The sequence below is a fragment of the Typopeltis vanoorti genome, chromosome 23 (genome assembly GCF_054136105.1).
Source record: "Typopeltis vanoorti isolate ZY-2024b chromosome 23, IOZ_Tvanoo_1.0, whole genome shotgun sequence".
NCBI classification, from domain to species: domain Eukaryota; kingdom Metazoa; phylum Arthropoda; class Arachnida; order Uropygi; family Thelyphonidae; genus Typopeltis; species Typopeltis vanoorti.
Genome location: NC_143571.1, coordinates 33295067 through 33367155, shown reverse-complemented (window position 1 = coordinate 33367155; position 72089 = coordinate 33295067). Strand labels below are relative to the sequence as shown.

At 34.7% G+C, this 72089-nt stretch overlaps 1 long non-coding RNA gene across 1 annotated transcript; it reads left to right on the top strand.

Annotated features, from left to right (window-relative positions):
- Positions 1-28310: 28310 nt before the first annotated feature.
- On the top strand, positions 28311-58427 carry LOC150093763 (uncharacterized). The gene is made up of 2 exons (XR_016550318.1): positions 28311-28643; positions 57737-58427. It is a non-coding gene; the product is annotated as an uncharacterized LOC150093763 (long non-coding RNA).
- The last annotated feature ends 13662 nt before the right edge of the window (positions 58428-72089 follow it).

Here is a 72089-nt window from a genome sequence, read left to right as displayed (position 1 = left end):
CTGGAAGCGGGGAACTCCTCTCTCAAGCAACGTGGATCCGGGCAACCTCTCTGACGGCGACTCTGGACCGGGCAGCCTCCTCGGTAGCAATTCTGGAACCGGGACCACTTCTGCTTGCTTCAGTCCCTTTTTATTAGGCCTCCTCTGAGACCTCGGCATGAAGTTTGGAAACCCCCCAAAGAATTGGTATGAGTCTTTCATCTTAAGTTTCAAGTTCGGCACGCCTTTGGTTCTCCTCCGCTTTCTTTTGATTGTAAGTTGCCATCCATCGTAAAGTTGTTTGAACTCTTTCTGACTGACTTCGGAGATGTTTACACTTAGAGCCTGCAAGCCTTTCTCATACATATTTCAATAATAATCTTTCTAATGCCGCCATGTAGCTTCGGCGACAAAAACATTGCCTTTGTTTTTAACATTCTGGCATATTCTTATTAAAGCAGTATATACAGTTAGCTTCAAAAGAGTTATTTACAAAAACATCTAATACAAACTACACCGAGACAAAGTTTATTTTTTTACGGTATTCGCGTGGTACTTAACCTAAGTAAAAATTCGATGTAATGTGCTTTGGAATATTTAATATTTAAGCTACACTCGAGTTTTTACACTTTACTTATAATCGTATTCATTCGGCTCGCTGTTTGACTTCCACTGATCCAAATTAATTCATTTACCCGGACTTATAAGAAAATTACTGATTTGACAATTTTAACGAAAAATAAATAAACAACAGCAATACAATTAAAGCGAATTAAAAATAATACAAAATAATGATAACTAAAATATTATGTTTTCAGTTTTAATTAAATTTGTAAGTAAGGAGGAATACACAAGAGAGCGACCAAAAATCGCTCCGCGATCGACGGGTTGAACACCCCTGCTATAAACCATCGGGCTTCACAATGGCTAATCACTAGGATTGCAGTTTATGTTTTCATACTTCTATCGAGTGATTAGATATAGGGCTGTTCTTCGCAAATGCATTTTTATCAAGTTATGCCAACTTTGGATCGTCAGTTGTGTAGAAGTTCAAAGAAATCTTTTAGTTCGGTTACGAGATCTAATGGAGTTATTGGAATTGGGTGTATTCAAAGAATAATATCAACAAATACGTTTGAGATTATTCTTTTACAAATATATATATATATTTTTAAGTTGAAATATTATTCCACCTTCCTACAAAAAATTGGTTAGAGGTCTGTAATTATTGGACTACGCATCATTAAAAAAAAAAAAATTAAAAAAAAAATCCCGAACAAGAATTAAATGAAACAAACTACTCTGAAATAAAATGCCAAAAAATTCTATCTTTTAATCGTTAAAATTATATAAAGCCCGAAAACTATATTTTGTTATAATTAATTTAATACACATCGATGTTCAAATGGATAGTTTTAATATGCTAGTAAATCAAACGCATCTAAAATTTATCGCGATAGTGCTATAAAAACAATAAAATAACTTCATCTTATTTGTTGATTTAAAAACTCTACCAAGTGTCATAAATAATCATAGCCAACTGAAACACAGGTGCACGTTTTGGAACAAGTAATTTGCTCTTCATTACAAATGAAATTAGTATTTTTTAACCTTTTTTTTTCTATTCCCGAGATTAATATTTAATGTTCATTTTCAAGCAGCAAACATTCTTAGATAAAATAATACAGAGAAAGCCGGCAAAGAATTATGGCAGCTGCTTCTTTGTCTTCTGGAAACTGAAATCCATTGATGATATTTCTTGGATAAACACCTACGGGGAAAAAAAGTCGCTATTGGCACTCTCCCCGAGGTGCCAACCGCCCACCTCGGTGTGAAGTACTGTTGGCAGGCTATCATCCACATAATTTATCGAAGAAAAGCTGCTAAGTTGTGTGTCCTTGAGCAAGCTTAATCGCACACAAATAAAGTAGTATTAGCAATATCTTCTCTGGTCCCACGTATAGTACGGGACGCGTGCAGATAAATATCATCTAGTCACGTCTTGTAGCACTTCGCTACAGCAATTTTTACTTTCTTCACTCGATTCTTCCTCCCTTTCGGTTTTTACTACCCTCTCGCCCGCCCTCTGAAAATTAGAACGAACTAAAAGGCCCCACTTACTTAAGACATCGATGGCGATATACGATGACCTTTGAGCTCAAACACCTACACGTTTCACACCTTGGAGAGAATCTTTGGCTAATCTACAAGACAGCTTGCGATAATACAAAACTAAGTTAGCAGTAAGTGAGAAAAACGAGATAAGATGAACCCCTGTTTGATCCTAGTTTGACACGGAAAATAAGCATTATCTCTTTCTCACTGTTTTCTCTCCTCTCCCTTACATCCCTATCAGCACGTTCTCCTTAATATTTTCAGCTAATCACCAGGGGTCATCTTGTCTCGGGATGACGAGGGAACTAAACGCGATTGTTTTCCTAAAATTTGATAAACGTCTTAAGATATTAGTGTACGGTTTTTTTCGAATAAGTACCTCTAGACGATGAGAAAAATCTCGACTACTCTACCATAAAAAGTGTGACATTGGGAAGATAAAATCTTAAATGAAGTTATTTGGAGGCTGAAAACACTTGAGAAATTGTCATCATGGCATTAGTAGAATTTTTCCTAAAGTACGTGAATATGATTCTTTTAAAGGGGATCCACTGTAACTTTCATTAAATTCTCTCAGTATGCAAAAATACTGGTAACGGAAAATACAATTTTACTAATAACAATTCAGTACAATAACGAAATTTACGAATGATGGCAGTGGTAAATCAAAATTTCTTTGTGTATTGATTCTTCAGTGAGGTAGTGTGCATCCTTATATTATATTATACTTAATAATTTTCTCGATATCCTACAGCTCAATATTACTTAGACTTTGCCATTTATATTATATTATAATATAACCAACCATTCAGACGCAAACAGGATGTTACGCCATCAAGGAAAAATACAACAGCTGCGAAAATGTTATGGCTAATAACCTATTTCGTTCTTGATAATGTAATTTACTTTGTTTACTTCATTTGTTTATTTATTTATTTTTATTCTCACTTACATATATTTGACTTAAAATGCAAGTAAAAGAAATAATAAATGTGGAAGAATAACTTGTGCTATTTTTGTGTTAGAAGCTGATGAGATTGTTCAACTAATGGGTGGACAGTTTACTAAGATATATTAACCAGGTGTATGCAACATGGTGCACAGGGCTACCACCACATTGGATGAACAGACAGAGGTGCATGAGACTGAGGTTGAAGAGTCGTTGCATAACCTGGATAAGCATTCGGCAATAAGAGCACATGTAATACCAGCACGATTCTAAATGAATGTTCAGCAGAATTGGCTAAACCTTTGATCTGTTTGCACCTAATTTGAGCCTCAGTTCAGGAAAAATCTCGCAGGAATAGAAAGAATGTATGAAAATACAGTATCATTGCACAAGGAATACAAAGACTGAATCGACCTATCAGAATCTGCTGAGTAGTTGTAAAGATTTTAGGAAAATTGGTAAGAACTCGCATACAGAAATGGGTCGACAAACAAGTTATATTCTGCAAAGAATAGCATGGGATTGCTGAGGAAGTTCATGTCTGAGTAATTTGCTCATATTTTATAATATTGTTATGGCTGAGCTGAAAAAGGGATTGGACACACTACAATACTGCTGGAATTGATAAGGCATTTGGTAGGATACCACGTGAAATGTTGTTGCATAAAATGGAGAATATGGGATTGGAATATAAATTAGTGACTTGGCTAAGCGGGTGATTGAGGGACAGTTATCAAAAAGTTGTATACGGTGAAGTTGTCAGATTTACGGTAACCAATGGATAGCCCAGAAATCAGTCCTTACACTATTGTTGTTCAATGGATATATTAGAACCTGTCAGGAGACATCAACTGTTTGCTGATGATGAAAAACTAGGCAGGTTAATCAGGGATGTTACCGATTTACAACACTTACAGAATTAATTGAATAGACTAGAAGTGTGGACAGATGATAATGTAGTCAATTCAATGTTATTGAGTGTAACTAATGCACTGTAGCATGATGAAATATCCCACGGAATACTACATCAGTTTGATTATGCTTACAGAAACTGATGAGAATAGGGGGTCTTGCAGTTATGGTAGAGAAGAATTTGAAGTTCAGAGGTGACATAGCAAAAAAATAACATGTATAATTCACATGATAATTGCGATGTTGAAACGAACCTTGACAAGTGAGAATATGGAAGTCATTTTGTACTTTAAAAAGCTTGATACGATCGCACCTGGATTGCTATGCACAGATTTTTGGGTTTCCAGGGAATAAAAAGCTGTGGAAAGGATGTAAAGAACAGTTAGGATGTAAAGAAAAATTACAAAGATAATATGTGGATCATGGAAGGCAGATCAAGAGGATTGAGAGTATGTGGATTGCAGACACTGGTAAACAGGATGATATTTTTAGTTACGTGGAAGGTGGGACAAGAGACGTCCGTGAAAGTTGAGTTTGTGTGCGGTTGAGTAGCTAGACCCTAAATACCAAGGTTTTAGCAATACTTAACTGTTTGCTTACTTGGGATTAGGAGTAAAAATAACCAAGTTTATAAAATTACTTGGTAACCCTAATAATATATATATATATATATATATATATATATATATATATATATATATATATATATAGAGAGAGAGAGAGAGAGAGAGAGAGAGAGAGAGAGAGAGAGAGAGATTTTTTTATTTCATTTTATTGTAAACATAATCTTATATACAGGATTAACCGGTTTTTGGTTCTCTGCAGTCAGACAGAGAGGTTACATGCTCATACTCTTGTTGAGGTATGTTACATCGAAGTCACTTATAAGGCTAATTACATTTTTTTTTTCTTAAATTAAATTAAAGCCATTAAGAGTTATTTTAACATGATACTGTATAAGAACATAAATGTGGAAGAACATAGAAGTTACTATTGCACAATATTATCTATTTACATGAGAGTGCCAGCTGATTAATTTTCGCACTGTTAAGCACAACAATCCTTCTTTCTTCCCCCTTTCTTTGGCGGGGGGTGTAAAGGTGTCACTTCTATGCTGGAAAGTGGATTATAATGCAGTCGCCCTGCTCAATCAGGAGTTGATTCCGTGGATTCCATTCTTGGTGGAAAAGATCTAAGGTGTTGTTTTGCCTATGGTGGTGATGCTCGTGTAGGATACGACTTCTCACCTTTTGTTGGAAGGCTGCAGTGAGTTGGTCAGTTGCCTCTCTCTGTGAAGTTGCTGTGCTGTCTGGTTTTGTATGTCTGAGGTAGAAGTTGTATATTACCGCTTTCGCGGTGATGAAAAGGTAATTGCAGAATGAATGGTTATTTGACTCCACATGGATGAGATTGAAATATTCCTCTTCTGTATGAAGACTACCACAGGTAAGAGCTGCCGTTTCCCGAGTCAAACTGATTAATTTAGTGTTGACTGGGCATGGAGCACACAACATGTTTGTTGTGTGCTCCATCAGAACCACTTCTTCAGGTGTGGTAACACTTAAAGCAAATTAAAAAACCATAAAAACACTGTGCCATTATAACAACAGACTTGTAAACTGTAGTTAAGTTTGAATTGTCGTTATAGTTCGTTCTGTAGTTGTATTGTTGTGCAAATGCGTGTGCATGAGTTCACGCGTACGCCAGTATCCAATGGCAGAACTATGCGAGTCAGGTAGACTAGAACTGAGGTTGCTGTTGATGTGAGAAGGATCTAGGACAATTTCTTTGGATTCCACTATGCGCCGTTCCACTTCATCGTGACAAATATAAACGTTTGATGTTGCGTTCCAATCTACTCTGTGTTGGCGGCCTTCATCGTTCACTGAGAATAAGACGTGACTTGAGAGTGCGCTTGCTCTGATTCTATTGTCAGAAATGTCTCTCCGATGTTCCTCTAGCCGTAGGAGGATTGACTTCTCAGTCTGGCCATAGTAGGGCCTTCCACAATCACATATTATTTTATATATACCCGGGAACTGAAGATGGTTATGAGCTTGTTTTGGGTGGCTTAGAACTGACCTTAGTTTTGGAAGAGTTGAAAAACACGTTTTTATATAAATTTTTTCAAAATTATTCCTAGTTTCGGGAGAGCGAGCTGCTGTAAGGTAAAGAAATATAACCCTTGGGGTTGTTTACAGGCACTTATCATAACATGGCACCAAGAGTTGTAAAACTTCGTCTTAGAAGGTTGCCGCCTGTGACGCAAACCATGTATTGACTGCTTCTTTGACCTCGTCGTAGTCTTGAAGGAAAGATTTCAGATGTTGAACAGGTGAAAGTCGCTGCTTGGCGTGAGGTCAGGACTATATGGGCGATGATGGAATTGTTCCCAGACTAGGTGGCGAGAAGTTGTTGTGTTACGCAGGCCGTGTGTGGGCGGGCGTTATCATGAATCAAAACAACGCCCTGGTAAGCATGCCACATCATTTATTCTGGATCGCACGACGCAGTTTCTTAGGGTTTTCGATTCGATTTTACATGCGGCAGGCGATTCGATTTTCTTAGGCATTATAAACACAAACCGAGAAGCGTACGCACTGCCAGAATGTCTGAAAATGGCACCAACGACTTGCTAAGGAATCAACAAACTCAGCACACAAGCGCACTATTACGATCGCAGCGCTGATCGTAATGGTGCGTCCAGAAAGTAAGTTCCGTTTTTAAAATATTTAAAAACGGAACTTACTTTCTGGACGTCCCTCGTATATATAAAGATCGATATAGTCTAAAACATATCACCTCAAGTTCCTTTAAGATATCGCTATTTCCTTTGAAGTCTATTATATAAAGCTGTTTTGCGCATGAAGCTCATTTCAGAGCCACCATCTTAACCACTGACCTCTGGATCCTCTCCTTTTCCATTCCCCAAGGAAACTCATGCAAACTATTTTAAAAACTTTTGCAATATGCTCTCTGAACATTAACTAACAGTCTACCAGTACCCCCAAATCCCTAATTTCATTGAGGTGAGATGTGAGCCTCTGATCTCTTTTATTGTTGAGATACACCTCACCTGGTAAGGTTAGGTCTACTTCTTCCATAGTGATCCACTCCATCTTGGTAGAGTGTACATTTTGTTTGTATGAATGAATGAAGAACATCACAAACATCTATGCACAAGGTGGGATTCGAATCAGCAGTCTTTCTGGAGAGCGGATACGCTGACCTACTCGACCCGATCAAGCTGGCCTAGTTTCATTAATATCATGCAGTCCATTTCCATCAGTGTAGTTCACAGATGGTAATCTTTTCAACCCAAAATGCATAAACTTTTACTTTTGTCATATTAAACTGTAAGCCATTCTCTTTTGCCCATACTGTAAATCTATTTAAATCATTTTGTAAGATCTCTACGTTGACCTTATTAACTATTTTACATCATCAGCCAAAACTGCACATTTCCCCTCAGATGATTCTTGTTATCATTAATCCACAAATTAGATAGCAATAGTACAAGTACAGAGTCTTTTGGCAGACTGCTAGTTACCTGTCCTCTCCTGGACTTATCTACATTACCAGCCTAATACCTAAACCCGTCTGCTCCAATTTATGTAACAGAATTCTATGCGGGATTTTTTTAAATGCCTCTTTAAATCTAGGAGAAGCATCAAGCCATCCCCCCCCTCCATCCAACTTAGCAGTTACCTTGTTATAAAAAGTGAGTAAATTATTGAAGCATGGCCTACCTTCACTAAACCATCTGCCCACATACAACATGGAATGGAAATTTCATGTTGTATGTGTCCCACTTAGAGTATTCGCTTCCACCCATAGCTGAGTTCACCCTTAACCAATTTCTTCAATATCTTGATAATGTATTACCTCTGTCTTGGAGCCTCTTTAATGCAGTAGAACCATTTTACCTTTTTTCCACTAGCTTGTGATCTCCAGAGCGATCAGAGCTGAAACTCAAATAAAATCATTTCGTGAAAGACATTTACCAATTCCCCTACAATATTCTTATAATACACAAGTTGATATCCCGTAGCTGAATTTACATCACTGTTCTGAAATATTCTTTACACCTGTACTTCATCTATGAGTTTGCTGATCACCTATGACCCCCCAGAAACCTTTGTTTTTTGAAGCTCCTGCATAACACCGATTTAATTCCCACTGGATTTATCCTCTTAATTCTAGCTCTGCAATATGCTACTACTTTCCTTCCAATATCCCTTGATCATTTCCCATGCACTATCTTCCTTCCACTGCAATTTCTTATGCCAGAGCACAGTTTTCCAAGCGATCTCCTGTTTTTGTTTTAATTACAAGGTGTGTAATTCCACATATATCTCTTCTCAACTGAAAATTCCACGCGTTTAGCAGCCTTCCAGGTCAAAGCTGCATGATCTCGATCACCAATTGGTATCAATGAGGCCACTTTGTCTACAGACAAATCCCTCTGGTGCAGTCACAAGATCTAGCGCTCTTAAAACTTCCGATGTCTTTCGTCACATGTTTCCTCAGGTAATTGTTCCACACCATCCTTTGAATTCCCTGACGTATAGCAGCAATCGACTATATTTTATCTTGTTAATCTCTATCTTACACCAGATTACCTCAAATGCATTGCCTTCAACCTCTCTGAAATTCTAACGAACAACTTTGACAATTTCGTGGCTATTCTTTCTGGCCGCAGTTCATCTGGTATCATGAATAATACCCCTCCTCCTCCATCCTTTTCGCTCTATCCTCCCTGAAAATACTACGTCATATTTTATCCGAATGGCTATATCATGTTTTGTTAGTCGCGTCTCTCTAATATCATTAAACGTTTTGTCAAGAAGAAATAAGTAATGTCAAAAACTTCAAAGGTTACACTGCTTCATGTACATTATATTTGGCATATAGTGTACATGATGCAGTGTAACCTTCTGGATCCACAACTACCGATTTAATCTGTATTGACTATCGCTGTCAATCTGTTACTTGAGGATTGAAATTCGGCATTTTCTGTTTCATTCTGAAACTTACTTGCCTCATTAGTGTGTGTCCATACTCATCTGCATTCTCCCTAAAAGTTCTAATTTCCGTGATTTTACACTTCCAGTTTCACTCCATTCAGCAGCACTTTTTCCAGCCTCCTAATCCAAAATCTATTCACGTGCCAGCCATCTTATTTATACAAGCCTTTTGTCTATCAAAATGACTCCACACATTCACAAATTTCACATTGCTTCTCTTGCTCAACCTACGCGCTTGACTCGTTTGCAACCATGGCCTGGCCTTCCTTCTCAATTCGCCCTCTATCATACTGCGGACAGACTCACTATCTTTACTCTCTCTCACTCTTCTCTTTTACTACTTCCTGTAACTGATTCATGACTTCCCTCATACCACACACCTTTCGGATCATTTGTACCGCAAAAAGTGACGAACTCTTTCACTACCTTTCTGTATACTAATAACTAATAGTCTCACCGACATCATTAATCTTCGCATCCCGGAAGCACGATTTCGTCATGTTCTTATCAAGCACTCCTTATCTTGTAATCTACGTACAAACTCTCTCCTTGCTTCCTCTCCTTTTCCAGCTTAGTCGAGCATTCCTTTCTCTTCCCTTGAACCATTTCTTTCTTTCTCTTCTCAGTAGTAGCACTCGCCAGACATTTTTTGTAATTTCTTATGCATCGTCCTGTGAATGAATATGAATAAGCGCTCTCTCTCTCATTTCCAGGCAGTCGTGTTCTTCTTGTATCAGCAAAAAGGGTCCTAATCTCTTCAATCTGTCTTTATCTCCAAATAAGTCCTCATGCTTTGCACTTCCTTTCTGACTGCTTCTATTTCTTTCGCAACAGAATAAAATACAGATAGTTTAGGGCAGGAAAGCACTGAATAGGCCATTCTCATAGGACTTCAGTTTAAGAACGGACGTTTCTGCATTGATAGCACTATCAATACTGAGTGGACGGATAACCAGTGTAGATTCCTTCCAAAAGACTTTTAGAGGTCAGGTCTGGTTATTGTCTCCCACATTCCTTGATTGTATAGAATCAGGAAGTAAAGGAAGTGTAGTTTCAATCCTGGAGGCGTTGTCTTGAAGAAATATTGTCAGAAGAAATACCTAATCAGAAAACACAGGAAGACTCATATTCTCATTCTCATGTAGCTTCATGAGATGATTTAGGTGAATAAGCTTGTTTGTAGATGATGATGTCCTTAACCTTGTCAATGACACCACTTTTTATTTTTGAATTCCACAATGAGTACTATGAGCAGAAAGGTTTAGCTAAATACTGCGAAACAACTTTATTTTTGTTTATTTAATAAAATTAATTTGTAGTACAACTTTCCATGATAGCTGCAAGAAACAGCTGTCTTGATATTTGATTCCAAAACAATAAATAACTCTTAATTTGTACATTGGGAAAATATGCCTAACCGCTAAATTTTTGGGGGGGGGGGGGTTAGACGCGAATTATATGCATATATGCATTTTATTTGCATATTTTTTTAGATTACATTCCAGTTCACCATACAGATTTCTAACAGTGTGCTATTAATATATTCGTTAACAAAAACAGGTTAGAACGACTTTTATATATAAGCCCCTGTGAATCCCATCAGTCTACATCCCAGTCTACCAGAATTTGTTTTTAATGGTTTTTATAGAACAGTCCAGCATTATCAGTGATTTGCATTGGTATAAATGAATCTTGATTATATTCGGAAGCACGGCATAATAGGTTAGGAAGGGGATGCTGGATAATTATTAAACAATGTACCACTAGATAAGCAAATATTAAAATATTAAGATTAAAGAGAAACCAGTCTTATCGTTAGCCCCAGAAAATAGTTAAATCAAAACGTAAAAAAAAATAAAAATAAATAAAATAAAATGTCCTAAAAAAGTAAATATAATAAATTACATCCGAAAACTACAGAAATAACAAAGACAATTAATAAATAAATAAAGCCGGCTTAAAATAACTGATATTTATGCAACCAGCAATTAATTTTTCACTCTTCTGCAACTTTCTACACTCCACAACCCCCCCCCCCCCCATTCTTGTTGTTTCTTTTTTTTTTTTTTTTTTTCTGTAACATTACGACACCGCAACGACACAAATGAAGCGAGCAAACACAAACAATACACTACTTCAAGCGTGATACCGAAAATTGCAGTAGCACGTGGCAACAGCGGACGTGTTCGTGATATACTGCGCTCCAACAACTAACAAGGGGATGTAATTAGACTGCGAATAGTTTCCGTCGGAAGGGTAAATACGACACGTTTCATTGAATGCTCGCATTCGATACACAGAGACGACTACCGTATCGCGCGTCGTGTTCCGACACTTCCGCTGAAACAACCGTGTGTGTGTACGTGCGTGTGTGATGTGTGGAAAGAACGCGCTTTGTATGTTTCCGTTCTTGCTAAACGGGATATCACGTGACGAGAGCCACAGATGAGAGATAGACATCGTTTGTCAGTTTATAATAATCATTACTTCCGCTGGATAAGGGGGGAGGGGATAATAAAAGTATGTTATCTAAGATATTTCTGAGACGGTCACATAATGAACGTTTTCCATTCCTCCCAGCTGAAAGTCACAAAGGTACTCACACCTAAGAATTCAAAGAGAATTTCTCAGTAACATAAAGTAAAATCGTAATTAACTGCGGCTTAGAAAAGCATCGAAATACACATATAAATATCACATTTGTAATGAAACTAACAGAAATCGTCATTTTTTTTATTTCTTATTATTTTTTTACAAATTGGTTTCTCCATGATATTAATTGGGACTGATTTTGAGAAGTTATAAATCAACTTTAAAGACCATAAAATAAATAAATAAATAAATAAAATAAAATACAGTGAATGAAGTTGATTCAGGATGCTATACGCAAAGGATGAAGAGACGAGAGAATACAAACTAGTAAAAAGATGTTTTATGACATTAAAAAATAATAAATGCTCTCCGGGATTTGAATGCGTTATGTTAATTAGTGGATTTTGAATCCACTAATTTAACGAATATACTACTGCATAGTGAGTAAATTTGCTCTGTTTTTTATGAACTCCCCCCCCCCCCCCACACACACACATTTGACGTCCGTAGACACCGTATGGTCCTCACCGAGTTTTGGGAGTGAAGTCTTCTGCTGGAAGAAGTGGTAGGGTCACACAGAGTTAGTAGGACAATCACAAGCATCCATCCGGAGGGATTGGAAATCTGCAGCCTCTTAGCTGGAGAGAGGATACGCTAACCAGACCGGTTTTGAACGTATGCTTTCCACAAAGTAAAGTTCGAATTAGTAAAGTTGCACTGTATAAGCCCAGTATATTTTCTTATTTTTTAATAAATAAAAGCCAAAGATATGTGGCAGAACTTAGCGAGTTATTTATGAATAACACTATCGGTCATCTTTTTGTGTCTTTTGTTGCTTATTTCTAACGATCGAAAATCCAAACTTTAAATCAAAGAAATTGATTTTGTATTTTCAAACGATTTTTAAATAAAGAAGGAATATAATGCAATTTTTTGTCATTGGAAATTTATATAACCTCGAAACCAGAAATTTATTTGAAATATGTGTCCATTTTGTGAACAGCACTACAGCTATCCAGTATCTGCGAAGCTGTCAAGCACAACCGACAACTATCTGTATAGTTTGTAGTGCTGTTCACAAAATCAGTGGCGCATCCAGAGAGAGGGCCTAGGGGCCCTGCCCCCCCCCCAAAAAAAAAAAGAAAGAAAGAAAAAGGAAATAAACACTAGAAAATTTTCCAAAAATCTTTTCCTAATTAAAATTGATTTTTTTTTAATTTATGTTGTGTCTTCTATTTCTATACTATTTGTCATGTAATGGCGATCACTGCAGATGCTGAGTCATAGGTCATATGCAATGCGCCACTGCACAAAATATGTCACGAAATATGTTTTTGTGACCCCCTCCTCCCATTCTTCTTCTCATGGATTTAGAGCAGGTAGGTCGTTCAAGGTTCGTACTCGCGACAATCGACTGTTAGGTGTTTTATCGTTTTATCCATTTTTATATTTAATTAGGTAATCATGTAATCTTTATATATATATATTTTTTCTCTTGTTTTGATACTTTATTATCTACGATTATTTCACTTTTTTCTCCTTAATATTATTATTTTATCTTTTTTTATTATTTGGACACTTACATATTCAATGATTTCAAGTAATGATTTTATATGCAGTTTCTCTTCTAATGTGCAATTTTCATGTCAAATAACTATCTACCTTTGTTAGTTTACTTGTATAAAAAATCATTTTGTTGCCGAAGTATCTTGATATATTTTTTCATTCGATTTTTTTTTTAATTCTGTTTTATTTTCTTTATACATTTCTTAAATTGATTGCGATTGGATTTCTATACGAGTCTCGTATTTAAATATTTGCAAGTATTTTAAAAACGCTGTTGTCTGTTAACTTAATCAAAAGAGTTTTCATAATCCACAAATGCAATATTTATTTCTTTTCGAAATTATGTTCGCTTTTCAATAATTTTATTCCTTCACGCTTAACCACTGCCCACACAATGCGCTAATTTGCTGTAGGCTCCAAAACCTCTCGTAGGTGGGACTGATATTAAGAAATATTTTAAAGTGCAAACAGAATCTATACTACCTTTTCAAAATCTATTTTTTTTTCAAGTATTTTATTTTATCCTGCATAATTTATTTTTTGTGTACCTTTAATATTCCTGCATGCATCTGACAACTTTAATACTTATTCCTTGAGTTGTTGCAATAGCCTTTACTTACCTTCTTTAAATTATGAAATTACTTTTTTTGCCTTTTCTCCAAGACTTAGAGGTTATTTCCGGTATATTCCAAAATTTTAAAACTTTTTTCAAACTATAGATTATCCTCCTCCTCATCCCAAATGGAAACACATTCATCAACATTCTGGAAGGAAAGCGAGTCTCTGCTACAGAAAGAGAGGTCAAATCTTTCTTTTATCATAAAATTTTGATTTATAAAAATCAAATCAAAACCAATTAAATTAAAAATTTAACCATCCGCTTATGGCATGGGAGGAAGATTTAAAAATAAAAATTCTCAATATTTCCGAGGTCTTCTGAGTCTTCTAGGCATCTGGCCTCAAAGTAAATTGCTACGCGGTCAGCTCTTTACAAGTTATACCGCTGTAATAAAATATTTTCGCGTGATAAAATCACGCGAAAATATTTTGCTTCATTGAACTATGAAAGAAAACCAAAGGTTGCTTGATCGACGTGGTCACTTCGTATAATTGGTCACCGTGTAAAATCGTGGACCAAATCTCCAATCTGAAAACTAAATTTCATCCATAAATGTTAGTAAAAGTCACCTCTGCCACAAAAAAAAAAAAAAAAAAAAAACTGTTGCGTCCCTAGAGAAGCATGTTTTCTGGCGATCTCAAATTAAATTAAGATCTCATTAACGTGAAATCAATAGCTCATGCTTAACTCACTGTGCATTTGTATTGAATTTTTTTACGATGCCAATGTATTATTTATGCTCATTAACTGATCATGTTCTTCTAACTGGTTTATAATGTTTTTGACGAGATAAAATACCAACTTTCAGGGAGGAAAACCAATGCCACTATAATATGAGACAGTAGCACACAGTCCTACATTTTGATTTTTGTTATATCACAGTAGTAACCTAGTAGTACCGTTGTTTTGTCAACCAAACAAACGATATTTAATGCGATGACTGAGTGACTGACAAATGGCATTGAACGTAGTGTTGAGACTCGTGACATATCTCCATAATTTCTGTTAATAAACTGTTTAATTTTTATTAACATGTATAGTCAAAACATGAATCTTTATTTAGACTAAATACGCGCATCTCCACAATTATTAAAAAAAGAAACTAAATCATGTAGGCCAGTGGCGGCTCGTGGCTTGAAATCGTGGGGGTGCTGCAACTTTCGAAATACACAATACACTGTAAGTACAGTGTATACGTGTTCGGATAAAATATCAAAATTATGGTAAAAATTTTAAAAAAATTAAACATGAAAAAATATTGTTTATTATCGATAAAATTATACAGTTTGGTATAATTCAAAATTACTTAAAAATAAAATCCATTATCAAAACCCCAATAATGTTCTAAAATAAAAACTATAACAAATGTTACGTCTTTAATTGTAATCTCCAAATATTTTTAAAGAGACGGAGTAAACACGATAAGCACTACGAACACTCTACTACTGGCACAAACTGCATATAAACAACAGTGGAACTGCGCGACGGACAGTGCCGCATTACGCTAATAGCTCGCATCTCACTATGACGTGCATATGCTTGCGCGCGTCCTTCGCCCTCCTAAGTGCTACAAGCTGGATTTTTATTATTTTTTTTACAAAATAAGATAATTGTATAGGATTGTTGATGATAAAATTAAATATTACAAGCAAATATAAATAAATTAATAAATATATTTATGTAGCGAGAAAAATTGGGGGTGCCGCAGTTCCGCAGTGCCTATGCACGAGTAGCTCCTGCATGTAGCTAACTCCGTACTTTAACAGGAGATATCGCCCTTTTAGCATTACTATGGAATAAGTTAGCGCACAGACTTGGAAAAGTTTAACACGTGAATGTATCCCAATGCTAAATCCATTTTGCTCTTATTATTACTTGACACCTTCAGGGAAGGAAGGAAGGCACCCACTATACAACTCTCCGTCTCCACCACTCAATCCACTAACTACACCAACGCCATCTACTGCCCACCACCACTAGTATTTTCACAGACAATCACAAACATCCATGCTCGCGGCGAGATTTGAACCAGCAGCCTTTTGGTTGGAGAGCGGATACGCTAACCATTCGGTCAACCAGGCCGGCTACTATCCAATCTAGAGGATTTGATTCTCCTCAAGGTTTTGAATTCTTAATAACTAACTCATCAGTTCGGAACAGCGGGCATCTTCAACCCTTTTTAAGATTATGGACATTTTTCGCAGTGTGCTCAGTTAAACGATTCCAAGATGGTCGTATTCTGGATCATTAGATTCTGATCAGCAAATCGTCATTAAACAGAACATTCCGGAAAATGACTTCTCTTTTAAAAAAATAAATAAAGAGAAAAAAATCTATAAAAAAATGCGGAATGTTGCATATGACAGTTTCCCTGACTGCTGCCGCCCAGGATCTTCCATTAGCGGAGAATTGATGACGCATAACATTTGAATTAAAAATGATGCTCAATACTTTCTCCAGAGAGCGCTATTTGAACCTTTATTAATTATAGCTTGTCGTAATACCCAGTAATTCAACCACGAAGTAGAAGGAAACTGTCTTCACCGGTGACAATCTTGAAAGTCACACAGAGACCGCGGGCTATAAATTGTAGTCTTCCTATTGGCTGTGAAGGATGGTGTCAACCAACGGACATTATCTTTTTGATTTCTAATTGTGAGAAGCAACTCTCCCTTACACACACATCGCTGATAATTGCAAAATGGAAAGGGAAAGGGAGGTTAATAAGGTGTTTTCTGCAACTTCGCGTCATTCATGTGTCTTCTTGTACCGATGATCTAACAGGTTTAGCCATTCGCATTACACTAAGCACTGACATCTCAAATGTGGGCTTCAGTTTTATCGGCCACAGGGGACGTAAGGCAATTAATCCTATCCTGTAAGCCAAATCGTGCCATTGTCATATCACAAATTTGTAATATATAATTATCTGCCAGCTTAATTTTATTTGAGAAAATTTTCACGCAGCTTTGTAGCTTGACCACGCAGATGAAGGAGGTCTGGACAACTAAATAAGTAAGTCCGCCATTATCAGTTAAGTTCCTTCCACTGACAGCTCAACATCTGTATCAATATGAATGATCATCCTTAACAGGAGCAATAACCAAAAGGAAACTATTAAACAGTGATTTAGGCAGGTTGGCTATGAAGCAAGCAGGTACTCATTATTGAATCACCTGAGTGAGAATGCAGGAAATTTCAGTGCACGTAGTCCTCAGCCTAAGGAACCTTCAAGCATTTGTTGGGTAAGGAGGAACAACACATACAGAAGATTATCATAACTAAGCAGCAACCTAGTAATGTTTTCCAATAGTTACTCGCCCAATGGTAGATCCCAGAAAGGTTTAAACAAATATCTGAATATAAATAATAAAACAAACCTTTTTATGTTTTTATATTCCTCAAATGGAAGAAGATGGCAAGTTTTTATCCTAATTTTTTTCGAAATCATCCATCAAACATTTTGGACGAAAGTCGCTTTATTTATCTAGTGTTTATTGGTATGTACTCGTCTCTGTGTGTGTGTATATATATATATATAAGGTTTACTTTTTGGTAAGATCGATACACCCAAATATCTATGTAACTTTAACTTCTAAATAGGTCTTGAAAAAAATTATTTAGGTGGGTCGAAGAATTTTTTATGAATTAATTTAGATAAGCAGTATCACCAAATGAAAACACATCTGTTATGAATCTCTCTCTCTCTCTCTCTCCCTGCACAGGTTTTTTCTATTAAAGATTCTATTCGGGACTTATGAAAAGGCAAATGAAGATTTAAAAGTCCCATCCACTCCACGTCCGTTCTAAGATGGGTTGAGTCCCCTAAGGGTTTTAGGCAATTTTATGCAGCCAGCTTACGATTTTCCATGCTACATCCCTCTGAGGTGTAAGTATTTTAAGTCTGCAGATATGTGCTCAGAAGGGGGCCGGTTTCCGGGAGAAAAACCCTTCCATCTCCGTATGAAATCGGCTAACTCACCTTCAGTTGAAAAGGCCTGATAAAGGTTCTTCGGGTCCTAGACGGGATTCGAACCCAGGTATTTTCAACCAACGGCTTTGTCTATACCGACTGAGCTACGGAGGCTCTTTTGTGTAAGTAAACTAAGAAAATCAGAAACTACAAACGAAATTAGAAATCTGCAGAATGAGTTCTTAGAAATCAAAATGCAAGTAACGACTTAGAATGGCATTCAGAAAATTAATGTGGAAACTTCTTCAGACGCATCAGAGGAATACACATTAGAACCAGATCCTCATAGCGTCCTGACAATCATTCAAAATAAAACAATCAACGTCCAATCCAGACACAAAGATCAATGTGACGGGTTTTTAGTACCTGTAGTAAAGATATCACTCTTCATGTCTTCTGAAAGTGTTTCAAAAATCTAATGCACATCCTAAACATTCAAATTCGTAGTTCTTATATAAAGTGAAACAAAGAATTTTAAAAATAATTACAGCTATATTTTTATACAAAAGAGTGAAAAATTTTCTTTAAAAAATAAAAAAAAATTAAAAAGTAGGATAATTAGAAGAAAAAGTGAACTTGACTTTCTGTCTCGAAGCAAAAATGGTAGATACTTCTTATGTGAAATGTGATGAAGCAATGAAAATTAATAATTTCCTACTATTTTGAATTGTGAGGTGAATTTCAAAATAAATTCTATTGACTGTTCTGATTGTTACACTCTTACGCACTTAAATATATATTCGGGCTCATTTTGATGAATTACTGATGATATTAAATATCACAAAGTACAAAATTAGCATCGAATATTTAGAAAAGTTTTTTGATACAATTTAAAATTAGAGAAAAAAAAGCATAAAAATATCCCTTCATTTTGGATTACAAAATTTAATATGAATCTTATAGGAAACAACACTAAGCAAATCAAAGAAGCATAATGTCAGTACTATGAAAAGTAATTCAAAGATTGTGAAGATTGTTTGGAACTATGTCAGAAGCGATGAAGTCCATAACGTCAAATCATTAGGTCTGTGAGGTGAGCATATTCTCTGAGGGTTTTCCTGGCGAAAAACGCGAGTTTACATAAAGGAAAAAAATCTTGCCGCCTACGTGTGGACATACTCATCTGCCTGAAAAATTTTAAAGGTTCTTTATATCCTAGATGGGATTCGAATGCAGTCAAAACAAAGGATGTCCTCTATATGGATGTGGAGGGTTTTTTCCTGGAATTTCAGGTTCGGATTTTTCTTCCCTTAAAACAAGCCAACCTGCTCCATTAGTAATAGAAGAAGCAAAAAAGAATCTGATTAAATCAACAAGAAAGAAAAAGAAGATTATAAATGGATGTCAGAAGAGGCCATTCAATTAGCAGAAGAAAGAAGAAAATTAAACTTCAGAGAAACAAAGAAAGGGTTACTCCAATTGAAAATGCAGATTTTCAGAGAAAGGCTAAAAAAGATAAACATCTAATTAAAAGTGTTTCAAGGAAATTACAGAAAATAACACTACAGGAAGAACAAGAGATCTATTTAGAAAGATAAATAAAGTAAGGTAAGTTTATCCCTAAAGCGGAAAAACTAGTTTGAAGGAAGAAGATGAGAAAAAAAAAAAAAGATGGAGAGGATACTTTTATAAGAAAGATACTGACATTAAAGGAGAAATTGGAAGGAGAGAATTAGTTGAAGCACCTACGGAAGCGTAAGGTGACAGACACAATCGAGAAGATGCCAAAAAGGAAAATCTCTTAAAGCTTATGGAGTATCAGAGGAACTGTTGAGAGCAGCTGAGGATGAAACCAATTTCAAAAAATTAACATCCAAGAGTATGTGATAATTACAGAATCATTCTTTAATTTCCTATGTAAATCAAGTAATCCATGTTGAATGTAATTTTAAACAAAAATGATTGAAACCATAGAGAAATGCTAGAAAAACATGTTTTAAGAGAGGTAGAAAAAGTGACTTGATATTGACATGAGATAGATTATGAAAAAAACAAAATTTCGAAATTTTCAAAATTAACTTTAAAGGAAGAATTCATCTGTTTTTATTGATAATAAGAAAGCATTTGACTGTATTGATCTTAATAGGCTATGGAATGTGATAAGAGTAATGGGAATAGCTGAGCATCTAAATCTCTCTTTAGAGAACTGTATGACAACCAATAAACTTCAATAAAAGCAGACTTTTGAAGAAACGAACAGTTCGAGTGGAAAAAAGAGAGATACATGATGTTTTACCCTATAATTTTAATATTTATAGTGAATATATCAACAGATTTGGAAGAAAATACACTGGTCTAGAGACTGGAAAACATTAGTTGCATCCCAATTTCTGAAAATTACTGACATTGAAAGAGAAAGGGTCTTTTACCCTCTCTTACTCTTCCTTACAAACTCAATCCATTATCTACAGCAGGCACGGTGTTTCAGCACTCTGTCTGTTCTACAGGCACTTCCATGGTAACTGCTCCAGTGAATTGGCAACCATTATTCCTCCACTTTCTGTTACACCTGTTAATACAAGAGCTGCAACTGCCAGCACTCTTTTACTGTGCAACTGCAAACACACCGACCCTGCTTCTATTCATTCTCTTTTATTCTGTCTACCTCTGTCCTCTGGAACAGCCTTCCGCATGAAATATTCGCAATCAATTACAACTTACAACTCTTCAAAAAAAAAAAAAATCTATCTCAGTCCTCATCTGCACCCCACACACGCCACGATATGCATAATTATAGGTGTCTCGAGCTCTCGTATATGGAATCAGTATATATTTAAAAAAAGAATGTTGTGAGAATGGCGGATTCAGAAAGACCTAGCAGGAATTTTAAGATTGGAGGTAGAAAAACCAAAAAATTGATATTGCAAATGATACAACCGTCATGACAGAAACTATGCAAGATCCTGAGCGGTTGATCCTGTTTGTTAAGAGGGAATGTTTTTTTTTTTTTTTTTTTAAATAAAGCTAGTCTTAATTTAAATATCAACAAAACAAAAGCTATGGCATCTGACTATTTGGATGAATAGAGGTGGCTGAACGTTATGGCTTTAAGAAGAAGAAGAAATAGTGGGGAAATTAAAAGAAGGAGAGCTATGTGCAGAAAGTTTTGTTAAACTTCCCAACAAGGAAAAACGATACTAAAGGCCATGAACTGGAATTGCTAAATCAATGGTCTTTCCATTGGTGATGTATCGAGGTCAAAGCTGGACCATTTAAGAAGAAAGAAATCAAACTGATTCTTGTGAGTTATGGACGTGGAAGAGACTATTCACAGTCCTGTGGACAGCAAGAATGGATAGCAATAAAGTTTTAAAGAAAACAAAGAAGGAATGCTCCTCGGAGGCATTGAGCAGATGAATCATTGGAAAAGGCAGTTGGAGAAAGTTGAGAGCATGAGGAGAGGAAACCTGCGAGAGAGGGGAATGGACAACATAATATAACTTTCTAAAATGAAACTACAACTGCTAAAAGAAGGTATAAGAAACGGAGCGAGCCGAAGGGCATAGTTTACAAGATCACCAAAGGTCGGAACGACTAGGTGGCATATAAGAACAAGTACATTCACTACAACAAATCTAGCCGGGTCCTGAGTCTTAAAGACCTCTGAATACCTCGGATTATTATAATTATTACAGTTTTTTCTCCACTGTTGCCCACATTTTTATGTCATGTATAATTTTAATCGTTATTAAACCTTTAAATAGCAGTTCTTGTCTTTCTTTATAGGTTATACGAAGTAATCCGTAGTTAAAAGAAGAAAATCGGCGTTAGAATTCTCCGTATAAATGCGTAAGAATCACGCATAATATATGAATATAAATTACTACAATCACAATTCTAGTCCGTCCAAGACGGATTGAGTCCCCTAATGACAGATAAGCAATTAATGCAGCCCGACTGCCAACCCTCTTCTGTACCTTCCGATAAGGGTGAGTGTTTTATGTCTGTAGTTATGTGCGTTAAAGGGAGCCCATTTGCCTGTTTTGAGGAAAGAAAAATCCGACTTTTCGGGAGAAGAAATCTTTGTATCCCAGTATGAGACTGGCTAATCACTTTTAACCGAAAAGAACCGATAAAGATCCTCAGGTCACAGAAGGAATTCGAAACCAGATCTTTGTAACTCAAGACTCCGTCGAAACCAACTGAGCTACGAAGGCTTTCATTGTAAACTATTAGAGATATAATTATTACTCCTACCAATACTGCAACCAATGATCAATGGAGTACTGTTTTATTCTTTACTTTGAAGAAGCTATTTAAAATGTGTTTTAATTGATTAACTTTTTTCTTTTATTGTGTTATTTAAAAATATATTTTTTTTAATTTTATTATTATTTTTATACTTACTTCAGCACTGTCCGTGCTGGAATGTGTGTATATACACACACAAACACACACCGTGATCATCCAACTTGTTTCATACAGAGGTAGAGGGTTTTTTCTCCCAGAAACTCGGGTTTTTCGTCCCTCAGAATAACAGGCAAGCCGACCTCGTGAATACGCACGTATCTACAGTCAAAAATGCATACTTAGAAGTTCCTCATTGGAGGACACAACCTCAACCGATCCTAAGGGAAGGATGAGGAAAATGGGGGGGAGGGACCTCACACGACAACAACAACAACAACATCACCCAACTCAACAGTGAATTTGTGGAGCATTCTTCAAACACGTTTTCCTCACTGGCGTTTGCAATAACTTTCATCTACTTTTATTGTGTAGCTCTCACCTACAAAAGGTTTATTTTTAAACTTAAAGTAGATTCATACCGTCGGTGGTTAAGTTCTATTTAATATATATATATATATATATATATATAAGACCCTACCCAATAAGCGTGGGTAGGGTCTTACACCAAGCGACGAAATTCATCTGCTGCGAATGAGATTCGAACATGCAGCCTATTAGCTGGAGAGCGGAATGTTAACAGAAAGTGGTATGCTAACCACTCGGCAGGTCAAGACGGAAGTGACAGAATTCTAGAACAGAGAGTGGCCTAATTCATTAATAAAAATTTAAATAATTTTTTTAGTTGGAAATGATTCCTGTTACCAGATATTGCTTCATGTGCGCGTTCAGTTTCTAGTTAAATTTTAATATAGCAAATTTTCTAGGAACTTTGTGAGTTCTATTTAATAATAATTTTTGTTGTTGTTGCCTAATAACATAAGGAAATTCTGTAATTCGCTCTGCTTGTTAATCATCGATTCAAGTTGAAATATGCATTATGGAGGAAGTCGCCAAGCCAATTTGTCAAGACTGTTTTTGTGACAGGCGTGGCTAGCAACATTGTAACAATAGTGACGTTCTGACGCAAAAGGGTTAATGAATTTTCAAATTAAAGTTTTCTTTTTTGATTCGCTTGTTTGATCTTTGTTATATAGGATGTGATGTGTTTGAATAGAATTTGTATTCGATACGTGTTGAAAGACTGCCGATATTGACAGTACACAGACACAAGAGAATTTTTTTTTTCTTGTGGTGACAGCTTCTTTCAGAAGTTGCTGATCCATTAAATTCTGAAGGCTGCTTTTTCAAAATGGAGACAACAGTTTATTTCATCGTAATGAGATTATAATGTTCCTATAAAAATGAAGAGTTACGTAATCAAAAATATTATTTAAAAGTAACACGAAATATGACATAAGAATGAAAAAAAAATACTCGGGACAAGAGCAGTTTTATCAGGAAAGAGAAAAAGAGAGAGAGAGAGAGAGAGAGAGAGAGTTAAGAATTCATTAAGAATAGCTACCTTCATCGCAAGTAATAATTTTCTACTTTACCTAAAGATTACATCAACGTAAATTATACCAAGATAAGCTAACGCCCAGTTTCCCTGTTTTCTTTTGTACAGCAGATTACATACCCACATAGCTTACTTATATGTATTAAAGAAATCGTGTCTGTATTTTCCTTTATGTATTTAGAGCGATAGTAGTCAAAGCAACCAAGCTTTGCATCACTTTTATTTAAAAACATAACTATCAACCCGAGCCTTCACGGACAGTCCAGTAATATCATCATACATGTCAAGGATTTAGGCCTAGCGTGGCCTGTTCCGGCCTTAGAAGTCATCGTTGAATCTTTTAAGAGGACGTCCTGGTTTTCTTTTTCTTATTGGTTGGTAATTTAAGGCTTGTTTATTTAGTTAATCTTTCTGTTTTCATTCTTTGAACGTGTTCCATCCATTTATGTTTGTATTTTTTAATTTTTTCCTATTATTGATTCTTGGTTTAATTTTTTCATAATTTCCAGTAATATCTGCTTAATAATAAACTTTGCCACATCCAAAAATCTTCTTTATAGTAGCTGATCGTTTGAAAACGAAAAGTCATAAATATACGAGAACATTCTGAAATTATCTTCTCGATCTTGCTGGAAGGCTAAAGTGACTTGAGGAAAAAAAAACCCTTCCATATTACTAAAGGTCTTTCTTGTGTGGAATTCGCATAAAAAGAGATTAAAAAAAAAAAAAACATTTTCGCATTGATCATATGAAAACCACCAAAAAATATTCAGAAGTATAGATCCTAAAAAATTGACAAAAACAAAAATCTGTGCATTCAAAGGAAAGTATTTCGAAATACTTAAGACTAATATTTGTCCTGATAAAAAAAAAAATAAATAAATAATAAAAAAAAAATAAAAAACCGTATACGTACTTTTTGATAGACCTTTATGTAAGAATACTGAACAGGAATTAATTAGTTTTTCCACTTAAAAAAATCCGTGTTACGAAAATAAACATTTTTTGACTAGTCACACAACAACAAAATGAACACATGATTAGTGCTAACTTCTTAGATATTATAGCAGAATAAATAGTTGTTACAAATTAAATGTTTTTCTACATTTGCTAAAGAATGAAAAACAACTTTAAAAAATGATGCAGTGAAAAAACAAAGAGTAATAACAGCTGTTAAGTTAGTATTGAAAACACAAAAGAAAACCAGTTCCTTAATATCATTATTATGGCATCTCTTCCATAACAATGTTAAACTCTGAAAATATTCTTACGGTACATTTTTTCCTTGAACTTAATCGACGTTCCGCGTAGATCGCAGATGATCCTGAAGTAGTGCTGCCATCTATTAGCCCGATGATATACTACTTGCTTATAAAAACAAAGAAATAAGTAAATCTGCTGCTACTCTCTCTCTCACACACACACACACATTTTTGAGACGCTTGAAAATATTATTGTCTCTCATAATTTATTTATACATATCGGATAAACACAGAGCTCCACGATTATTGAAAAGCGATTAACAACTTGTTGATGAAACTAAAGCAACAATGAACCTTATAAAATGCATCATACAGTATATCAAACTGTATCATATATCAAAATGATACAGTCCTTTATTGCATTTTATAAGGTTCATTGTTGCTTTAGTTTCATCGATATGTTTCTTCAATCCTGTAAGTTATTCTATTAACCGAAAATGTTGGCTAATGTGAAAAACAGAATGTCGTAAAAACACACTTAAAAAAAATTAAATACTTCCTTTTCACTTGGAATTTCTTTATTTTTTAGTTTATTTATTTGCTTCTTTTTATAATTGAGTGTTTATGTTTAATTACGGAGGTTCATGATTTATCTCTGTTTTTTTTTCAGATAACACATTTAAGAATATCTATAAAGAATATGATTTCATCCAATCTGAATAATATTTGTAATTTTTAAAATGACTACTTTTTTCCATTGAGATGTGTGAATGTTCTCATTTTTTATTTTTTATTTTTTATTTTCTTTCTTAGCTCTTATAGTTACTTATACTATTCCTGATGAATTAAATAAAATATCTGAAAAAAAGTTGGTCCTTAATGAAAATAAAGCGCAAGTACAACGTATATTGAAAGTAAAATATGTGCATGTTATACACAAAATAATTACGAATAAAATGTTTTAAAAGTTAAAATGAAAAAAAAAAAGAAAAAGAAAGCCGGTTATGTGAAGAAATAAAAAAAAATGCTTTGTATCTCTTCTTGGGGAGGAGATCGACAGAATTTCTACATTATTAACTACATAAAATTACTATATACAGAGGATGGCAACCTTTTTTTGTATTTGAACCAATATTCGCACATAAAGAGGGACCGAAAAACTAGTTAGTGTTATGAAGGGAAAAGACACTTTTACAATTATACATATTATGAGGTATTTATTAATTTTCTTAAACCTTAAACTCGATAATATTATTTATATTAATTACCAGTGATTTTATTCTGCGCTTAAATTAACAAATGTAACAGGGTTGAAACAAATATCGAAAAAATGGATTGCAACTAGATCTTAGACAAACTGCATTTTAACGTGTAAGGAAAGAATTTAGCAAGTCTAATAAAAATAGACTCAAGGGTTCTATGGAATTGTGATTTAGTGATGTAGTTTATTTTTCAAATCTATTAAAACGGAATGTTGGTTAGCTGAAGGTCGATTAAGTATTGTAAAGCCGGTTTTATATTCCTTAGGCTATTTTTACCCCTATCTCACATGATCAGTTAGCTACGGTGTGTCCTAAGTAAACCATTGTTCCGATGCATCTATGTTTCATAGAAAATGCAGGGATATTAATATACTATAAATTATGACCTAAATTATAATGAAAGAATAAATAAAAGATGGTAAAAATTATCACTTTTATAATTTATTATGCAAAATATTTCAAAATCATCTTCTTTATTTCGAATAATAATCTTTCTTTATAAAGTTGAAGGGGGGGGGGAGAAGAGAAAAAAAATTATCACAATACCATTTTTTTTCTTTTTTTGCAAATTTGACATCAGTGACATTTTTAGACAGTACGCTAAAATAAACTTTTAATGACACCCAGCAGAAATCTAGTTGAGTAGCTCACTTGCTGCTAATGTACCGTAACCAACATACAGTCTAGGCATATATTTTTCAAATTGCGTAATTTCCAGTAACATTTATGCATTTGACGATAGCTCCTGTTTCTGCTGACATAAACACTGAAAAGTGATTTGTTATCAAGCAAATAATGATTGAAAGGCAACACTAGTTTCAAGTTGGGGTGGAAAGAAATTATGCAAAAAATGAAAAAAAAATGTTTATCGGTCACCTGGGTACCTATCCCTTGCTCATAATGCAGTCCGTATTAACGCTTGTCAACAGCGGATGCGATCATGCTGTTCTCCTAAACGAGCCGTGAAGTCTGTCTAAAATCTCGTGAACCCAACAAAGCTAAAGTTGTAAATAGTCAACAGCTGTATTCATAATGAAACATCCAAACAATTTTCCACGATACAAAAGAGGTCATTTGGTTTAAACAGATTCCTTTTCCAAGGCTGCTCACGCAACAGACGACACGTTCGAGCCGGTAAACAAAGAGGTCGACTGCCGCTTCCCTCTGACACCATGTTCGTTATTTTCAACGCTGAGGTGACCTGTCACGCGGAGTTAAGCTGTTAGATCGGCGTCCTAAGCGTGCAACAAAAATATATTAAGTAGCTGTACTTCGGAGGAAGGCAAGAAACCAGACAAAGCTTTCCAAGATTAATTACCAAAAGCGTCAGGGATATATGTTTTCCTGGCTTGTTGTTTTCACTAGCTCTGCGGGATCCCCCCAGGAAGATAATGCCGACTTCGCAGTAGGATTCTGATTTCTCGACTTAAACGCATAAAAATAATTCCCGCAGAGATGGAGATAGATTGTGTCAATATTTCGTGTCAGCCATGACCTCCGCAGAATGGGGGAAGATCAGTGAAGGACAGAAAGCCGTACAGAAGCTGCTTCCTTTAGATTCACCTGCTGAGACAACGCAGGGAACTTAAGAGTTCCCTAATTGTTCCCACAACAGCATGTCCTACTCGAATTGGCAAGCTAGCGCTCCACTGGAAAAGGGCGTGGTACTATAACATCCAGCCAAGTCTTAATTTGCAGTAGAATGGAAACAACTTCATGTTAGCTAAGTTAGAAACAACCCTGGAAGACGTTTCCAGTTCTATTCATCATAAGTATGATTAATATTAATGGATGAATTTCAAAGAATTGCTATTTAATTATGTTTTCTATTTTGTAAGATCGCACAGAATGAATTTCAAGAGTGGAAATGGTGTTTCTTTAGTCTCATTTTTTCCCATGTCTACACCTCTATTACCACCACGAGTGAGTATTAGATAATGGGCTCACGTATGAGTGTTGTTAATAGCAATGCATTTATTTTAATTGCATTAATATACTTGGAATATTGTATTAGTTATGGCGTTCACAAAATTGAATTCAACTACAATAAAAAAGAAGAAAAAAGAGGTTAAAAATGGGAGCTTGTAGGCATTAAAATCTATTCAGTGGAGATTTATTCTGCACAAGAATCTACAATCATCGTCAAATTATGTTAAATGAAAACAAGGTTTACTGTTATTTATGTAGTAGTGCGGAGCAACGATGACGTGGAAGATTGATACCAGTTTTTTACGATTTTCCCACAGCATGTTTTGCTTATTTTCGAGATGTGTTTCATGTTCTACAACAATAAATATCGTTTGCCCAGAACAAAAACAAATCAATACGTGAGCTTATACTTTTAATAAGAGCTAAGCTTATACTTTTCCAAGAAAGTATTTCAGATTTATTGAATATAACCTTGACTCGTTTACGTTATCTTCTACATTATCATTCCAGTGGAGAAATTGAATTGTTCAAGGAAGTTCTCCGTACTCGATGAGGAAACTTCGTAATAAATAACTAGCATATGACTAACGGAACTCTGTAATCCCTCAAGGTCCCATTTAAACGCAATTAAAAAAAAAATGGTCAAATCGTGATTTGACCGAGTATGGTGAACGAAATTATTCGCATATCAGAGGGGAAGTTTGAAAACAGGAGTAATTGCTGCACTGTTACTACAGCTATTATGGAGCGATTTCATATCCACAGGGTGGAGGTAAGTGATCGTTTAATATTTTCAATTAGTTTTGCAGTATATTCCAGTACAGTCACATGAATGGATCAATATAACAATTATTGGTTATTAAAATATTATTGAATATATATGCACATTCATATTAATAACATGAGTCTCTGAACATGTCTGTTGTGTTCTCGATATGCAAATTTTTATCAGATATCTTAATTCAATAAGTGGTTCGAAGTATCTTTAAGCATAGGGAAGTTGAGCGGAATCCATTACTCAAACAATAAAATGATCGGAGCATCAAGGCTTCGTCTTTTCCTGTGATTTTCTGGGCATTTAGTTGAACTTTCTAGTGGTGTTTTACAGTTTTCTAAATGACCAGTATCTTCTATAGTTAAACTGACCATATGCAGTAATAAGAGCACTGATTTTATCAACGACTTCTAAACTTGCTGTTTCCACAATGTTGAAAAACATGTCATCTTAATATTGTTCTCAATATTTGTATTAGTTTCTACTATGTGGGAGCTTATGATCGTATTAGTTTTAATAATATGATTTGTATTTTGTTGTTCTTTATTGGTTGTAGTTTATAATGAAATAAAACACAATAATAATAAACACCGTATTGTTCTTAAGTAACTCACAATATAAATTTCATTTTTATATTAATAATAATCAAATTTTGGAATGAATCCTTGATCGAGGCAGTTTCGCCCGGGGGGAAGGGGGGTCATAGTCCATTAGTAAGTTGTGTACTACTTCAAATCCACTTATTCTATAATACGTACGAAAGTTACTGGTGAAAGAGAAATTTAAAAAATAAAAAAAAAATATATATATATATATATATATATATATATATATATATATATATATATATATATATATATTATTCCCCTAAAATTCGTTTGAAAAAATAAATAAATAAAGTAGTAGTTCTAGGCATCACTCTTGAGAAAGAGACCTAGAAGAACCTTATTGAGCCTTTTGGAGACAGGGCTAAGTTAGCCGGGATAAAAGTAGTAAGGTTTATTCTCAGCATTCGAGTTTTTCCTCTTCCTAAACAGGTAATTATGATGCAGAACACACACACACACACACACACACACACACACACACACACACACACACACACACACACACACACACACAACAACAACAACAACAAATGCACAAAATGTATGTGTATTTCGCTTTATTCTGGGTGTCGAAATTCCTTGTTCCATACCAAATATATGCATACTTAGTATATAACTATACACTAAGATGAGTGCATAAAAATCCACGCAAATCTCCCTGAGGCGACGTATGCATATCCCTCTAAAAAATCTTCCAAGTACTACCAAACGCTGATATTAATTATTTCAGTAAGCTGCCGCCGCACAAATGAAGTGACTTCCAGAACTACAAGCCTTGAGAAATCCATCAATATCTCCGTCACCAAGGTTACAAGCTTTAGGCACCAGTCATCAAGCTAGCAATTAGTCGAGCAGACATTTCCTAGAAAACCCGCCCGATTGAGAAGGGGTGGTGAAAGGTGGGGGACTTCATATCTCTACATCGGTGGACTCTCACTGAGTTTCTTCTTTGTCTGAAGGCTGTATTCACTTTTAAGAACAGCATCTAGAATCGTCTAGAATATTTTTTTTTTCTTTGAAGGATAAAAATTAAGCACCTTAGAGAAAATTAAAGACATTCTCCTTTCCTAAACTAGTCGCCACAAGTAGGGGTGGGCTGAACCTTTTCCGATGGTAACTGTGTGAGATTTGAGATGAATGGTGTGATGATTTAGTAAACAAAGGCCTTTGAGATTCGGTGATAAGAGGGAAGAAAAATGTTTTTCACTTGAAAACGTTTAAGATATGAATCTCATCTGCCCGACATAGCACTTCACAAAAACAGGAATGAAAGAATTTTCTTTTGCCATCTATAATTCGAATTTTATAATTCTAGGTTTATTTTATTTTATGTTTTTACTTTGTAAATACACTGAGTTCCAACTTCAATCTAATACAAGCTTGGCTTCTTTTCTATTGTATACGTTACTTTAAATCCATTATATTCTGATTTCAGAATTTTCAACTCACTGACAAGAGATAAACACATCATGCGCTGTCTAATCCTCCTTACTATCTGTTCGCTTTACTAGGTTAGTGAGGCATTCATATGCGTTGCGACACACACAGAGATATCATCTACTTCTTTGTCAGCCAAAGCGATTACATCGGACTGTGGTTTTACGTGACTGTGGCATCCGAAGCTTCGTTGTGGTACAGGTTAAACCAACAAAAACATCGACACTACGTACTATAGTTACTTGACGAACCGATAGAGGGAGCCACTAATTTGCTAATATTTATCAAGCCATCAAATTTTTCGAGAGAAAATTTAAATTATTTATCAGAGACTTTTTTTAAAAATTAGTTATCACAATTACATCAAAAGTTATTGCATTCATCTTATTTACTAAGATGTTAGAAATTTTCATTTTAATTCTAAACATTTTATTTTTTTAAATTAAAATGAGTGTTAGCGTTTCAAGAAGATACTTTGTTATCAAATTCTAACGGAGTTGAAGACACAAAAAAAAGATGTTAAATAAACTTAGTGCGGTTGCATTCCTCACTTATTGTACATAGTCGTACAATAAAAAGTACAAATTAGTAGGCTAATTATATATTACGAAAGGTTGTCTGTGGTGCATTTAATATGACTACGGTATATCTATTAAAATGAAAAGTTGACATGACACAAGTTCATATCAATACTAATCAAAATTTACAGCAGTTATTTTTAAGCCAAGTACTATAGCGAGTCGAAATTATATTACTCTGATTATAAGAATAATTAGGACTAACATTGTCGGTTCCTCTAGTTTAGTTTATTTAACAGAGGTGTTAACACTCTTCCAAATTTGCATTAGATCCAATCAAAAATTAGAACACTTTAACAACAACAACAAAAAAAAATAAAATGTTCCCTTCTTTTTTTTTTTTTTTTTTTTTTTTTATTCTCTTCCTCCTCGGACATCTCTCTAGATCGTTCTTCGACTGATTCCAACCAAATTTGGAATTAGCTGTTTCTCCTTGTTACTTACAGTCATCTGGGGATATTCGGCCCACTCGAACTAAATTGAAAAGTGTGTGTGTGGGGGGGGGGGTCATTTACTACTCGGACACATGCTGTTTCAGATAACATGCTTCAACTATTTTCGGTAATTGAGGATAGAGTTAATTCATACGTTGTAATACTTTACAATAAAGTAGACAGAGGAAAGGCTCGATCGATTTCGACCAGTTAGATTTTGTGTTTTACCGATTTTATATAGAAAAATGAGTGCATATCATAAAAAAAATCTCATATGTGCAAAAGGGAGGAAGGCGATTATTATGGAAGCGATTAAGAAGTGGATAATTGACTGACGCTATTGTTTTAATCGCAGAGAATGTAAATTCTCCTCTTCGTACAGTAGAAACAGTAATACTGTTTTTCCGGAAATGTGTCATTCATACAGATTTAACTCGTTAATTTTAGTGAAGATTGATAAAAAAAATGAAATTAATTACTGAAATTATTATTATTAGTATTCTTGTTACGACTACTACACTTCTCATGAAAAATTATTAATGAAGTTATCTTGAATGGTCAAAAGAAAATGGTAACGAAATTAACTAAATTACGTTTTTCAAATTTATAATCGTACCAGATTTCAAATTTTAAAACTGTAAAACTACATCTTAGTTTAAATGTCTGAAAAACGAACAGTTATTAATAAAAATTAATAACTGGCATTAATTATAGATATATAGAATACCGAATATAATTAAATGAGCATCTAAAGTCATATAAGATTTACAATGTAGTAAGGAAGTTCAAGAGCGTTGTGGAATGCGCAAAGAACACTAAAGAGAATATCTTTTTCAATCGGCGGTTTTTAGACAAATGTTGTAAACACAGGAATGTCCGAGAAAAGATAAATACTCTTAGCCCTTAGTGGGTGAGAGTCACATAATAATAAATGAAAAATAATTATTTATCACAGATAGAACTGATGAATTTTATTCGGTTAATAACCCCTTTATAAGCTACTGAAAGGAACATTTCGAGTAAACGTGACTTTTAAATAAGTGATTACTCTTGATTACTAAAGTTGGAGATATTTGGATACGAATCATACCTATCTTGATATAATCTCCCTTCGCTGAGCGCAATGAAAGTGAAATACTTATTACTGCCATATAGTGGGAACATGAAAAACCAGAGATGCTGATTTTTTTTAACATATTTTAAGCTTTGTTTCAAAATTTCAAGTTATTTTTTACCCATTTGTTTTGATATATATTCATATGTCAACAACGGAGAAACAAACGTAGCAAAAAGGGGAAGAAAAATGAAAAAACGTGTCAAGCCAGTCTACCTCCAACAAGCACATACTGTCACACACACACACACACCTTTTTGCTGTATTACCAACAACAGTAAGTGCCCTCTGGGCTCTTAGATGTGTCCTCTTGTTTTCAAGTTCACTATTGCGGCGCCACCGAAGTCCTTCCACCTGTACTATCACCTTGTTGATAGATACAGGTGTGTGTAACTACGACGTATACCTGCGAGTTATCTCAACAGCCCTAGCGTCAACCATCTGGACTTTGGGAACAAGTGATGAGAAGGAACTGTTACCATCTTTTTTTTTTTTAACTTCGATTATTTCAACAAAAAAAATGAAGCCAATTTGAAACGGCACACCACTTCTTCCCTCCACTTTGTTTGTCTCTGGTTATGCGAACATGAAGGTAGATTAACACAGCCAAATGCAAAAACATGGAGAGAGAGAGAGAGAGAGAGAGAGAGAGAGAGATGGAATGTTTCTAAGACTGAACCATCTGTCGTGTTTAATTCTTACCTTTAAAAGTAAAAGCAACCATCCGACTAGAAAGGTCAAATTTGCTAATAAGTTCCATTGCACGAAAATAACAGTATACTTCCGTCTATATTTCCTCTCTCTCCTCCCTCTATCTACAGTTTGTCCTTCACTCTTTACAATATTCATTTGTTATCGTGCATACGTCATAACAAACGACATGTGCGTTAGCGGGATCGTCAACAGGATATCGGTTTGCAAACCGCAACCAGTGGCACGCGACCTTACCGCTTCGATGACTTCCTTCTAAGTCTCGTGTGCTGCAACATTAAAAGCTAGAATGAATAACCTTAGGCGAATGGAAGGGAGAGCGGAGTTAATCTGCACTCGGTTACAACAGTCTCATCTGACTTGTCTTACCGTTAGATCTTCGAAGGAGTTAAAATCGGAAGAATTTCTTGTAAAACAGTTATGACAACAACGGTGTATTTTCGTAGGAAATTTCTTTTTTGGAATTGAGTTTCAAATGAAGCTCCACTGGACATTCAGAAACAAAACACAGCCGTAGCACTCATAATGTAATGCGTACCAAGCAATGAACAAATAATCTGTTTGGATTTGAATCGTAATTTGAGTGATAATTTGTGAATATTCCTTTCTAAAATGGAATATAAATTTAAAAGAAAACTGATCTGAATGTCTGGGAAAAACCCGAGTTTCCGAGAGAAAAATACCTATGAATTCTCATCCATATAAGATCTACTAACTCATTTTCAATTAAAAATCCTCCTAGAGTGGATTCGAATCCACGTGCTTTCCAAAAGAAAAGAAACTATAGCTTTGGCTTTACAAGTGACCTACAGCAGCACTGAAGTGGAAGAGAAAAATACAAGATAAAAAAAATGAAATCAGTGGCAAAAGAATTTTTCACTAAAATTAAGTTTTCGGTCCTAGACGGTAGACCAACAGTTTTCCCTCTCGGAAAGTCATGTTTTTAATCCACAAGAACAAGAACCTTGCCAGAAGAACACGCTGACCTAATAGTCTTAGCTGTTTCCGCAGTAATTTCAAAACAAATATTTGTTGCTGTCTTCGTCTATTGTAACATAAAACTGTTTAGTATTTCTTAACATTAATTGCTGCAACTACTGAAACTACAATTTTTCATATAATTTCTTGGTTGCATTTCTGTTTCTGTCCTTTTTTCTTAATTTCCATATATATATACTATGTACTACCAGCCATATAAATACTACGATAAAAGAAAATAGAGTATTCATTCTATAACACACAGCATTTCAAGTAAACCAACAAATCTCTATGAAAGAAAGTTTAAGAATTAGCATTGTGCGATTTAGTTCTAGAGAAAGAAATGAAGAAAACAGAAGAAATAAGATGAAGAACGTAATTTATCGAAGAAGAGAGAGAGAGAGAGAGAGAGAGAGAGAGAGATGGAATTATCCAATATCATAACGCATACGCATGTCGTCCTAAATGTCGTTTAAAGAGTTCACTTAAATTGAAAATTAAAAAGCCTTGATAAAATTCAGTAACGATACCAAACCAAATTCTACAAATCCTTCTAGCCGTAGGAGTTCAACTGCACACAGAACAACCGAAGAGACAAAGCAAAGTAAACTTTATGAAACACTCTGAATTTCCAAAAGCATATATTTAATATATAAACTTAATAAATGTAATTAATTAATCAAATAATTCATCTAGACCAGGGGTGTCCAACCTTTTAGCTTCCCTGGGCCACATTGGAAGAAGACGAGTTGTTTTGGGCCAAACATAAAATACACTAACACTAACGATGAGCAAAAAAACGTAGAATGTATACTTAACATATTTAAGTAATTTAAACTTCATTAATTCATGAATTTTTTATTATAAAAGTAAAAGACAAGACAGCAACGTGAAATTAGTGAGATGTATGACATTGTTTTTGAGACACTAATGCTTCGATATTTGGTTCGATGGAAGTAGTTGCAATTCTCAGTGAGTTCTCAAGGTGCTCATCAGATATTTCGGTTCTAGTTTTATTCTTCGTGTGCTTTATCCTTGAAAATAGCTGCTCACAAATGTAGGTGCTTCCAAATAGCGATGACATGAATAAGGCATGATTGTGAAGCGAGGGATCTTTTTCTCTGGGAAGATATAGCTTATAGAAGTCCAGTAAAGAGACATGATTAAATTTTTCTTTAAGTTGAATGTCAGATTGTAGCTCTATGCATTCCATTTGAAAATTGGCAGGTAATATGTTCATGTCGACTGAAAATGGAGTCGCAAATATATCAAAAGATTGATGATTTTTCCGGAAATCTTGAAACCTCTTCTCAAATTCCTATATAAAATCGAAAAGCAAGGCTGCATATTTTTCGTTGTTCACAGGACCGTGTTTAGCCAACGTGTCGAAATGCATAAAATTGTTTGCCTTAATTTGAGATTGCCATAGTTTCAGTTTCATTTCGAACGCTCTTATAGTTTGAAACATTGTAATGATCAGTTGGTTTTCACCTTGAAGACGCATGTTTAACTCATTTAAATGAGCGGTCAAGCCTACTAAAAATGCCAAATCTGTGAGCCAGTTTTCATCGTCAAGTTCTGGCACAAATTTTGTTTTTGATTCCATAAACGACTTGATTTCATTTCGCAAATCATAAAATCTTTTCAACATTTTACCTCGACTTAACCATCTTACTTCCGAAAAATAAATGATGTCCACATAGTCACCATCTATAAATTTAAGGAATTCCTGGAATTGGCGATGATTCACAATCTGCATGACGTTATCCATCTTTAAAGCTTTTGCGCATAAATTTTCTTGGTGTACTATGCAGTAATATTTCATCATACTTAAATTTTGGGAGGCAATTGCATCGTCTTCTATTAATTTTACAAGTCCATCTCTTTTACCTATCATCGCTGGGGCACCATCAGTAGCTATACCAGATATGTTCACAGTGGAAAAAGAAAATCGCTTTAACGTATTTTTCACTGCTTCGTATAAATCTCTTGATTTAGTTGTGTCTTGTAATGGCACTAAAGAAGCCATTTCTTCGGTGATGTCATATTCGTCATCAATACCTCTAATAAAAATTGCCAATTGAGCTGCATTAGTAGCATCAGTACTTTCGTCTATCGCCAAAGCATAAAATTTAAAATTAGCAACTCTACTCTCCAAACCTTTTTCGACAGATTTTCCTATTTCATCAATTCGCCTGGCTATAGTCTGGTGAGACAAACTGATTTTAGAAAAATCCCCTTTTTTTTATCAGGGCAAATTATATCTGCCACGCTTTCCATACATTGCTTAATAAACTCACCATCGGCATACGGTTTTGATTTTTTTGCTATCAAGTTTGCAACCACATAACTAGCTTGTACAATAGAATCTGCTTCAGTTGTTATTTTTTTTTTAAAAAAAACTTTGTTGAGATGATAGACTTTTTTTCAGTTCCGCTATTTTGTCTTTACGACACATTCCTTGATACGCACTAAATTTCGCAGTATGTTTTTGCGTGTAATGCCATTTCAAATTGTAGTCTTTGAAAACTGGCACAAATTCCCTACAAATTAAGCAGATTGCCTTAGTATTTGCCTCCACAAAAAAGTAGTCGTCTGTCCACTTTTCGTTGAACAATCTTCCTTCTTCTATAATTTTTCTTTCTTTTTTTTTTTTTTTTTGGTTCGGTTTTCTTTTGAGACGCTGTGGAAACCATGCTGGAATTAAAAAAAAAAAAAATAGATTGAAAATTAGAAAACTAGATTTAATAATCATCAAATCGCCAAATTTTTACTACTAAAAAAATTACTCGCCAAATCGCCACAAACACACGTAACGTCTGCACCTTTCTTCGGTGTCAACTCGACTGCTTACAATTGCACATTGAAAGCCATACCAGCGTACCCATGGCGCATATAGAGAGACATCTATTGCGTGGTAAAAGTAGGAAGCAAGAGCGCTAGCGCCATTTATTATGTCGAGAAGTAACTACTCGCATGGGCGGCAATTTTGAATAAATACATAATTTATAATTAATTGATTATAATTAATTAATTATAAAATAATTAATTAATATATAATTAATTAATTTATAAATGCTTATAAATTAATAGCATGTTAAAATTGTATTTGTAGTATTATTAATGGTATTTTTTAGTCACAATCTCATAAAGTTTGTAAGTTTACGATTTTTTGTTGGGCCGCATGCGGCCCGCGGCCCGCGGGTTGGACAAGCCGGATCTAGACTATTTGTTCAAGTTTTCATGATGAAGTTTAGTGAATGTCTTTATTAAGTTTCATCAAAAATCTGTCAAGAAGTTTAAGCAATGATAAGAGCTCACAGATGGTAGTCAAACAGATAAGACCTCCCCAGCTCTTTCCTATCAAACCACCATCTGTCTGGCGGTGCTTGCATTAGAAACAGATCTAATGATCGGAGAACACGAAATCATGATATCAAAATTCTCTTTTCAAGACTATTTTCGTTTGGATTTTTATAACATAATAACAAAAGACAATTCGTAGCTCACTGAGTTTTGACAATAATCTTTTTGGATATAATGTATAATTTTCACAGTGGAATTACAACTAGAGGGAAGTGAGTAATTTCTGAAACTTCACCCCTCGATTTCTTTCCCTACGCTACTGGTCTCGTATCCTGTGATCCCAACAAACAAATAGCCCCGAACTGTATAAAACTAGTTTTGTAGGACCTAATTTTTCACTAAGACAATTAAGATCTCTTTCGTGAAAAATTAGGTCCTAGAGACTCTCAAATCTTTCTTCGTTGGAGGCAGACATTTACTGCCACTCCACTTCAGGTATCGTTGGTGGTCTACATAGGATCTGATCGATGTAAACGCTGAGATACCAGAGCCGTCTTTCTATACTCTTTCCAGAAATTGTCATTATCTTTCCTATACTATTTTCTTTTTTGTCTTATCTTGACGTCAATTACTTCTCCTTCTCCCTTGCGTTTCATGTGATCTCATGAAAGTCGGTATAGAGGTCAGAGATATCAGTACCGAGAGTGGAACTTTCCCGTTGAGCGAAACCGTTTAGAGTGACGTGAAGGAACGCTGGCCACCCCTAACTGTTTAGATAAATCGGCAAAGAGCGATGGTTTTTTATTTCCCTGCGAAAGATATATTTCAGTCTGTTACCTTCGGATTATAGCAGAAGACGGTAATGTAAAGATCTTGGTGCTTTCAAGTGACAGCAATGGTGTTGGTGATCGTGAAGATGTAATGTTACTGCACGATCTCTGCGGGGTGGATCTCTCTCTCTCTCTCTCTCTCTCTCTCAATGTGCCTTCACTGCGAGACAACGAGTAAAAAAAAACTCAAAAGAAAATACTTCTTCTGAGTTTCTATACTTCTATGAATAGTCGCTATCATTGTTTAATGCAAACATTATATAAAAACCTTTATAGACGAAACGAATTATTATTTTAAAACTCGATTACAGTGTTGCAAGTAATCAAATCAGTCTTTGTAGCTCAGTAATTTTTGACAACGCCCTCTGGTTGGAAAGACTGAGCTTGAAAATCATCTAGAACGTGAAGAACATTTTTATGACTTTTCAATTGAAGGTGAGTTACCCGGTCTCATATAGAGGGGGGGGGATCCTGATGCCAAAAACTCAGGTTTTTCATCCCCCCAACCAGGCAAATCGGTCAGGAAAACACACGCAATTTCGTACAAAAAAAAAAAAAAAAAAGATAAATTTAGGCATAAAACAAACTACCTTATCCTAAAATTAAGATTATGAAAAGCCGTTTTCTGAAATTAATATACCACAAATGAATTAATAAAACGCCCTCGATAGCAACGTGTGATAAATATATATAACAAATCAACGCTTTCAGGTTTTTTTGTTAGTTTTTTTACCTGTAATTAACACGCAGAGCTAAAGCAAAATTGAAGTATAGATTAAAGTATGCTAAATATTATGTACTCATTTGTCTAGCATATATCCTACCGATCTGAAGTGTAAATTACACTTACAACGTAAATTCTATTTTAAATTTTTATTCCACATAACTTGTAAAATTATCAAATGCCGAAGAAAATTTGTGAAGGCATTCGGTAATAGATAAGTTTGCTTCGTTGTTTTAGGGAAAAAAAAAAGTTCTTTGCCTCGGTTAACGAAATATTATAGAATATGCATACTACGGAATCCACACAGACAGATTATATTAGATATTCAGGAGAAAACTGCTAACGTTTCTTTACAATGATTGCGAACTCTAGTTTGTAAGAATGTAGGGTATATATATATATATACTACTTGATATCTATTTTTAATCCATGAATTGATCTTAAAGCAAATTTGTATAAATATAATAACACAAGAGATTTTATACTTAGAGAAGGAGCACACACGTTCTATACGGAAACCGAAATTCACTAAGGAAGTACGAAATCAAGATAGGAAAATTCAGAAACACGAAAATAGTTACATTTCTTATTACATGGACACACCATACAAAAATATCAGTGAAGACTGGACATAAGTTTGTTGGGGTGGAGTGAGGTAAGGGAACTTTCAGCAAAAATATTGAATGTAGACTAATGTTTATCATAGCAACTAACAATGATGGCATATGGCAGCACGGTGCTTGGCAGTGGGCGCCAGCTATACATATGCATGAGTGAAAGCCTGTTATCCGACTCATGTGAATCGAGGCATACTTGATACTTTGAGTGGGGAGGGGGAGGACCTTTTGAATTGGTAAAAATAAGTAATATATCATATTATTTAATTACATATAAATCATATTTTTAATTACATATATTTAAGTAATTTTTTTAAAGTAAACAATGGACTACAGAGTTAAAGTCTGAACCATATATATTACTGGTTACTCCTAGCTTACGTTTTTATTGAAAACGAGGGAAGTACATAACTAGCTGTAATATACGTTGCTTCTCTTTCATAGCGATGCTTTTTTACAACCACTATCGATTTATTTCATTTTCTGCTATAAAGATTTTCATTTCAAAGGATGTCCGATAAACGCTGTTTATCGAAGATCCTTTGAAACTGCTATTCTTTTATCATTTTTTTGCTGGCAAACTTAAGGCACATTATTGAGATATTTATTTAATTTCATCTCAATGGGCTATCTTGGAGAGATAGCCCATTGAACTGAAATAATAGTAGCAGGGAGTTAAAAAGAAAACTTGAAAAAGTAGCAGACATTCACGCGAAACAATCAAAAAAATTAATTATGAATGTAATTATCATATTTAGCAATTAATAAAAAAGGAAAAAAGAGTAAAGCATAAAGTCTTTTGTGTGCTATCGTCACGGTTTTTCGTATTATGTGTTATATTGTAGAAGATTATTATTCTATTATTATTCTACATTGCACAATTTAAGAATTATCTACATGTTAGCACAAGAAAAATATATTTAATATACTGTTTCAGTTTAAAAATAACAAACTGTCATCAGTGGCTAAACAGAAAACAGTTTTTTACAAGGTAGAATACAAACAATTGATCATTCAAAATTAGAACGAGCCGCGTGATGTTATATCGTTAATCACGATATCATTTCACTGAAGAAAGGTAAACAGAAGAGTGAAGAATATTTACATGTGTACATTTACAATGTCAAACAAAAAAAAAATTATAAAATCACACTGAAGATATCACTAGACAGATGTATTATCTAGAAGGTCTTCATTAAAAATAATAAATAAATAAAAATAATAAAAAATTAATGTGTTATTCGGATCAAACTTTCCCATGTTTTTCACATAGACAGGCAATCATTACGATTCAGGTTAGGGCAGTAAAGTAAGGCCTAAGCACTCTCTTTGAATAGCCGTTCGAATTTATGCCGACATTTGTGTAGAAGGCGATTTTTGGACCAAAGAATGTTGTGTGTTGTCTTTATTCCGTGTTGCGCCAATCCAGACTTATCGGATTTGTTGTGAAGAATATAAGATTGATGTTCTTGTATTTTTTTTCTATCGAGCGTCCGGTTTGTCCAAAGTAAGAAAGATGGCAGTCACATGGAACTTGGTGTACATCAGGAAGAGACATAGTTGAGCGTTTAGACGAGGGGAAATAGGTGGATATTATTAATAGGAATATAAGTAGCTGTTAGATCATATTTCTTCAGAATTCTTGAAATTGGTTCTGAAATTCCGGAGATATATGGGATTGGAACTCGACGTATTGATTCTTTGTTGTTTTGGTTTAGCTTGTAGGATTCGAACAGATGTTGTGTAGTCCTTTCGGAGAAGCCATTTAATTTCATATATTATTATTTTTAAGGAAGACCTTCTAGATAATATATATGTCTAGTGATATCTTGAGTATGATTTTATAAATTAAGTTTTTTGAATGGCATTGTAAATTTGTACAGGTAATTTATTCTGTTTACCTTTATTCAGTGAAATGATATCGTGATTAACGATATAACATCACGCGGCTCGTTCTAATTTTGAATGATCAATTGTTTGTATTGTACCTTGTGAAAAACTGTTTTCTGTCTAGCCACTGATGAGAGTTTCTTATTTTTAAACTGAAACATCTGGCAGTATATTAAATATACTTTTCTTGTGCTAACGTGTAGATAATTCTAAATTTCATGTCACAAGTTTCTCTCAAAAGTAAAATGCACAATTTATGATTCAGTGAAATAACCAATGAAAATATGTTTTTTTGAAGACAAAAGTCGTAAAACAGTTGACAAAAATTTTCAATATATATGCGTCAGACTTCATTTCATTCAGAGCGAATTTTAAATAATGCTGCATTTTTAAAATGAACAAATAAATAAATGAAATGGCGTATCGGTTATAACATCTCTGAGAAGATTTAAAAATCCAAAATTAAAATGAATCACGTCTCTGACTTCATAATGTTAAGCTTAGGGTTAACAACACAATACTAAAACGACTATAACTGAAGAACTTTAAAATATTTGGCTTAACATGAATAGAGTTAGGAGCAGATATACATTGAAGCTGCAGTTATTAACTGTACATCCATTTCTCTTTTCGTGTTTAATCCTATGAAGCGAATATAAGCTCGTATCCTGCTTGACTATGATCTTGTTTCAGCTTTCCAAAAAACTTCCAGTGGCAGCCTGACCACGTTGCCCCCAGGATACTGAAGACTATCATCAACCTGCAAACCGTTTATCTGTAGCAGTCTTCGAGGAAACTCGAGCGTTGGTTTCCTTCGCGACACCCAAACCGCTCTGTAATAACAGTATCGCAAGAGTTTTTTGAACAGCGTAAATGAGGTTGAAAATGGTGCACTTACTGAGTTGGACCCCTCGTCTGCTATTATAGGGGGCACAAGTCAACTTCACTACATACCATTTGGATGTTACTCGTTGGTGCCAACTCCATTCCCATGCGACGCAAATATCGGTCTCGGCTAGGGAATCACATGCCCTAGTTTAGGGTGATGGAAGAGGGAGGGAAACACTGGGGATGATAGAACTAGTGTGGTAAAGATTTCGGGATGGTGGGGGGTGGCGGCATTTCTTCAAGGTTGTTTTTATGCGGAAATATTAAATTCCCCTTTTGCTCAAAAGGGCTACATTTCTGTTGTGCTTATAAGCAATCTACTGGACTAAGTAGCAAAAGTTAATGATGTTATTAATGTGTCGTTACTGGTAACAATATTGTAAGCATGTTAGTTAGAGAGAGAGAGAGAGAGAGAGAGAGAGAGAGAGAGAGAGAGAGAGAGAGATTTTAGAGAGAGAAATTGCCAGAATTTCCTGTAAAATGTCAGAATTTAACTCGACGTCAAAGGTTTGTATTTTTAATTTCCTGTAATGAATCATTATTTATGTATTCAAGATTTTTGTATAACAATGACAATAATGTCAATTTAAGGTATTAGATGAGAATAGGGAAAAATATTCCTATGAAGTGTGTGCAACCAGACAACGTTCATTTCGAAAGAGAAAAAAAAACTTGATGCAATAGAAAGAAATGTAGTTTATTCTTTAGACTCCATTTTAATGGAATTTTTAATTTAGGAGAAGTAGCTTTAATCATAATGGAAATTTTGATTAAGGCTACGAGATCTGAAAAAGTTCGGCTGTTAGTGCATTGTTAATATCGTTTGCCTATAAAACATTTAGATCTTAAACTTCAGTTGTTTTCAGTTAGTTATCTGTTGTAATAATACTTCGCTTCGAGGTGTGTCTAAAAGCTTCTAAAGAACCCATTTAGATTCATTATTTTCGTGTGTATGCAATTTACTTCTTTGTTCCAGCCGGATGAATTTCACTAAAAATCGATATTTGGAATTATTGTGTCGAGTCATCTCGCTTTTGGTTTAATTCCCACCATCTGATTTTAAATTATCAGTTCATTTACGTACAAAAGTTGGCAAAAAAAAAAAAAAACCAGTTCGAAATGAAACAATATATTTCACTAAATTTTAATCTTTTCAGGTTTTCTATTCACACGGTATCGCCAGCGAACTTCATTTTCTGCAGCAAACAATAGATGGCGATATGTTTGAAACCGATTTTCTTATCAATTAATTATTCTGAGTTTGCTTGTGTAGTCCTGTGGAAATAGCGGTTGCTTCTATAGCGCAATACCGTTATAAGTTCTATTCTAGTTTCCAATTAGCGTAATTGTTTCCGTGCTTTTTTCAGAGTTAGTCGATCTTTGGAGCAGACGTTAATAGTTTTTTTCCCTCGGAAATTTGGGTTGTTAAGTCCACGACCCAAGAAAATTGACCGCAGAATTTACGCAGTAAAATATAGTGTTATGGATCATAAATGGCGACTGCTATACTCTCTTCTATACTCGACTGCTATACTGAATTCATTTTTAGCTATCTGATTTCGAGTGTCCACAGTATTCGGTTCATACTTTCGTATAAGCATTTCATGGCAAATTCCTGTAGTTTATAAACATGGTTTTTCTTTTCTTTGTTATTCATAATTAATAATAATAAATTATTATTCATAATACCTCTTTGACCACATATTATATCAGAATTATTATAGTATTATGTAATTGTACTATCATTCTGCTGTTACACAACTCCTAACGTTCGATTATTTTGATTTTTTCTGGTTTCTTTGTTTTATAATCATAATACATTCTTTAAGACTATTTTCTGGCTTATTAAAAAGATTTTTCTGTTTAGGTTTTGCATCTGCCAGGAGTACAATGATTGATAACGGGACTTCAAGATATTAATTACATTTACATTCCACCGAGGCCAATGGGGGGATCGTTAGAGGATCCACATAATTAAACCAAGGTCAAATCCTAACGAGTTAATACCTAATACAACTATAAGAGCAACAATGTGAACATAGAGATAGCTAATTTTATCTCGAACATGTAACAGAATTATATTATTTAGTGCAAATACTGCACTGTATTATTAGTACGGTTCCATTCTACATATTTTATAAGATTCGATTAATAACAGTGTATAATTATATCCATTTCTAACATAATAACTTTAAAAATGTTTTCTATTGTTAGTATTTTATTATTTATTTATTACTTTGTTGTTTGTTCATTAAGTATAGTAATGTCCCAATGCGAATCAGGAGACATATACGAAATAGTACATAAAAAAGGACGATCCAATACGATTTTTAAAAATGACCTCTTTTTGTATATTCTCTCAGAATAAGCTGTCGCTAGTATCAAAAATTCAATATTATGAACAGTCACACCTCCATCCATTATTTCGGTATATGTAGGCGAGGGGACTAGATTTGACCTCCAGTTTCATGACCTGTGATATAGGCACAGCATATATTTTCTGCCTCAAATAATTGTGTTCCAAAATTTTCCCTTCTACATTAAGACGTTTCGCTTATATATTAAATATATTATATTAATTTTGAAACAGGACCTTAAGCACTACTGTTCTAAGTGAAGTTTAACCCAAATAAATATCCACAGACGAGCGATACGTGTGACATGCTGGACAAGCGATTCTAGGAATAGTGAGCCAAGTGTGCTTATTGTTTTGTGTATAACAAAAGGAAGGTAGAATGTAGGAAGGTAGCCAAATCACACGAATTAGTAAAAACACCATATCGTGATAATGCAATGGACTGTGCAAAAGTTTTCGACCGTTTCCATCCTTCAAGAAATACGACAAAATTAGTGGAAAGCGATGCGAACAGAACACATTTCATCTGTTAGAAAAGAAAATGTTGGACATAGGCAATTTTTTTTTTTTTTTTTTTTTTTGCACACTCGGCTTTAATGGACAGTGTTCCACGTGACTTCTCCCTCCCTCCACACACACACACACACACACTTGAAGAGCAAAATATTTCTCGTCACATAGCTATTATAATATGAGTTGAAGCAGAGATAATGAAAATCCAGTACCAAGAATGCTTACTTCTAGAGCAGTAGTTTTAATAGTGTGGGTTTAGCTAATTGTTTTAACAAAAAGAAGCAATCCCATTTCATTTGCAACGCCAATTACACGAGAATACAATCGATCTTCTATTAATTCGTATTTTTAAAACTTGAAATTTTTGAAATATTTTCTTGTAATGAATAAACATGTAAAGAACTTAGATATGGGTTTGGGGATCCAAGAATTGAAAAAAAATCATAATTAGTATTAGCATCCCAAAGGTTTATCATACGTATTCGTATTAGAATATAGCTGACTTCCCTTCTGTTTTATCATGTCGAAAATGCTGTTTCTCATGTAAACAAATATTTTGTACCTTCGATGGGAAACGACTTCGCAGAATGGAAAATGGAACACCTAGTTTAGACTACATCATTTTGATTAACTGACGATGCGAACAGAATTATAATAATGATGTGGGAATCTTATGTGCTTTCATGGTCAATCGTCTTCTTAAAATCCAACATATGGAAAGAGAAATCAAGAAGGCATAACGCTCTTTCCCTTTCCAATCGTAAAGGAGGCTCAAGTAGCCATATTACTATATATGAAATACTTTGCCTTGTCCACCACGAACAAAAAAAAAATTGCTTTAGTTGGACGGATCTTTTACTTTTGATACCCGAACGATTCAGGGCAGCCTTCCATAAGAATTTCAATCAAGTCTCTATTGAAAGTATGACAAAAGCACGTGCGTTCCTGCTTGCTTAATGTGCAGAATAATTAAAGAGGAGGCGGGAGGACACCGACAGAAAAAAAAAAAAAAAACTCGTGCACAAACCAAGAGATGTATATCTAGAAAGGCCACTGGGGACTATCTCAATGAACTCGTTGCAGTAAAGAGGGAGAAGGGAACTGCACGACTAATGGCCACTAGCAACACCCCCTCTAAGATGTCGTTTGCTTCCTTTCATCTCAACAGCCCACTTGTGTGTATATATAGAAAAAACTTCTGTCCATCATCCATAGGTGTATTTGGTATCAACCAAGGAAGGATGTCACTTCTAAAGGGCCCCGAGTCTTTTTTTTATTCCTTTCTTAACTTCCCTTCTGTACTCTCGTTCACTAGCTTGCTTGCCCCACCTTACCCACCCCTTCGCCGTTTAAATATTTCCTGTTGAGAGAGAACTATGAAAGGAAACTTTCTCTTCTTTGAAAGAAGAGAACAGGTTCTTTGTTAAACAAAAACCTTTCAGTAAGTTGTCCGAGAATTTAAGAAAAGATCGGCATAATTTACATCTCAATCCCTTTACTGAAGAAATCTTACAATCCCCCTTAGCTTGACCATGCAAAACTAACTAAAGATTGGTTAGTAATTATATATAGACAGATCTCAAGTAACGTGAAATTCAGTCATTTGTTTTTACATTCTGGATGAGTTCATTGCTGGTTTGTCGAGATTAAAAATTGAACTTCATACACAATGAATTATCTTCGTCCCTTGCATCAAAGATATTGCTATTAAAAAAAAAATTAAAAAAAACAGCGGCTCATTCACATTTCTGTTTTCAGCGCAGAATATTCGCTAGTGGATATCGCAAAAAAATGATTTCAATGACATCCAATTTCTTCAGCAAAAAATTTTACTCCAATTTACTCTTACAACTTTCAATGTTATCTTCACAAGAAAACGTGACATTTTCTTTTCTTTCGGAATATCAAAGAAGAGATCAGTAAGATGAAGAGAAGAGGTAATTATTGAAAAAAGAAGAGGAAGGAGAAGAAAAGATTATTAGGCTTAGTGGACTATATTAATAACAGAATATGAAATTTGAAACAAACAATTTTTGTTAGATTTTTTTACCTAATTGAAAATGACAAATATATGTTACTTTAATGAAATAATAAGATAATTAGTTTCTTAGTGAGATAAATATTTATAATTCGGAGCTTTTACTACAATTAAATTAACGCAATTGAAAAGTTCGGTATTCGCATGAAATTGGTAATTATAAAACCCAATCTTCATTAAGTAAAAATCGAGGTCTAAACGAATACGATTAATTAAAAAAAAGGTTTGGACTGTCTTTTTTTAAAGTTCGCTTGATCGTAAAGTATAATCATTATAAGAAATTATCAATAAAACAATCCGAAACTAAATTTTAACTACAAAGACTGTTTGCTTAAATGAATTTGTTTTAATTTGTTTAAATATAAAAAAAACAAAAAAACTATAGCATGTTAGTGCTATAGTTTTTTTGTTTTCGAGCACACTTGACAGGCTGTGTGCTCTAAAAATTTGCCAAGTATCACCTCAGCGCAAAATAGCATCATTCAGATAAGTAATAATTTATTTCACGAATAATTATATTATAAATAAATATTCCAGACTCACTTAATTTAAGAAAATTACTACTACTTCCCATACAGTTTTATGAAACTTCATTATGTGGAACCTGGCAAAAAGCAGCAAAGTTCAGCAATTAATTTGAAGTAATTTTGTCAAAACTAATCAGCACGTTTTGCTGAACATCATGCTACATGCTTATATATATATATATATATATATATGTATATTTAAGCCTTCCTGGCACCCTACAATAAACTTGTATAAGTCAAATAGCGAAAGTGATACTACAAAGGGATACTATGCAGCAATGGTTAGCTTTATGCAATATAGAGGAATACCATTTTATGTATAAAAGGTATTCCGTATTACCTGATGTTCCTGTACTCATCTGATCGTAATTCGTAGAAATGGCATATAAAAAAACAAAACAATTTTATTTATTTATTTTTCGAGAAGATTGAACTGAGTCGAGAATAAAGGTCGCTTGAACTAGCGTCTTGGTATGGGGATGTTTCACGGATTTGCTTACGTCCTAAGTCAATTAGTCGGAAATGGCTGAAGTAACGAAGACCATGAGACCAGTACATGTCTAACTTGTAGAATGAAAAATTCCACTACCTCTGCATAAGACTGGCTAACTCAGCTTCAACTGAAAAGTCCTTGCGTCCTAGACGGGATTCGCACCAAGTCTTTCCAAGCTTTCCGTGCCGTTTTGGCTATTGCACTGTAGCTACCTCCGATGGAATTCTGAGTGTTGTCAATGCTTATCTACACATTCTAAACACTTCAGTTTGAACAGAACTCTTATCTATGTAAAGTACTCGTCATAATATTCTCTTACTGTAACCCTTCATCATAAGGCTATACGGCTGGCGTATTATGTCTGTTAAATACGTTTGCTCTTCTGGCTAAGTTTGCCTGTTTTTGGGATGAAAAACTCGAGTTTTTGAAAAGAAAAAGAAGTCCATCTGAGTTCAAATCCCGTCTTACATCCAAGACAGGATTTGAACTCATGTCTTTCCCTCCAAGGGGGATGCTGAGAATCAACTCCAGAATCTCAGTGATACCGACCTACTGAGATGATTCTCAACGATATAGTTAACTGGAATTTGAATTTTTTAAAACTTCCCTTTCGTGATGTACCTATGAGGAAACAACTGGTTTAAAATTATTTCTTTCGGTAAGCTGCAAGCCAATTAATATTAATTCTTATCATTTCCAAGAATTATAATAATCAGAACACTGAGTAACTTTAATGATGAATTATCCAATCAGTAAAAATTAATTGATTCACCATAATTGAAAGATTATTTAACCTGTTGATGAACGAACACTACAAGAGAATATTGTGGAATTAAAGCTTCATGGTATTGACACAGAAACGGCTAACTGAAGTTTCGGTCATATTATATTTCAAAGTTAACAGAATTGATCCTGAAGACGTTTCTTTGCCTTGTGTGAGACAACCGCCCCATTTATTGGAAGCCTGAAATGATTCGAAAAAGTATCATGTTTACTGAAAAGAGAGCCAAAGGCTTCACTTCAGCGATGCAAAATTATTCAAATTAAGTGGATATTGAATTCAACATTATTTCAAAGCTGAATAGAGAAACTACAAGAGTTTCATGCCGAATATATAGAAACTATAAAAGTTTCGGCGGATCCAAGCAAAAACATGAAGACATACACAGTATTTCCGGAGAAAGGAGTTATGAAGGTTAATAAGTGCAAATGAGTTGATAAAAATATATATTCCCATGCCATGAATGGAACCGGGGCCTCGTGGGTGAAAGCCAGGTATCCTAGCTACTAGGCCACATGGGAGATACTTTGGTCCCCTGAAACTTTTATAATTTCTATATTCGATATGAAACTCTTGTAGTTTCTCTATTCGGCTTTGAAATAATGTTGGATTCAATATCCACTTAATTTGTATCATGTTTAATCTCTAGAGCAGGATTTTTCTGAAAATGCAATATTAAAGGTAGCATTCAAACCGATCCATAAAGAATTCATTTCTGCTCACCTAAACTTCATTTAAGTTTAGGCATGGAGGTGTTAACTGCCATGTTTCTGAATGTATTCGAATTGTTTTAATTGTTATCATGTAATGAAGTTGGTTATAATGTAACTAACAGTTATTGACATCATGATAGGAGGATTACTTTCCTGTTTTGTAAGAGGGTGGGGGAGGAGAAGAAGATCGGAAATGTTGCTCTTAATACCAGCTTCATTAAATTTCAAAGCACATTTCAGTCTCTTGAAAATTCCTCTCAGCGTAGAATACTGTACAAATTGCGCACTAATCCTGTTGCAATTTATAAAACTTATGTAGATTCCATATGATTTACAAAATATTCAAAAAAAAAAAAAAAAAAAAAAGGGCAAGAACCAAGAATTATTTCATTTCGCCCGGGAGGTTTGTCAGCATCATTCACGAAGATGAAAGGAATTATTGAAATTATACATGTCATGTAAGTCATCACCAACAATCTTGATGAGCGATGAATACAACTTCTAAATCCCTACTACAGTTGACTACCAGTATCATTAACACGAAACGTAAAAAAATAAATAAACAAAAATAAAGCTGCAGGAAAAAGAGGAATCCTTGAAACGGCCTAGAGCATTTTCGTAATGACCTCACACCGAGAATTCGCTACAACTTGACGGATTTAAACAGATATCATTAAGAGACTGGTGAACGGTAGCGAGAAATCCAAGTGTTCGCTATTTCGTCGAAAGTTCGGAAATGTACCAAAATCAGCGTCTCTTGTGATAATTTCAATTCGGGTCAAAACCTCCTCTTCCATTTCAAGTTTTCATGGAACCCCGTATTAGAATCATTTGACCTACAATTCTCGGCAAAAACCTTTATTACTTTGCTAGCCATGAGCTCCTAAATGTGCGCTTTCTTCCGAATATCCCGCCCATAGGAACACCATTCATACGGCAGCCACACTGGGAAAGTCGGCTGAAAAAGCGAATGGCCTACTTTTATGTTCGGATTATTTTGTTTGTTACATGTCTTAGGGGGATCAAAGGTAAGCTATTTGTCCAGCTTTTGTCAGCTTGTCCATCTTTACTAACACGACATGTCAGAAAGTTCTCACCGCCATTCTGCACGCGACTATGTAGCTATTTAATAATCTACGTAAGTTACCTCATCTTCTTAAACTAGACTCCAACGAGATAAGTCAATAGAATAGGTTACACTCTAGCAGTTACAGATCATTTTGCTTTTCCATTAATATAGATTCTGCATTTTGTTTTTAACAAATATTCAACTTGAGTATAATTTTCACCTGCTGTTTTTGTTTTAATTCCGGAGTTGAGTTAGTATGCTTGAAACTGTGACTATGGGATTAGTTTTTCCTCTCGCAAACATAAAACCAACCTGGAACACGTTTGGTAGTGGTTGCATTTACATTCAAGAATAAATATGAATTCGAGTAAATGTTCATGCCGTTACCACCCTAGACTTATGTTCTTGAAGCTCTATATAACTATACGTAGGAAGAGGAGCTCTATGGAAATCTGAATGCAGTCTTATTGAAATCTTAGCACTGTGTGATTATTTTAAAGGGAAAACATTATCATATTACATTTGCATCAATAAATACAGACAGTTAAAATAAAATTTCCATGAAAATCTCGACATTAGTGCTCTGACGTGTTTTTGAGATCATTAAAAAAATAATTTAGTGTGAGCGTTTTGAATAGGATGAAGTTAATTGCAATGAGAAAAGCAAATAAGTTTGACGAAGTTGAAGCGCTTTTTTTTTCCCTTTTAATAACAGATCCCGGTAGCCGGATCTGTCATCAATTTTGGTACATTTCTGGTGGCATGTCAGCACTGCCAACTTCGTATTTACGGTCCTATCCAATATTACCATTGGATTACCAATAGTTCCATTGGATATTGCATCAAATACTTTCTGCAGATCTAAAAGAAATCGGCTAATGGTAGTTTGCGATTATCTGAGGTTTTGCAGTTCAGCAAAGCATGTTTAGTAATTAAATTTTGTCTGAATTCAAAAATGATTTGAAAATAGTTTTTTTCCTTATTTATGAAATTAATGAAATTCCTCGCTAAAGGTCATTAATTTTTATAAATCGGTATTAATACAGTCAATAATTTCATGATAGTAGTATTCATTTTTTTGCTTTTTTATTAAATTTCTATAATACTTGCAGCTATACTCGTAATATTATACGGACATATTTTAAACTTCTTATGAATTTCATTTCTAAGTTTGTATGTAGTGTGTTATTTCTAAAGTAATACAAGATACAAATTTTTTTAATTGATGACTCTTTGTATACATTTAGTTGTGTTTTGTTTTTTTTTTCATTATATAATATTTCAATAAATTTGTAGTACGAATTAATGTTAGCTTCTTTTCTTTATCAGTTCCCAAGAGACAATGTTTAGTTTATGTTTCAACCTTCTGTAGTCAATCATAGAATAATTCATATTCTCTCATTTTAATGCCCGTTGGAATACTTAATACCCATTTAATACCTACCTATTAGAAAATGATTCGTATAAGTTATTTTAGACCTGTGCTTGGATTTCGTATTTACTTACAGTTCTAGCAAGTGTTCGAAAATATCCCTCCCAATTCTTCTAAATCATTGCATATTGAATAATCATGAAAAGTAGCGCCACAGATATCGAAATTCTCTTCAGTCATCATTGTTAGAGTCAGTTTTATCTCGCCTGTTGTTTCCTAACGGTTAAGAGTTCCTCAGCGTCTTTGATCTGCATTTATTGACAGTATCTTCTCATCAAAAATTTGCCATCTTTGATCTAGATATATTTGCAATGTAGTTCTTGATTACATTGGCTGTAAACAGTAAATGTTTCAGATTTCCAGTTAGATGCTCATTCGAAAATATTTTGCTATTTGAAATCTTCACAGATATTCGCATATGTGAATTCCACCATCGAAAGATTATAAACCTATTGCACATTATTTAGTAGCAGTACCGAGTGATCTAAGGATTAAATACTCAGCCACTTCAGAACTCCAACCGAAATAATTTAAAATAAAATTTAATTATGTTTCTGTATATATGTAACCATTTGTATTTGCTTAAATTTCTAAACATAAAGAAAAACATCTAAAAAATCGGGGGGGGGGGGAATCGTCCCTTATGAAGCATATATTATGCCTACCGGAATTTACATTCCTGGATACCAGATGACAATATCACTTTATATACATTTAACAAATAAAATCATCTAAGCAGAAATGAACACCTACTACCCAATGAACTATAACTCAAAACCTATTTGTTTCCTTTACCATCTATTAATTTATTCGTCCATTTATAAATCTCTGAGCAGAAAATGGCTAAAATTTGGGAAACAGCATCGTGAGAATCTGTCCCTCTTTTTCCCCCTGTTACAGCACAAAACACACAGGAAATTTGGCCTACATCGCGCTCTCATACACGTGAATGGAGCAAACAGAATATGCACTCACTCACACACGTGAATAGAGCAAACAGAATATGCACTCGCTCACCCACCTGGTCGCGCGAGCACAGACTCCATCAGTTCTGTAAACAGGTAACCTCCAACAACTGTTGATAAAAGGTTTTCAAATATTGACTCGACTGTTGTAGAGGTCAAAAATAAAAAAAAGGGAAAGAAAATCGTTTTTTTTTAAAAAAAAAGTGTGTACAAAGGGTCCTCAATGCTTCTTTGTATGTGTGTGCGTGTCTGCGTGTGTTGTAATTTCTTTTAATCATTTTCATTTCAGATATTGTTCTATTCAATTATCATTATCGTTACAATGCATCTTTCAGTAGAGAAACAAATGGATCAGACAAATATCGGCATTTTACAATGCAAATATATTTTATTTGAATTTTCTCCTTAAAGTTTTGGCTTAAAAACATTCTCGCCATAAAATTCTCTTCAGAATGTTGATAGTCATTACATCATTTCGAAATTTTAATTTAATGGCTTTCAAAAGTTGAAGTTTCATGTCAAAAATAAGAAGTATTGTATTATAGACATTAATCAGGACAAATATTACCACTAAACTGTGATAAATATGCTGATTTGTCACTGTTTTATAGATACTGAACAACAGACAGTGCGCTGGACAACTGCAATAAGCATGTTTCCTAGAAACGTATGAACGACATCATGTTTGCTATCTTCACTCACTAGAGAGCGCTTCATGTCAACATCATTCAACATTCTGTACAACCTTGCCACTCTTCTATCGGCTCGTGCACGACGCGTGCCTTGATGACGCTAGCAGTAGCATATTTAATAGACGAAGCCTGTTTATGAATTTGTGGCGCGCGTCGACGAACGCTCACGTGTTATGTAGAAAATAAAGAAAAAAGAAATTTAGTTTTTCTGATAAACATGTGTTTCTACATCTTTCTAGCTAATAAAAGTATTCGAAACAGTTGCTGTTCTTCCCTTTGATAAAGCGTTGTAATTCCCTGTGCATCACACCGAGATGAATGTCAACAAAGTACCGACCTCAGAAATAAGCTTTATTTACAATATAACGCAAATTCCTTTTATAACCACACCCTTTCTTGTACATTTTATTCGTTACAAATGGTTAACAATTCAGGGTTATTTTATCACAACATTCAATAACCAGTTAGACTGCGTAAGGTTTGTTGAAGGTCATGAGTTGCTTACCGGACAGCACATGATCGCCAATATGAGGAATGGAATTGTGTGATTTTCTAACAATCTGTTTATCAGTAAGTTAAAAGTGATATTTCTTTCTAGAAACAAACGGTGTGTAAGCCATATACTATTACATATCTTCGTACCCTCAAGAAAATAAAAATCGATCCCTCATGCCTCTATAGCTCTTCTCTCCTGTCGTTTCCTTTGGCCTTTCTTTCCCCCCATCCCCCCAAGGTATAATTTCCCCCAGGCAAAAGCGTGCTGTTTGGCCCACCGACAACCCAAGTACGCGTGCCGCTCGCAAATTAACACACTGACTGACAGCGGCGAAGCCCTGTCCCCGAGTAGAGGTGGAGCTTAGTATTCATGAGGGGTCGCTTTTTAACGTCGGCGAAGCCGGTGTTCTTGCATTTGGCTACCAGTGTTGGACAGGTGAGAGACGTGTAAAAGTGGTCAAAAGGATCTAATTTTTCGGAGAGTACATCAGCCCTTAAAAAAAAGAAAAAAGAAAATTTAAAGAAAATGTCTTTGACTGTTGTTGGTTCTAACGCGGACAGAATGAGGAACGCCACTTGTTTCCTCCTCACCACAGCCACAGGAACTATCCCCACAGACACTGCACTGTCACAGACGATGGCCAAATTAGCTCCCAAACGTGTGCGTTCGGACTCGTCCATCACTGCCGGAAGTTCGGACATGTTACGATGCAAGCGACGGATCCACTTCGGCCACCTCACCTACAGCGTCCCACAGACTCAACCGGCTGCGGTGGCAAGAAGAAACGAGCGAGAGCGCAACCGCGTGCGCTTGGTGAACCTGGGCTTCGCTACCCTTCGACAGCACGTGCCCCATGGCGCCAAGAACAAGAAGATGAGCAAAGTTGAGACGCTGCGTTCTGCGGTAGACTATATCAAGCAGCTGCAGCAGTTGCTGGCAGAACACGATACCAGCGCCCTAGGGGAGACCAGCTCAGTCCACGGCGCAGAAGAAAACTGCTACACTCTACCTTCGGTTTCCGCGGCTAGCTATAGCGGCAACAACTTATCTTCAACCTCTGCGGGGTCAATTTCAGCATCCATTACTTCGCCGACGTGTTCCGGTGCTAGCTCGCCAACTCCTAGTGTTGTTTCCGATACCTCATCAACGTACGATTCTCTTAATCCAGATGACGATGATCTACTGGATTTTTCTTCGTGGTTTTCATAAACAAGTAAGTATTCTTCAGTATTATTTAACTGCTAATAACGAAATAGATACCAAATGAATTTTACAGTTTCAGCATTTATATCTAGGGAAAATAACCAAACAACTGTATATAAATGTATAAAATCTTTGCCTATCGATCATCATTTTGAACAAAGGATTGTATTGTGAAAAAATTATCGGAATCCTATTTCTTTACTCGATTCTTTTAGCATTCACGATTCTCTTATTATTTCTAGCTCAGAGCCGCCAGCCATTTAAAATAGGCTCGCTGGAGGTTCTTTCTACCTGTCGAGATGGTACACAATAGCGTCCTGACCGCACTTGTTTACCTTTGTCGCAGTTGCCAGGGCCATCCAAAAGCCCAGACGAGACTTTCTTTCGGGTTCTTTTTTGAAAGGAACTCCTTCCCTGCAACCCCCTCCCCTCTCCCCCGCCTTCTTCCTTGATCTTTTCTTCTCCTACCAGAATAGAATAAAAGCACGGAAATGTGTTGCACTACTGTCTCGCCTTATCCTCGGTAACCTATCCGGTAGAGTTAAATGCTCTCTCTCTCTCCCTCTCTCTCTCTCTCTCTCTGTGTGTGTGTACGCACGTGAACTTTTTTCCCCTCTCACATCTCTTTCTTTTACATATCTGCTTTACCTTATCTCTAACATTTTACTTATATAGTTTTCTATCTCGCTCATTTCATAAGTTGTATGTTTCTGTTTCTTTCTCTGTCTATCTGTCTCTCGGTCGTGGAAGGGTAAAGATACTCTTTTAATATCTATGTTTTGAAATAATCTCAACAATTCTGTACTCAACAGAGTATTTATAAAGAAAAACACAGCTCACCTTTTAATATTCAACAAATATACAACACGTGAAAGCATTAGCAAAATTCTAGCGTTGTGATTGTGACCCTTACAACTAAAATTATTGTTGTGTTGCTGTAGTTACCGATTTTCCTTGAAAAGAGAACATTCATTAATCTCGTAAAACAGGTATATGAGCATTAATAACTGTAGGAAAGATATTAGATATTGGCAGATCCATGACATGGGTCAGTTATTTCAAGGCTAAATGTCCTTCTACTGCTAAAAACAATAGAACGAATAATGTGTGTTTTATTACTTTCGTTAATGCTGCTTTTATAAGTGTAATTTCAGAAGCATAAAATTAAAGAAAAGGTAAAGAAATTATGGAAAAAAAAAGAGAGAAAAACTCAAACGTAGCACAGAAATAAAGTATACGAATAGAGACTCCGAATATTGAATATTGAAGATTTTTCCTTATCAGATATATTTGAGTTATTTGATATAAATCAGAGTTAAATTTATTTCTTTCATTTAGTAGATACTTTATCATATATTGTAAAGGCTATTAATTGGATAATCTCATCCAATAAGGTCTCATAAGTAAGATTTATAACACTAGTCTTGAAATACTGGAAAGTAATACTTCGAAAACTAATGCTTTATTTTAATGCTACTGTTATTTATTTTTTATTATGTTTTACATAAATAGTAAAAATATTTTAGGCTTCAATCAGTCTTAACATTTTTACTTATTAAAATACATTTTAACTTGTAAAACATAATATTTCTACAGAAGGCTGTTAAACTAAGCGCCTTACCAACAAAATGAAGTGTTAATATTTCCTTTGCCAGTCATTACCTAAAACCTGAATTTTTCCTCTTCTGTACTTTCAGGAATTGTCGTCAAATCTTCCATTAATGTACATGCCCCAATGGAGAAACGACCAATTTCCGAGGAGACCAGCTCCGCCAACTGTTTCACTGCGATCCGTCCCATCGCCCGAGGACAGGTAGAAAGATCGATCAAAGGAAATGCTGACAACGAAAGTGAGAGATAGAAAGAAAGAAAAAAAAATGGAATAGGGAAGTATGCACGACACCCGACAGCAGGATCTTCGCTTGGCGACCGTTTGGCCTATGAAACTAATGGCACGAAGTGTTTCCAAAAACGCCATTATCAGTCTCACATGAGAGAAACTTAGCGCTCTAGGTTACTTGTGTATTATAATGTATAGATAATCGACTGAAAAAAAAATCACTCGTCCACTGTTCGTCCTAGTACGTATTACTGTCAATATTATTTATAATTACACGATTGAGACGAATGTTATGTTTTTATGTGAATGTGATGCCTTTTTGTCTTGCACCATACCTGCCTTATGCATTGATCCTAGAATATACAAGCACAAGGCTGATCTTCCTATAAAGTGCCTGAACAACTGTCACTCTTATTATAAATGTATAAATTTATATAAGTATGACGATATATTTTTGATACAAAATTTATTCTCACTGTTTTTGAATTACTGTTTTTTCCTCTTGTTGTCTGAGCTGTTTGTTCTTAATAAAAAAAACATTCCAGTTTATATAAGACTATGTTTGTTTCAATCATACGATCATGACATATTTAAACTAGCCCAGAGACACACTCAAAAATAATGATCTGTACAAAGTATAAATAATCTAATGATAAATTACTTTGATATTAGTAAGACTCTAAACATTATCATACGGTAATAATAAACATCATTATTATTACCTTTATTTACTGATTAATCATTTTAATTTTACATATTAATTCTTACTGCTTATCTCTTCCTAAACTAACAAAACAAAACACTAATTAATAAAAAAAAATTAGATGCATAAACATTTGGGGAAAAATAGCAATGTATCAAGGGAGTATCATAAAAAAAAACTTAAAATAAGATTAGACATAAATCTTCCTATGATCGCACACACATACATAATAGATTCAGTGTGTGTGTGTGTGTGTGTGTGCGCGCGATCAATTCACACATGAACAGTTTGTTCCGAATGAAAGCTCGCTTAGCAAAACATAGTATATTCTCTGTACTGATCTAGCTTTTATTCTAGGTATCAGTTTTTTTTTTTTTTTTTTTTTTGAATTTTTTTAAATCTCTTAGTTCCCTTCATTATATTATGAAGTTCACACAGAAGTTTAGAAGTTGATCGTATTACAAAGTGTTACTTAAAAAGAAAAATACTTTATGAAAATTAATGAAAAGATTTCCTTTAAAATTAATTTTAAAATAAAATGGATTTATGATTTAGTTTAAGTAAGATTTTAAAAAAAAAAAAACATTTCACTCTCCAAGACCAATCACAGGTATTTTTAAATCGGGATTCATTCCTTGACCATTATAAATTCTTTCTTGTTTTCTTGACATATTTGGGACATATAGTCAAAAAAGAAAGAAAGAAAATTATAAGAATGAAAAAGTTGCTTTATTGCAATGCCGGCAATCGAAATGATAAAAAAAAGAAAACTAATTACAATAAATTTAAAAAAAAGCAGATATATATATATATAAGGTTGATCAAAATCATACTCGAATAATTTTTACAATTCTATACAAGTTTCACTGAGGCTGCATGAAACTATTTAGGGACAGAAGGATTATAGAGAACGGCGAATTAAAGCAGGCTCAGAAAAAAAAAAAAAAAACAGACTTCCTTCGAAAGAGGAGGAAATTTGATATGAAAAAGCGAAAGGTAAAATTTCGACGCTGCCCAGTCGATAAGAAATTGTTTACCCATTTGCTGTTTTCTTTCGTGGACGCAGAGCCAGAAATCTGCAACCCGGATATGCTTTGAAGAATTTGGAAAACATACCAAGAAAAAGCTTATTATAATTACTTATAATACTGGTTTGAATATCTCTATGCTGTATTCTGAAAATATACATAAAGGAAGGGTGGTCAAGAGAATAGAAGTAGAAAACATGGTGAGAAGGAAAAGTACTTAAGTCTGGCGAGACTGAAGTAGAATAGCAAATGGATAAAGATTGTTAGGCACGTATTCTAAGAGCATAAAGGCGGGTGAATGATAGAAATCCATTCGTTTGAATAATGCTTAAGGAATATTTGTTGAAACAATAGAAAAAACAAACTGAGTCGCTGAGACACGGATTGAATTTCATTTGAATTAATGAGACTGAAAAAGTCGTAAAACTGATAGTACATTACTAAAACTTATGGAGAATGCACTGAGCCAATAACTGTTCAAAAGTACAATAACTCTGGAGTAAAGAAATAGGAGAGAAAACTTATTTTGAATGTTGTGAAAGCTATAGATGAGATATATTGATATACCAAGAAATAAAGACGATTAAAATTATTCTCAATAGAGAAGTTTTATAATAATAGTAATAAAGGTGATAAGTTTTAAATTTATTTTTGAATGAATGTTTTTAAATGCCCATTATCCAGTTATTTATCTAATATATTACAGTATCGTTAACTTTATGGCTACATAAAATGGCTTACATGAAATGTAAAGTATTTCGTGTAGAGATACTGGTACTCACAAGATCACTGGTACTTAAATGGTACTCACAAGCTTCCTCATATAACACAATGACAACTATAGCTGATGATTAGAAAATGTGATTTTTTTTCTCTTTAAAACAATACCTCAGATATAATAACACTTTAGAAATAATCGCACCTTATACTGAGATACAATAGTTTTATGCACTTAATCCATATACTCAAAGAAAAAAGTAATGACTAATTTTTATCAGCATTTGATCTTTAAAAAAAATGCAATTCCGATCGTATTTGGTGCCATATTTCATTTGATTATTGAGTTCAGAGTGACTGCATTAATTCAGTTAATTTTTCGTGATCTCTGTTGCTGCTAGAGTTTAGGATTCGATAGTGGTTGCAATTCTACATAAATAAAATATAAGAGTTCGAAGAAAATTAGAAGCTATGCTATCTCTCTCTCTCTCTCTCTCTCTCTCTCTGGTTTGTTTTGCTTCGATGGATATAAAGCATAGAAATCATCCAGACAAACACTACTATATTATATTTAGGCTATCACCTGTGAAATCAGAGTACGTTCCTCCAATATAACTGCTAAAGGTGATTATTTGGAAAGATTTCACTAGTGATGTTGATTAGTTTGTAGCAAAACGACTGAGATATGATATGATGTATGCGGTTGCAACTGCATTCTTCGTTCAGTTCTTAAAATAAGATTGCTACCAATTTTCAACTACTCTGCTCTGGAAGAGGAATAATCCCTATTTAATTCCGCCCTGTTAAACTGTCTCACAGTGTTACGTCAAAAAAAAAAAAAAAACTTTTTTAGCGATAGAAGTAATTACGTAATTAATTAACAAACACTCGGTGGTCGCCTTTAGGTGAAATAGCTTAGGAAATAGTTTACAGTTTGATCTAACTGTTTAAAAAATATTAAAAAGTTACAGCAGCACTTTCGCATTGTGACTTGTAATCTTTCAGATCAAAATTAATTTGCGGAATATCAAAAAGAATAGAAATAAAAACATTCATTGGAGCTGGATGTAATCCTATTTGTAAAAAGGCAGAGAAAATTGTTCGTTTTAATACCTGATTTTTCCAAAAAAAAAAAAAAAAATGTTTACATTTGTTAAAATTTAGTGACTCCTCAAATTTAAAGAAAAGATATCAATGGCCAGGTACAGAAATAGATATAGTTATTGCTCTTTATATCCTCTCTCTCTCTTCTATCATCCAAGTTACAGTCACAAATCCAGCTTTCTTTGTTCGAAATTTGGCAATCCTACTAGTTATCTATGATATCAGAAATCTTCCACACAACTTTTAGGAGTATCAACAATAATTTTGCAACTGCTCTCAGCACTAATTACTAAAGAATGACATCCTTAGAACAGATCAAGAGAAACGTTTATGGCGAGGGGAAAAAAAAAATAAATAAAAGAATTCTTCACTCTATTATCTGGAGAATACTAAGAACGATAGATTAATATTTTTTTAATTAAAATAACTATTAAAACGTGTAGGAGATAGGATAATCTTAAAATCTTGTAGTGTAGGGAGAAAAGTGCAAATGTGAGGGCATTTTTAAGCGGTCTTTACAGAGGAAGTTGATTGCAAAGATTCATTAAGATTTTCCTCCCTTAATCAGACTAATGGATTTTCATGAAATTCTGCATAAGCGGTTCTTATTATAATTTAATTCTATTTAAAAAATGAACAACTTGCTCTATAATTTTTGATAAGTTTGGTAAGTTTTTGTGTCATTTTATTCGCGTACTATGTTTAGAATTTATTGATTGTAACTTATCAATCGTTCAAAAAAAGGAAACCAAAAAACTTTTTTAAACCGTTTCAAGTTGGCCTGGATTACTGAGCTGTCAAACGCTTTTCTAGTGTACTTTTCTTATTTAGCTGCGGGTGACTGTTCCGAGAGCGTGTATTTCATGTTGTAAAGAATCAAGAGAGTTTTATACTTAAAATGAATCTACAAGACTTTCCGAAATATAGTATACTTTGTATTTCATTCACATCAATATTATATGTTCTTCTATACAATATAGTAAAGACTCCGCCAAAAATTCGATGTATTCCATTTACGGAGTATGCTTTTCCTTCCTGTTAACTCCAAGAAAAGTCGAAGTTAAACTGATCAAAACAAAGAAAACATCGAATGAAAAGTTAGACCATTAGTGAGATAAATGTGCTGCACGGTTAGTTTCTATTTTGGGCAACACCGGCCAGGAGTCGGTTGCTGTTGTCTGCGGTAGGAAACCCTCTGTCAAAGACTAGAGGTCACGACCTCCAATGCATGCAGTCTGTTCCTTGTAGGGTCAACGACTGGTCAATTGTTCGCACAGCCGTCCCAACTCTACATATAGCACAAAACTGTTTAGTCCAGAAAACCACAACTGTTTGTCGAGATCATTGTCGTTGTCAAAAACGTCTTTTCTCTTCGAAAACGGCACGCGCGGTCCTATTCCACCAGAATGGAATGGTGTGTGTGTGTGTGTGTCGGGGGGGGGGGGGGGTAGAAACAAATAAAATCATCTGAACACCTCCATTAGAACAGTCTCCAACCAGCATTTGATTTTAGGACGCAAACCATCGTATTTCTTTGTAGAAACTTGCCCACATGACAGCTTTCTAACTATACAGCCTATACTATAACAGCCTGAGGTATTATATAGCGGTTTGTTTAGTTATTACAGTAATCACATCTCGTTGAAATAATAATAGCAACAACAAGGTTGGATTGGTTTCGGTTTTACTGACGCACGACTACCAATGGTAGTCGGTGAGATAATGCCCTCAATTTATATGATCTTCCGTACGTATTCAAAGTCACGCTGTGGAGGGAAGGTTTTGTATGTTTATTCAGTAAAAATAAAATAATAAAAATAAATGTATAATATATTACAAATAAAAATGCTGATCTCTATTTTGAAATTAACATTTTACATTAGCGACTTTACTTATCCATTTATCAAACTTAAAAGTGCATGCTGCATAAAAACCATTAAATTTGTACGTCTTACAACCAACGCTAAAGAAATTCAAACTTCATTTTATGAGCATGTTCTCCATCTTATAAGTTTCATAACTAAATTTCCTTCCTTAAACATTCACAATGTTTTTATAGTATGAAGATTATTATTGTTATACTGAATTATACTGTAGTGCATAATGTTATGGTGTATTTCATTAAAATAGGATCAGAAGATGCAAAAGAAAGTAAATTCAGCGCAAAATCTGTCACAAAGTTTTTTATTGTTATTGTTTTTCTTTTTAATTCAACAAACATGCATTTACGTCATTAAGCATACCATCACTGCTTTGTGTTTTTAATCAGTAAACACACATTAGTAACTGCTAACCCTGGTTTAGATCACACTCGCAAAATCAAAACTACTTCCTAATAATTTCAACCAACGTTAATACGGTACTATTAATTGTAACAATATCATCTTAACATCGAAGTATATCATCACTAAATTAATATTATGATAGGTTTTTTAACATGTGCAAACATACTGTTTGGTTGAACGACCTGAAGAAAACGATCGTATTATGCTAATATCGGGAGAAAAAAAAGTAATGTACGTAATTAATGGTGCTATTTTACTTACATTTCCTGACAACTTGACAACTGTTCCAATATTTAGCATAAATGCCAAAGTTGTAATGCATATCACTGTAGTCAAACTTCATCTTTCATCTATACTTCTAAAATCAAATTTATTCAACCTCATCAAACAAAATCTTTGTTATGTAATCTTTTTGCAACTTGAGTGAAATATCGATGTTCCGATGTAAACAAATTTCTGCTTCTACACTTCAGTTATGTTTGCCCTTAGTTTGTATCAAATTTATCATTTAACTTGAGTTTTTTGTGAGGTGCCTTTAAAAAAATCAAAACCAGCTCTTAGCATCACCCATGACTAAAATATCGCTTATTTATTTATTTTTAAACTTCAATAGAATATTTGAAATAGGGGGGGAGTTAAAGTGGAGATATTTTGGAAGTAATGGCAAGCATTTTCTACTTGGTTACAGATGATACGCACTTTAAAAAGAACCTATTATTTTGTCATGGAAACATTGTGTCACATCCACCTTAACAGAAAAAAAGCGATTTTATTATACGGCGAGATAAGTAAATAAGTAAATAATAAAGAAAAAACTCCCAAGTTAGCTCTTTGCCAGAGCAAAAGCTAGCAAGAGTCTTATCATAATTGATCATCTGCGACTGAAGATCGTCAGCTATGAAATGAGGTTAAATAAAAATGTGGGAAATGTAGGAGAATAAAAAAACTACGCGATAAGAAATAAAGGTTCCTATTTGACCATAGTTGAGTATAGCAACATCACGTATTTGGTGACCAGCATCACCAAATACGGATTCTTAACAAAGAACATTGCTCTTTGTGGTAAAAACAACGAACGAATATACACCGTCGATTGACGTGCCAAGGCACATAGAACTTTGACCTTAAAACAATGGACTTAAAACAATAGACAATGGAACGAATAACGCTGCACACTCTTTCAGTCTGATTGATGACTACAAAAGATGGCCAAGTTTGATCCTTACACCTTCCAACAGGACAACACTCCATGTCTCGACACGATGACTGTAACACATGGTTTTCTAGAGAATAGTAGCGGAACATTGTGCTGATCAGACAGAGCCCCAACCTCATGCAACAGGTTTTGTGAGAAGGAATGGAATAGAATTAGGATATGGCTTTCTTTGTTAATGGAAATAATTAATAACAACTCATTAATAACAAAAAATACGAGTAACAAGTATCAAAACAATGACTTGTCAATAAAAAAAAAAAAAGAAAGAAAGTCGCACCTAACCAAATATATATATTTATATCATCATTTGGACACCACGCCTACAACACCCAAGAGTGAAAAAAAAGTCCGTTGATATTGACATCTTCACTGTATTTAGTATTGGCGTATTTATTCATTCAGCGTTTTCTTATTTTCATTAGTTGAGGTATTCGATGGCTTGCTTGAGCTGAAATGATCTGTTAAATATATTCTCCTGCTGTTATTTTACTAGCTTATCTTCTGAAGTTGTTGATATAAATACACTAGGTCATCCCCAATATTTATTTTCATTGTATATCTTCTATATAAAAGAAGCTTCAAACATCTTTCAATAAAATACTAGAGATGTTAAGGTTTAGCAACGAGCACAATTTTTCCTACTCACGTGTGAGTAGTCTGAAAAATAGTTCTGAAGAGTAGTCTGAAAAATTCACACACACACACACACACACACACACACACACACACACACACACACACACACACACACACACACACACACACACACACACACACACACACACACACACACACACACACACACACACACACACACACACACACACACACACACACAGAGAGAGAGAGAGAGCAGCAGTCTATTATTTAAAGCCCTCCTCTCTCTCTCTCATACATGAGTTGGGTTGATCTCGTTGGTCAGCGGAAAGCAGCTAAGACAGTAAGGACAATATATTACTGCTAATTACTTTTCTTGGATAATATGTCTATTTACAGAAGAATCTTTATACATAGAATCAGCCATTTCGTCACAGTTATTATCATGCTTCCGATTCAGAATATATATATTTTTATTATTATTTATTTTTTCATTAAATTCACACAGGAAATGTAGCAAAATCTATAACACATCAGTTTGGGGGAAAGATAGTGAGGGAGACTGTTCCAGAAAACAGAGATTGATGGAATGAAAGAGTAGGAAGAGAAGTGTGTTCAGTAAGTTTGAAGCCTGTCGGTAAATCGATGCTGACCAGCAGTTGCTCGTGCTCTTACAGTCTTGGAAGAAATTGGAGAAATATAGTAGCCATTTCAGTAGAAATAGAACGTCTATGAGAGAATAAGTGGAGAGAATCTGAGTGAGAGGAGTCATTGCTTAAATGGATTGCGTTCTAAATAGCACAAAGGTTCATAGGAAGGTTTCAGATGCATGGCCCCTAATGTGTAAGTACTATTTCAAGAGTGGCCGGATTTAATATTTAAACAACGTCAGCAGATGTAGAGGTGAGAAATACATCTAGTTTTTGGATGCTGAAGATGCTTATGCTGAGATGTGTTTACGAGGGCAAGAAAAGATGAAGATGTAAATCAGAAAAGGAATAATTTCCTGTTGGGGAATCTGGGTGTGAGATTTTTTAACAGATACCGATAATGGACCGATAATGGACCTAATGACTTTAAGGTCAGTGTGATAGTCAATGACAATGATCATGTAACAGTAGTGTCCAGAGTGTACCGATAAGGATCCAACATCTGAAAACCTTCAATCTATGACTGGAGGCATCTTGTTAATGTGTGAAGCAAAATGAAGATTTACCAGAATAATCTTGTAGTCGAATAGGCGGACCATAACTGATAGATTAACACTGGGTCACCCCCAATGCCAAAATAGCAGCACATATAATAACGTACACAACGAATATAACACAGTATGCACACAAACACTGGACGCCTGAAAAAATGAAGAAAAAAAAAAGTCACATGGTTACGTGAATCTCGGTTTCAGTTGTTCCATTTTGACAGGGGAGTCATGGTATGGTGACAACAGCATGAATCAGTTGACTCATCTTGCCAGGTAGTTAGCGTACCGATGAGGCATGCCCTCTTGACACACTGATATTAGATACTTGGTACAATGAATGTCATAGCTTAGTGTACATTATTACTAACCAGGTGCATCTTTTCGTGCTCATAGTTTAGCCGTTTGGGCCAATAATAAAATTGTGTGCCATGTCACGAGGCACGCAGATCATCGATGAATGGTTCAAAGAGCACGTATAGAACGAACTGGTCATATACATAAACATGAAACGAAACAGGATAACAAAATAAAGAAGGAAGGAAACAAGTCATTTGAAAAGTGTAGAAAATTATTACTTTTATATCACGGGAGTTAATGCATCTTAGTCAGATAGCTGAAAATGTATTTGAAAACATGAATATGGCGAGATTTTTCGTAACTAAAAATATAATATTGTCAAAATGTGGGAATATTAAAAAGGAAGCAAAACACCTTCTTTAAGCCGGTTAAACACCAGAAAATCAGAACTTGCTATTATTAAGTCATGGAGAATAATCAGATGAGAGATGATCATTTAAAGATTCATCCGTGAGACATGAAATGTATTTATCATTTTGAAGAGACAATTCTTTTCTGCTAGCAGTAAACTAGAAAGACTGTCATCAATTTCAACGATTTCGATCTATTATAGCTTCAGAAGCCATCGGTAAATCTCTTTAATGGGCAACTTAGTTGCTTTTGTTCAGAATATCTTATGCTTGTTTGAGCAATCTTTCCGTTTGCATTCTTTTAACATGCTTCATCCAAATAGTTCTTTTTCTCTATTATTACTGGCTCTTGTTTTCATATTTCGCCATTTTTTCATGTCCGCGCGGTTAGCCTAGTGGCTATGCTCTTGGCCACCATATGCCTGGGAAAGAAGTGTCCTGGGTTCGATTCCCGTCGCCGACGTGAGGAGCTTAAGGATCTTTCTCAGACATAGCCAAGTTAGCTGTTCTTGGGCGCGGACAGCAGGGTTTTTCTCCCCAGTTTATTTGGGGTTGGATTTTTTCCTCCCCTGAGCTGGCAAACCGGCCCCGTGAACACACGAAGCTACAGCCATAGAATATACCGGGAGGCATAGGGCTAGTCACCTTATCCTCGGGACGAGTACGACTTAGAAGGGCTTAAAACAGCTCTGTAACAGGCCTATTACGTAGGAGGAAGAATAAGCTATGTTTTCATTTATTTTATGCCAAACAGAATATATTATGTTTTTCTCACAAATTTCATTTCAGCTGTTATTAATCTTTGCTCAGCTTTTGATTTTTGTCCAGATTTCACTTCTCAGTCAACTGCCAAGTCCGTCTTTGTGATATATGACACCTTGTCACATAAAAAAAAAAAAAAGACTTGCCTACCCTAGATTGAAACCTAAGGTTCTCTTACTTATGTCAATAATATATTCCATAAGTAAGAGACCTATATGTTTCAATGTAGGTGAGGCAAGTCCAGGAGTCTTATGGTAACCTGACATCAAGAATTTTAACTTACTTTTAAGCCATAAAAAGTGGAACACTCGGCCAGTTAGAATAATATTTTCTTCCTTATTGCAGTTCTAAGCTGCACGTTGGAGAACCTTGGACTGAAGGATCTTAGTTCCATCCAGATGACTACAACCTTAAACTTGTTTTTGCTCTTCGTTCGTTTTTAGTTCAACTGAGTATTCCTTTGCTTTGCGCGAGAAAGAATTCAGATTACGTACTCTTGAAGTTGATTTATTAAAGATATTATGAATGTGTGAAGAATACATTCAGGATGTTTCCATTAAAAAGTGTTTCAGAGCCACTTACAGGAGGGAAAAATATTCAAGCAGGCAAAAATCGTTCATTCACAACTTTCAGAATTACATTATTTATTTATTGTTCAAATACGCATCTTCTTTACTTGATAATAAAAAAAGAGCGGCACCAATAAATAAGACACTTAAGGCATTTTTCTTAATTCTTATAACCTAGATGTATTTATTTTTCTTTTAACGATGAGCTACTGTGTTGAAGGAAGCAAGAGAAACATCTCCTAACTCCTAAAGCACGATATTTCTTTTTCATTTACAGTTTTGAGTTATAAATATAAATTATTTATTATTAATAATAATTGATTAAACAAATAAAGTTTGAATCTCCCTAAAATAACGAATAAAAATTGTTTTTGACTATCATTTTGAATATTCATGACCAATTAGGTGTTGAACTGTTTAAAAACACATTTAAATTGAAAAAAAAAATGAATTACTTATATTTAAAATATAAATCTTCAAACACAGGAAATAATAAATGGTTTAAAACAACTCCCTTTCTCCACTACTACCACAACAGAAATAGTGCGAAAAAAAAACCCTTAAGCTGTTGCACATTTCTGCGGACGTTATTCGCGATAACATGTCTCATCATTCGGGGTATCGCGTTCCGCATACATTCACTTCGCGCCATATGGAACAGTAACTAATTGGCAGTCTTCATGGTGCTTTGCACACGAGATGGGAGATGATCCATTGAGTGTGCGAAAATTCGTAGTTTGTAATTCTCCCCACCCTCCCCTCCTCCAAGCAAAAACGTCAAATGAGAATCCTCTGTATATGTGTTTCAGTTAGAGTAGCCTCGTTCTTTATAATGGACTCCGGAAGAAACATCTGTCTTTTGGAGAAATAAGATTCCATTTATGTACTAATTTCAGTGAGGCTTTGATATATGTGCAGGTTTCACGCTTCAGGAAACAAAATAATAACGTTCGACGCCCCTGATAATTACAAAGCCAAAACAATCGATATATAATTGCATATAAAATAGAAGTGTTATATTTCATGAGGTACTATTCATAAGAGATGATATCAGAACATTTTAACTTTTATATATTTACGTAACCTAAAAGAAAGAAAATTCTTCTGTGTATATCTAATGGTAATTAGAATTCCAATAAATGTGTGATTGTCAGAATAGTAGTCCAATCATATTTCTGTGTGTTGTTTTTGAACAACACGTGGAAATACGACCTGCGTCAATATTCTTTCTCTACGTACAAACAAACAGAGGTGAAATCTCACGAGAAGAGCGAAGCGTTTCCCAACGGCATAACAGATGGCCAAGGGGGCCCCTGTTCCTATCGCTAACACAGAGGGGTGATTGGTCCGCGACCTGATTGCAATAGTTCCCTAAGTTTCTTCTCTTGGCGTCTCTCTCTCTCTCTCTAAGCCTATCTGGAGGGTAGACGAACTTCGCCGGAGGCTATGGGTATCCACAGGGGTTGCAAAAGGGGAAGAAGGAAAGAGAGAAAGTGGTTTCACCTACACATACGATGAGAGAAAAAGATCACAATGATTTTAGGCCACCGTGTACCTACAAAATTAATTTTGGATGCGGACGAAAAAAATAAGCGATGCGTTCTTTTCCCTTTTCATTTTCGCTTGGTAAATAGAGTTATCGGATCATGAAATCACAGGTCAATTGGCGATGGAATGTGCGCACACACCTATTTTTTTCAGTTTCAATATAGTCATCTCCTCTAGTTAAGTGGCGGGTTCACTTTCTGTGTTTATGTCGAAGTTTCGTGTTTGTTGTGTCCTCCACAACTTTCAGCAGGGGTGGTCATACCCAGGATTATACATTCAGGCTGGTCTATTGTTGAACAGCTACTGGAAACGCCTTGTACTCGTAATCATTACAGGTCGAGAACAAAAAAAGAGAAAAAAATGGGGGGGAAGAAGAAAATATAGGCAGTGAAGCGCGACTGTTTTTACTCTCTCTCTTCTTATGTTTAGCTCAATTTCCAAATCTTATGACTAACTTGGCGGGTAACGTTATTATAGTGTAAGCGAAATACCGGTGCTGCAAAACGAAAAGAGGAATTGTGATCAAAACTTGATGAATATTCCTTTGTATTTTAAGCAGACAACTGGATATTTGAATTAACTGAAAGTCAATTAATTCAAAGAAACGTACAAAAACTTGATATCTCCAAGGCGATATGCTGCTTTGTTGGAATGCTAATATTAATTTCCTAGCTTCAGCTAGGAAATTAATATTAACTTTCAATTTAGCTTTCAGCTTACAATTTAACTTACAATATTAGCTTACAATTTAAGGAGTAAAGAAAGAAAAATGCATTGCACAGAATGAAGGAAGGAAGGAAGGAATGTTCTACAGTTGATTTAAGTATACTTTTCCCACAGGAAATTCGTTACTTGTACCTTTAAAACAGGACAAAAATAACGTTAATACAATAATTTGATCAATCAAATTCCTTAAACAGACTTTAACTGGATTACACTGTTTTAATACTGCATCACTGTCATTCAGAACAAATGTAAACAATAACACAGTACCGTACATCAGCCGTAAGCAATATTCAGACATAGTTCTCCTGAGCACCCAGTGGGTTGAACATTGTCTAACCGTCAGGCATGAACATCTGTGTAGAATAGACGGCGGGGAACAAAATTGCGCATGAGCATTGGGGTTTAAGTTCATTAAGCTTGAGAATCACGTAAGATGAGAGGGGAGAATGGGGGGGATTGATTGACAGCGCTAGTCGGTCGGTTCCAGTTGCACCTGGCCTCGCTCTTTGCTTTATACCGGTAGCGTCGGTATAGCACACGATTCTCCTAATGAGCTATATATATATATATATATATATATATATATATATATATATATATATATATATATATATATATATATATTTCGTTTATTCGTCTTTTGGAAGGGACGGATAGTAATTTTTTTTTTTATTTAATAGGAATTATATGACATGAGGGGAAAGAGAAAGCGAATCGCTAATATACGAAATCCATCAAAATATGATGGATACAGAATTCTATTTGGTTTAAATTATTTTCTTTCATTATGTTAATCTTTTGTCTCCAAAATCAACCTGACAGCTTCTTTATTTAATTTCGGATGGTACTATATGAGTCTAATTTAATCTAATTATAAAATTGAAAAAAAAGGGGGGGGGGAATAGAGAGGATCTTATACGTTTTTTAACTTTTAGTGGGGGAAAAAATGTCGCCATCTAGAAAACATAGGTTCAATATATATTAAATCCAAGTTTCTGTATATTTGCTTCGTGTAATAGATACGTTATAATCTATATTACTACCTGT